The sequence below is a fragment of the Trichogramma pretiosum genome, unplaced genomic scaffold (assembly GCF_000599845.2).
Source record: "Trichogramma pretiosum strain Unisexual culture from Peru unplaced genomic scaffold, Tpre_2.0 scaffold110, whole genome shotgun sequence".
NCBI classification, from domain to species: domain Eukaryota; kingdom Metazoa; phylum Arthropoda; class Insecta; order Hymenoptera; family Trichogrammatidae; genus Trichogramma; species Trichogramma pretiosum.
In genome coordinates, this window is record NW_019640835.1 from 137 (window position 1) to 72,225 (window position 72,089).

A 72,089-nucleotide genomic window follows, 5' to 3' on the forward strand; every position below is an offset into this window, starting at 1 on the left:
ATCGCTCCATAAGCGCAGCAAGTCGAATGAGAGAGACCAATCAAGGTTTGACGAACGACGGGGATTGGTCGCTACGCTCGACGTTTTTTTCCTTCCTTCTCTCTTTCGCTCGCCTCGCACTTCCATGTAGCATATACATGCGAAAACGCATACACACAGGCTCTTCTATACGTGCTTGTGTGTATACAAACACGAGAGTCGCATATACACACACGTAAGAGCACTGCTGCAAACATATAGAGGCACAAGGCGAGCAGCAGCAGTCAGCCAGCCAGGCAGTATACTGACAGGCAAAGGCACGTGACAGCTACCGCGCTGGCGCTCTTCACTGAGTGTGTATAGCAGTCGAGGCAGTCAGCCAGCCAGCCAGCCAGCGATATATACACGACGGCTCGAAAGCGACGAGCGGGGATCCGCGAGCGAGCTACTGCTGCTGCTGCTGCCTTGAGAGACCAAGCGCGCTGCTCGGCTCGAGCTTTGCCATCGACAACTACTCGCTCAGTGCGATACCACCGCCTTCCGAGCACGCATCGGACCAACCGACAGGAGTGAGCGCCGCCGCCCCGCACACCTCTCTGCTCGCATACGACGTGTGTCGCGCTTTTGTGTGTACACATTTTATGCAAAAACTTGCACTGCGCTCTCGCAGTCGGCGCGCACCAGTCGGACGCGGACGATATTTTCGAATATCATTGTTACGACATATTGCGATCGAATCGTTATATAGTTTTTTGCCTGCGATAAAATATATTTCGTTCGCGGTGAAACACGACTTTTGCCCAGCTGATTTTCCATTGATTTTCATATATCTGCAAAATACGGATACTCGAAAGTGTGTGAAGTGTGAAGGTGCTCGTGCAAAAGAAACCCTGTGTTTATATCATGTATTTTGTGCTAGATGGATGAATCGAAGTGATCGGGATACAAGAGCGAACTGTTCTTTGATTGGGTGAATTTTCGAATTCGCAGAGAGAACAGCACTGCAGGCGTGCAAAAAAGGAATTGCGAAAAAATAAAAAGCAAAACAAAAAACCAAGTCTCGAAGCAGCTCGGGCATTAGCTCGTGCGAATGGGGGAGACTCGATAGGATAGGGCCTGCTGATGCCCCCTCTTTCTGCACGCTCAACTCTCTCGTGTGGCCTCTCTCGCCTTTCAGCAATTGCCTATATTCTCTCCTCGAATTTTTTCACGAGGTCGAATAAGCGAGACGAGGTTTTATAAGCCCTACGAAGCACGTGGGCTCCACTAAGCTTCATTCGGAGGCAATTATCGGCTTGTTATAAAAAAAAAAAAATAAATAAATAAAATAAACTGTCATTGAAACAGAAACTTTTTGTTCGTACACGAGTGCGCGAGGAGATGCTCTTAGCCGCATTAACAGCGCGACGAATCTAAATCCGCCAAGATGACATTACTGCTGATATAGCAGCCGAAGTTCAGCCTCTAGTCCGTGTAGTGACTGCATTTGTGTGTACCGTGCGCAACGTTGAAGCTTTTCAACGGATTGCAAGTGACTCGCCACAATTGAAGACTACCTAAGAACCACGAGAACCATGAGTTCTTATCAGTTCGTCAACTCGCTGGCCTCGTGCTACGCCTCGGCTCAAGCCCAGGCGCAAGCACAGCAGCAACAGCAGCAGCAGCAGCAGGGAGTTCCGCGAGCCACGGCCAACTCGCCGGGTGAGCCCTTGCAAGCTGCCTCGCCGACGAGCGCGGACTACTACAACCCGAACCCGGCCGCGGCGGGCTACCCGACCCCGTGCTACTCGCCGCAGCAGCACTACCCCCAGCACCCGTACGCGACCCCGGCCTCGGCGGGCATGCAGCACACGGCCCCGACCGGTATGATCGATTACACACAGCTCCAGCCGCAGCCGAGGCTCACTGCGACCGCGACGTCCCAGCAGCAGCACGCGGCGGCCATGCAGCACCAGCAGAGCCAGCAACACCATCAACACCTCCAACAGCAGCAGCAGCAGCAGCAGCTTCACGCAGACCCGACGAGTCCTCTGTTGCAGGCCGCTGCTGTGGCGGCCGCCGCTGCCTCGGGCTGCAAGTACAGCGTCGACACGCCCTCGTCGACGAACGTCTCGTCGCCGCAGGACCTGTCGACGTCGAACGCGAGGAACAGCCCGGCACCGGGCCTGGGAGCACCCGGAACGAGCAAGGCCGGCGCCAGCGGACAGATGAGCGCGGCCGTGGGCGGATCGTCGAGGTCCTCGGTCGCTGCCTCGGCCTCGTCGCCACCGAGTGGCAGCGGTCGAAGCGCCGAGGCTGGTAGCACACTCACAACGGCTTCGTCGGCCTCGTCACCGGCCTCCTCGACCAGCAGTACCAGCAGTACGGGCAACAACTCGTCGAATCAAGGAAAGGGCTCCGGGACTCAGACACAAATTTATCCCTGGATGAAGAGGGTTCACATTGGACAAAGTACGTGTGCACTCGTCATTATAATTAATTATTTCAATCGATATATCTTTAACATTACTATTTAATGGCTTAAATACTGATTGGTTTGGTGTTGTGCGCATTAACCCTCAGCTGATCTGGAATTTAGCACGGGTCAAAGTCCTACTATATCCACTTTTACTCTAAAACTTTTTCAAATATTAATAACACAAGTTTCTTGGCTGTAAAACGTAAATGTTATGTCTTGACTCCAAGTTTAAATCTTAAAAAATAAATAAATCTAAATTGAATTGTCAGAATTGAATATTATTGGTTATACCTCGTAGCCCGCATAGTATACTCGACTTCTTTTAGTCACCAACATTGATATTACAATATCCTATCATTGCTTTACACAAATTCAAGTTCAATATGTAAGTAATAAAATTCTAATTTTCACCCGTATCGCGAACATGACTAATTTGTAATCGTGCGGCGACGGCAACAGCAGCTAGTCGATCTTAGAAGATTCATTCGATTCACAGCGACTTAGAGCTTAAGTGTAAGCAAACCTCTCAATGTTGATGTATTTAAAAACCATCCACTAATCTATGTTATTTGCAGATAGACCTGTAGACATCAATCTTTTTTCTCGCTGATTTATTTATCTCGCGCGAATTCTTTCGAGCTTTTTAACCTCGTCCATTTTCCGAAAACACATCGGATGTTCACATTCTCCGCGAGAAAAGAAGCACGCGCATTGGCCAAGAACATTGGCGAATTTTGTTTAAACATCGTTCGGATATTTTTTCGTAATTTTACTCTGCAAACACGGCACGCGGACTCGAGCCCCGAACGCTGCACGCGCGGCGTCAGATCAAAACGTTTTTCGCGGATAAAACAAAAATATAAATATACATGTATTATAATCTGTCTTTGCTCCCGAAAAACATGTGCGACTTCCTTTGCTTTGTCAGGCCCGCAAGCGCAAAGAGTTTGTGTTAGTGTGTGCTCGACGAATTTTTTTGTTTTTCATTTTTATTTTATACACATTCGTGGTCTGTTTCGCGAGACTCTTTGCTTGCCGTGAATTTGTTCCATTAAAAAAACTGCGTGGTGCATGGGCGGTGCGTATATTATACATGTTTTAGATATACAGATTCTTTAATGGGCCCTTTACTCGCGTTAATCAAAGCTTCACCTTGTTTTTTTCCCCTCAATCGGTGGGAAGAGACATTGCAACTTCATGTGTGTCCTTTGAGCATGGCCGGTATGGGTGCCTAAGAATATCTCAGAGTTTTTAATTTATTGCCGTGATAGAAGATGTTTGTAATCGTTTGTTTGTAAAGATCTATTTATAATTCTATTTGTATATTTTTACGAGTAAATTTACTAAAAAAGAAGAATGAAAATCTTACTGATCAAAAAACTAAAATCAGACCCCGAATAATAAGATTTTTTCTAAGCTGCATAAATCTGTCAGTTACCGTCGCTTCGAATCATCTATGTAAGATAATCATGAAAAATGACGAATTTTTCTTTTAGTTCAATGAATGTTCAAGAAATAATAGTTATTGACGAATTAAATCATAAAACTGATAAAATTCTTCATTTTAAATTACAATATTTAATGTTATCATTGATTATGTAATGAACTATTGAAATAGAACATCAGTATTGATCAAATTGTGTATCTTTTCATTAAATGATTATTTTGAATGAATCAAGATATTAAATTTATTGAAATTTAATTCACGCATTTATGTCGATGAATCAAAGAAATTAGCATTTTAATTGATACTGATAACATTACCTGCTGATAATGATATAACATTTAACCCTTGACATGATTTGGAGCAGGAAAAAATCGTTGAAATATGACTTGAACTGATTTTAAAATACTTACACAATAATGATTAATAACTGAAGTTATAATGATAGTATTTGAACCTTGCGTACGTCGCAAAAAGCACAACTATTGTTGCATGAAAATTTTCGTTGATGTAGACTACAGCTGAGCAACTAGAGTTTGTTACGATGAGAAAATCTCGAACAAAAAAGATACCATGTCAAGCGGACATAATAGCATAATAAAAAGAAATTAGACAAATTAGCGTAGAGCTCGAGAGAGTTAAACTCTAAATCGTTTGAAAAAACAACACTCGCTCGATCATCCGGTGCGCCTCTCTTCCCCGTATTTTCCCATAAGAGATGACCCGCGGAGGTGTCGATATGTGCGCGTGCTCGCCTAGGATCACAGCTCGCGCTGGCTCTTGATTTTGGATACATTCTTCCATTGAATAATGATAGACAATGGCCCGTTGTAAGGTAGGCTCATAAAAAAATCATCAATTATTGTTACCCTTGATGAGGCATTAGTACAGCTGTCATATTAGCGAGAGTTAGCTCTATATTACAATACGATTTCGAACAACCCATATGATCGTTGCTGCAACCCTTTGGAGCGACGCAGTTCCAAGAGAGAAAATAAGATTGAAAAAAAAAAAGAACAAACGAAGAAAACGAGAGTTATGCATGCGCGCTTGCAACGACGGTGGAAGTCTTTCGAAACCTCAGATATCCATCATTCTCTTTTGGGCATTCTCTGAATTCTTTCGATCATTGCGACGTCAGCGACGGCGGCGGCGGCGGCGGGCAGGCAAGCGGCCAAGCAGTCAGATCAGCAAGAGATCCACCTGCCCCCGCGGCTGCTGCTGCCGGGTTTCTTCTTCCACACTGCGCGCACCTACTTCTCATTCTCTTCTCTCTCGGCAGATAAGAGCAGCAGCTCATGTATATATGCTTCTTATAAACATACGCGATGCTCCTCTGCTTGCACGCATTAGTCGCCGCTTGATTTATACCGTATTCGCGCTGTGCGCACGTATGTTTATATGTGTGCGGCACTACACACACACACTCACACAAACGCATCTACGCATGTGATTCAGTCGGCAGAGAATTTGACGAAGAATTAATGGTATTATGATATCGTCGTATGTACGGCGAGCGCAATAAATCAGGCCGCACGCGGGCTCTGCAGCTCGTTTACGACGGGGGTCTCTTTTTCGTCCGACCTGCGAGTTTCTCGGGCCCAGCGTGACAAACCCCATTTCCGATCGTACGGAATGGGCTTCACGATACGATACAATATCGATATTTACTTAAATATCGGTATCGTATCGNCGTTCGCTTAATTTGCATCAAATGCCGCCCAGTGACATCGTCACAATACTCCTAAAACACAGTTGTATAGGACTCGAACTTTGTCGATCTCGCGCGAGGGGGTCTCTTTTTTTCTTCCAGCAACGATTCGCATTTTTGCGCGGCGCGGCTCGAGACTTTGAAAAATTGACTGCAGCTCGGTGCGACCGTACCCACTTGTAACGCGCGCGAGGTGTATATAAGACTTACATACAGGAGTAGCACAACTGCACATATATGTGTGTACGCGGCAGACACTGTATAAAGCACTGCAGCAGGTGCCACACGTACCTTCCAACTTAGTACGTGCAAATATATATACACCTTTATAATATACAGTCGTGGCGTGGATAAATTCAATACCCAATAGCCGTGATTTCGCCGTGCGATTCAGGCCATTGCGAATTCAAATGAGCCGCCGCCCGAGAGCCGAGGCTGTGCACCGGCTCGTATACGTGCATGTGTGTATATATGTAGTTTTCTCTCTGTCTTTCTCTTTCTCTTTTTCGTATCCATGTAATTGGAATGTGCACTTACTCGGTATACACGTATGCAGCGCGTGCGTGTGTATGCATGTGAGCGCGCGCCCGTGGCAGGTGATGGGGAAATCGCGATATGGGTCGAGAGAGTCGCTTTTCTGCGCTGCACAGTAGTATAGTAGTGCTAGTAGTAGAAGTAGTAGTAGTAGTAGAAGTAGTATTGCCACTGCAACTTATAGGTTTGATGCTATGCCACCGAGCGTAGAGCTGGTGCGCAATTTTTTTTCTCCTCTCTCTCTCTTTCTCTCTTTTCTATGCAAGGGATGCAGGGAATGAGACTTATAGGTTGGTAGGATGGTTGAAAGTAAGTCTGAACGCTCGTATTGCAGGATTATACGTCGATGCACATGCAACACGGAGCAGTTCTTCTGCTTTCGTTCGGGAATTTCATGCCAAAGGATTTCTCGAATCGTTGAAATAAACGTGTGCCGCGAGGAGGGATTACTGACTATTTCTTGGTTTTTTTTGTTGTTTCGTCGATCAGCCGGCGGCTCTCAAAAAATCTATAAGATACTTCGCGCAGATTGTACACGTATAATGAAATCGTACATTTGACGATTATGCATATTACGATATTTATTGTAAGCGGCCAATCTACTGCTGGATATTCCCAACGACTGTGTAGGAGCTAGGGCTTCACGATACGATACAATATCGATATTTACTTAAATATCGGTATCGTATCGAACTTTAAATTGTTGTATCGTATCGTATCGAAATCGACGATATTTTTTTTTAAATTTATTGTATTGTATATCGAAGTCGATACGATATCGATACGATAATCGATATTATATCGAGAAATATATAAGATTTAGGATTTGATTTATTTTTAGTAGTAAAAAAAAACAATTATTTTCAAATNAAAACTTTGCAACATGCTTCAAGTCTTAAAGAAATCTTTTCTGAATTTCTTATTTTTTTTAGCAATTTACGTATTTTATTGACAACGTTAGAAATGAACTTTTGTTTCGATTCAAAATCCTCTATTTCATAATCTGGTATATTGTTTAAGTCATCATCATCATCTACTTCTTCTTCTTTTTCTTCTTCTTCTTCTTCTTCTTCTTTGTCTGAACAATTTTCCCCATCACAACATTCAACTTCCATTAATTTTAGAATGTCTTGCACCGATAAATTAAGGACGTGGGCGAGGCATCGGAAGTGTTGATCATCTGGATCGAAATCAATTTTATCATTTTTTAAAATTTTGCTGAGTTCAGAAGTAAATTTAATATTAGCAGCAGCGTTGTCCATCGTAATGCCAGCTATTTTATCATGGATATTATAAAATTTAGCAATTTCATAAAAGGTGTGTGCAATATCTAAACCGGAATGTTTTCCTTTAGATGGACTAAAATCAATAGCAAACGAGTTTAAAGTCCAATTTTTGTCTATGTAATGAACAGTCACTCCATAGTACGATTTCCTGGTTTTTCCAGACCAGGCATCGATTGTGAATGCAAATTTAGATTTATTTTTTTCTAATAAATTTTTAACATTTTTTTGCATTTTCTCAAATTCCTCTTTGATCATAATATTTNAACGATACGATATCGATATTTTTATCGAATATCGTGAAGCCCTAGTACGGATCCTCCTCTGTAATCTGCAGAAAAATCCTAGATCGAGACTAATTATCTTTACTGGCTCTCGATGAGTAGAGTGCGCGTGCACATTAAATATCGGTACGTATTTAAAGGAAATATCGCGCGCATAAAAGTGCAGGAGTGCTGCCTGCTGTATCCGTGTCCGTATACCCACACACACACACGCGCGGCACAGACACACACATATATGCACACCTAGTCAGATAAAATCGTATGTAAAGAGGAAGCCGTGGGTAATTATAGAGTTCTCGCGCGCGCGGGCGATAGTATAATGCAGTCTCGAGGTTTCTGAAGTGCACTGCGCCAGCAGAGGCGGTATATATACGCGTTCGCGTGACTGCTATGAATTTTCTCGCGATAGAGAGAGAGAGAGAGAGAGAGAAAGAGAGACGACTATGCCACACATACACGTCGTTCATTGGTATATAATGTTTGATGGATGTTGTGCTATGTGTGCACGCGTGTTGCTCCGTATACCTGTATGTGCGGCTAATGATGTGACGATTATCATACTGCCCATAATATTGTATATTTTAATAAAGAAATTTACATTGTATACGAAGATAAAGTTTGACATGCGGTCTCGCGTGTCGTCGTAATTTTTTGTTATTTTATTCCGTCGTGCGTAAAGTGTTCTTAATGGACGAATTATGCAATACAAATAAAATTGATTATTTATCGATATTGTTACAAAACACTCAACGTTTCAATTTTTCAAAATAGCCGCTGTGTGTCGATGCATTTGTCACGATCGCGTGAAAAATTTATTGCAGATACAAAACGAATTAAAGATCAATTTTTTATCAAAAAAATTGTCCAAATAAATTTGGCTAATTGAAACGTGTTATTCTTTTAACGATTAGCGAGCTTTTCTGTAATTCTGAATCTCGGCCTGCGCTCGCTAAAATAAACAAACGGATAGCCTAGAGCTGCGCCACAACAATACGAGAATAGTTCATTCTTCGCGAGCTAGGGAGAGAGAGCCGAGAGAAAGACAGAGAGGGAGAGAGAGAAAGGAATTTTTCACGCGATTGTGATACTCTATTTATAGGGGGAGTGATGTATAGAGAACGAAGGCGTAAGAGAGTATCGCAGGTTCAGAGGCCACGAGCCAAGATTAGAAGCTTTTCAGATAAAAGCTGTCACTTGTACGCGCGTCTCTCAAACGTTACACTCAAGAAACGTGTACGCGCGCGCGAGAAGAAGAGGAAGATTCAATACTTGACCGACGGGCGTAAAAATATTATAATTTTCAATTTGAGCGATCTCGTGCCAATGCAAATCGCCGATCGTCGATCGCGTCGTTTGTTTGGAAAAGTCTGGCGATCGCGCGCCAGACGTTATTATATGCATCTTTTTGCTCGTCGACCGAGTTGAAGCGTTTATTGATTCGTTTATTTCGCAAGATCGCTATCTGGGCTAAGATTGCAAAATTGTGTATTGCCGTTTCCGTATAAAGTATAATGTAAAGTAGCTGGTCCGTCGAGTATGTAAATATTTGTCACTTGTATCCAAAAACTGTCCTTTTTTTTTTGCTCCGATAGACAAATCTTTTTTGGAAATTTTACTTTTATAAGTGATTGCTTTTTAAACGATATCGATCATATCTGTGCTCCTTCGAGTCTTTTAGTCTATCAATTCATAGTTTCTTTTACTTGTACGTGCGTATAATCTGGCTTAAGCTCCATTGATTCACGCATGGTTTGATAAATAAATTCAATGTATCACATTTTTTTCGTTCTCTCTCGTCTCTCTCAAGTCGAGAGTATCAAATATCACGATGATAGCGACTAGAGTTATCCCATTTAAAGCTGACGCAACTGTCGCCAACGTCTTAAACGCGGGGCGCCGTCTTTGCTCGCAAACTATTTACCTTCGTTTAAAAATATGAAAATCAGGCATCATCGGCGAAACGCCATAGCGGAGTATAAATAAAATTGACTCTCAAAATCCGGGCAATTTATAATTTATTTGCAAAGCGGTAAACGCGCGTCATTACCGTGCAGCGAGTGCGCTATCGCTCGATTATCGCGGAGCCCTGCAGAGAAGGGTAATTTTCGCAGAAGCGCAACGCACCTTTCTTCGCATCCTTCGAGCAGCGTGTACTTTAATGCATAATATATACACGAATTTTTTGCGGCAGAAAATTATTCGGCCTTTAGCAAAAAAAGGGCCAATACCCCGAAAGCGAGAAAGGACATAATTTCGTAATTATTCGGGTAAAGAGTGACGAAGGCCTGTGCTGGCTCGCGCGACCAAATTAAATAGGGACTTGTTTCTATATACGTGAGCATGTGTGTGTGTATATACTGAAAAACATGTATACACATAAAAGGACTACGCAGAGGTCGATTTTGCAAAAGAGGCAGGCTCCTAAAGTGGCCCACAAAAGTAGGAGGAGCTGTATACACACATACACGGCTACGCGCATACACGCAGGCTGCTTATACACGTGCACACAAACACAAGTTCGATAAGGCACTCGTGTGCATATACATACATGCACGCAGAAGGAAGCGTAATTATACAGACCGATCGTTTCGCCATAAATAAAAGCTCTCTCTTTCTCTCTCTCATTCTCCTTCTCGCTTCACGAGAGTCACGAAAGCCTCTCTCGCTCGCTCGCAAGTGGCTCGGCATACACGTATAGGTTGCATGCATGAGCTGCTCGCGGAGCCAACTCCGCACGTATGTATGTGTATCCACTCTGCATATGTATATATACGTGAGACACCCCAAGGGTTATTTCTTCCCCACTCCTTTTTGCAGCCTATACACACGCGTCCTTTTTACGTATTCCCAAGGCGAAGTTTTTCGAGCGCGCCGCGCGACTCTACGCGTCGAACAGTTTCGCTCTGTATACATATAGCTATAGATCAGACAGGAAAATAGCTCGCAATGTGCGCAGACTGCGACCTTAGAACTCCTTCGACCGCCGCGGCGACACATATGTCGCGGGATATAACGTCGATGCGCGCAGCGACGCGACAAACGGAAGCGATTGTGGCCTAGTGTTGCGTAAAGCTGCAAGTGTTTCGAGGCATTTTTCCAAGATGTAATCGAACTTGTAGCGTGCGACTTCTGGTCTTGCTCAACGTTTTCGAAAAATGTATACGTGAATCGCGTCAAAGTGTCATTTTTTTTTTTGATCGATTAAAATTTTCAAGATGCCAACTCTTATATATGTAGGCTATCTAATACTCGATCGGCCGATCAGCTTTCCCATTCTATTTTCTACTCCGATGGCCTAGTCCGTCATAGTCGCTCGAGGATATACTTGGCACATTAGTATAATCGCATTATCATTTATTCTTAATCATAGAAATGCATTGTATATAAGCGCCGTTCAGCAATAAACAATGCTGCAAACACAAACATACACAGACGGATAGCACGTAAATCCGCCTCGCCTACATTTATTCAACTCGCGCGCGAATACACGAGCTCGCATTCAGAGCCGCGAGTCGGAGATTTTTCTCTCGCTCTTAAGCTCCATCGACTTGTAAATGCCTCTATTATATATCGGCGTCATGTAGCGGTGGCAGCAGCAGCAGAAAAAACTTACATTGTGTGTGCTGTGTGTCGCAAACTGACGCGAGAAAAGAGGTAGGACGAGGTCAGAAGCTCGACTCGCGTACTATACTCGCGCCCAGACTGCGCATATATGCACGATCGCGGCGTGCGCGCGAGAGAACGAGCAGCGTTATATATATAGCCGAGTGCGAAAGAAACTGGTTTTCCACGCACACAGCAGCAGCTTAAAGCGGCAGTCGCTCGCTCGCCACCGCACACACGCATTTATATATACGCGGACGGACGCGTGCATGCGTATATAAGACGCACGATGTTAAGGTTTTTATCGCCGTAATTCCGTTTAGCTTCGCGCTTGATAGAAATCGCCGCGCGTCACGCCGGCCTCTCTCTCTCTCTCTTTCGCGACTAGCTCCTGCGCGCACCACACAGTGCAGCCAGCTAATTGTTTGTCAGACGACGACTTTATCTCCGCACGGTGCAGTGATGCGCCATTCGCTATGCAGCGATCTGCTTTTTATCCGTATAAGCTCTCGAGTTTGGATGATCGTATTGGGTGTCGTTGTTTTCTTTTCTTTTTTTTTTCGTAAATTCGTAAATTATTTTGTCGTACGATGCGAGCTTGGCTCGTACAGCTAACTGCCGGGGAGATTTATGATCTTTCGCGATGGATTTATGATGGTTTTCTCCGGGGGTAATAGTTGTCGTTGACTTTGTTAATGGATGTAAATACGCGTGTAAATAATGAAATTAGCGCGCGACGATATTAACACTCGCACGAGGTGAGGTCGCGCTCGTTAAACATTTTTAAAAGCCCCCGATTGATTTTGAAATTAGCGGGGTAATTTATAACGAGATCGACAAAGAATTTTCGTACCCGCTCGCACAAGAATCACTCTAGCCATTAAATCATTTGGTGATGGGTGTATATATGCGCGTTGCTCGCTTGTATCCGAGGAGGAGATGATTCATTTCTCTCTCTCTCTCTCGCATTTACATGTACAAACCACACACAGCAGCCACTTATCAGGTGAAGCGACGAGAAAAAAATAGCACCATCGGAATCAGCTATTGCGCATCATTCATACGTCGGACATAATTCAAGTTATATTTATTAGGTTCGAAAGTGGCATTTTCTGCAGAAAAAACGAGAAAAGAAAAGGAATAAAACGAGTCGAGGAAAAGAACACCTACGAGCAAAGGACGCGGCGCGAGCACGTATATACATGTATGCGAGGTGCGTTTGATAAATATCTTTGATCCTAATAAATCTTATAAATTATATTTAAAAAACGATATAACATTATATGAGCATAGCATTCGTATAATGCGAATTCGTTCGTAATAAATCAGTTGGCCTGGTGCGCGCAAGCATCAAGTCCGCATTTGCATTTAGAAAGGGTCAATTCGCACAAGCAGTAAGCGCGCAATAGCACTTGTAATCTTATCGGTATTCGTTAACAGATCGCCGGCAGAAGAAGCAGCAGCGGCTTTAAACTTCTCTCTCTCTCTGGGTCAACGTGCTTTTCATGGTGTTTATTTCACACGACGAAATTTTTCGATTCTCTCGGAGTAAGCAACCGTTACAACAGGTGTTCCGCAACTTACGTCTCGGATGACTCCTGGTCGCGCGCCTCTTCCACCCATATCGCAGTATATTCGCAGCTCGTGCGTGTGTGTGCGTATATTACACGCATCCACTTCATAAGCGACTCGTTTTGATAGCTATAAATCCTCATTCCGCTCGGGCTCGCCGCAGGTTCACGTGAAAATATATAAATAAAATACACCACGAAGTACTCGCAGTCGTGTGTGTGTGTGTGTGTGTGTGTGTGTGTGTGCATTTCAACTCGACTATACGAATTGTATATATATGGATACATAGATATAGGTATGGATACGTTAGGTTGCAGAATCGGCAGTGTATACGCATATACTAGCAGCCTGTTGCTATTCCTCGCTCGCGCGACTGTACGATTCGCTCCCTTCCCGCCACGATACCGCCACGTATTACGCCCTCCTCGTATAGCGCAGTAGTGGTGGCGGCGACGCCGGTGCAGCGCAGCACGCCACAACACAGAGAGAGCTAGCGTAGGGAGGTAAATTTACGACACCACTTGGCGCGAGACTGAGAATATCGGCCGCCCGTGTGAAACAATCGCTATATTGCCAATCGTCCGTCTATATGCTCGTGTACACGAGTCTATATGCGCACGAGAGCGCCACTTGATTTCTCCCGGCTTCTTCCCGGCTCGTTACTCTTTTCATTCTCCTTTTTATCGAAGGAATATTATTGACATGTTCTCTTCGATACTCGCCACGCTTGGAATTTTGGGCCATTGTAAAATGCTTAAAGAGGGTATTTTATTGCGGTGTAAGGATGGCACTTTGCACTAAAAAAATCAAAGCTTGCTTTGAATGATGAATTACAGTATAGTATGTACTACCTCTGCACACAGTATAAGTTGAAACCTTTGTGCATGCTTGTAATGCGTTCCCTAAATAACAACCCTATCTCTAAACTTCCCAACTCGAATGATTAACGGCATTTCTTTGAAATCATTGAATCGAAAAAATCCATTAAACCATATAATTTTTCAACAAACATTCAAAAGTGATCTTTCAATTTTTCCAAAATATCGTATAAGAATATTTCATAAATCATTTTTAAATCATTTTTGCAAACCATTTTTTACCATCGAAATTTTTACTGTCAAAGTTAACTTGCAATAATAAAAAAATACACGTGTTACGCAATGTAAGGCATAATGTAGGGAAATGAGAATCACTTGATCCCGCGTGATTTATTCGTGGGTCAGAGCATAGCAGAGCAGTCGATGCCTTGTGCGTGTGCGTGAAACGAGGTGCAGAGAAGAGAAACAATACAATCGCCGGATGCTGATCACAGTCCGACAACAACGACCACTCGCCGATCTTTTTTTTTATCGAGTGATTTTTTGTGTATTTTATAAAAACTACGTGACATGTCTCTCGATATCTATTTGCTGCTTCGTCGTACAGCTATATAATACACGTACATTACATATTGCGTTTTTGTGCTGATTTTGAGCCAGTGATATTTCATTTATGTTCGTGAGTTTGAGACAACCCGATGAAGAATTTCTATCCTTTTCGACGTCTCCGCGCGCGTACATTATATATATGATACAAACGTAAGGAAGATAAAAAGAGGCAGAACGGGCGGCGTTAAGGGATTTTTATACATCCAGCACTCGCGAAGGTATAATACCGTAGGGAATCGCACTGAGGAAACTGGGTGACTTTGCTCAACCGCTGCTTGTTTTTCTTCCTGCAAAAGTAACTTATTTGTACGGCAAAGGATGAAAAGCCGCCAGGCTCCCAGCGTAACGCGTGGATCAGCTGCTTCGTCTTCTTTTAGCTGCAAATATTTCCCTTGAAAATTATGATTGCGTTTTTTTGTGCAAGCACCTGATGTTTCTATAAAAACCGACGACCACGTGTTTTACAGCTACATTATTTATTTGAAATTAGTCGTCACGCTTTCCCAATGCCGAAATTCTCAGCGCTTCGTAACGTGATTCTTAACATCGTAAAGAATTTCATTCATAATTTCATTCATAATTTGATAGAAAATGATGTTTCACGCAACGTGGTGGTTTTATCTAGGTTTACCTCGATACCACACTGTCTCCTTAATTTTTAAGATTCACACGCACGCCTACGAGATCAAATTATGCGGTTTCCTAGTGTCCACTTGTGTGGATACTTTGAATATCCACCACAAATCATAATTTTCGAGGCAAATATTTGAGGATGTGTCATATGAATCTTACGGATGTGCGTCTTTTATATATAAAAAAAATTATTCAAATATTAATTTATTCCGATCAGATACTGCGTGTACTTATTAGGTACTAATCGCGTGTTATTTTATATTAAGTCCGTATAGTCCAGTTGGTGTAAAACCGATGATGACTCGAGCTCAGTGAAAGCCAGCTGCTGCTACTATATGTGGCTTATTAAAAGGAAATTTTCCTCAAATATGAATATGAAACTATATTAATATATGCAACTTTCTGATTAGCGCTAGTTATACTCGATGTACGCGTGTCCGAAGTAATTCCCGCGTACGTTCGAGTTGCAGAAAAAGATTTTTTTAATTTTCATCAGATATCACATTTGATAAAAAAGACTTTTCAGACAATTTAAACACGTACAAGTTCCAAGCCCTCAAACTTTATCAATACTTAAACTAACTCCGTGGTGAACTCCTTGAAACTTTCCCATCTATTAAATGTAAGGTATATACAGAGAAAAAAACACGCGCAGAGATAACCCAATAAAATTCAGCCCGTTGGGGATCACGCGAACTTTTTTGCACCCCTCGTGCGAGTCGAAACGTTCGAATCAATTCTTTCACCTAAAGAAAAGCCTACGAGGCTCATAGCCCGAAGCCGCTATTAGTACATAAGAATTGCCACATATTATATATTTATTGCAATGGATCGCGTGTAGCTTACACATGTATGTAGTCGTGGTTTCGCGCCCGCAACTCCGAACCACGCCATGCGCAGCACAAAGCGAGTGCGCATATTAAAAAGATATTAAGTTCGTTAAATCGATCGTGCGAACGAAAGATCGAGAAACTTCAAAGTGGGAATTTTCGTTTTTGCGTTTGATAGCTCCAGTCGAGCGGATATGTATAAATAAATCAATATACAAATGTACATTGGGTATAACCCGTTAAAATTTTCAGTTGTATCGAGTGCGCGACCGTAAACACAATAGATAACTAACCGAGATCGGCTTAATAATGCTGCCTATGCTCCGTGGCGATCGGAGCTGCATATAAAGAAGTAGATGAACTCATGCACGAGCCACATATACGCGCGTAAGATGATGCGTGATTTATTGCGCTTTATTGGCTCCGAAGACCACAGTAGAGCTCGAGAGTTGGTGATTTTTTTTATACTCTCGTCGTGGCCGAAGTCGAAGACTCCGCGCGCGAGATGACGACCACTTATGATATGTGTGTCGCTGATGTTTTGAAATTTATTCGAGATAAATGTATGTGATTGTGTGTATACTCGTAGCTAAGAAACTTTACACCAGGCCAATTTTATTATTTGCACGAACTTTTTGATAGAGTCGAAAAAGTTTTTTCCTCGTGGTTATCAGAAAGCGATACGAACGCCACACGTACGCCAAATCAAAGTATTTCGAGTGAAAAGTAGCTCACATTAGAATCGCATCGTCCTATCGCTAAATAAATGCAAAATCGGATCGATGCAACACGACCGCATTCATGATACAAGCGAGCAAAACAAGAAAAAGAAGGAGAAGGAGAAAGATATAGAGGGAAAAATGCGTCCGCGACCGAGCCGCACGACGAACGAAAGAAGAAAGAAAGATCGCAGCTGACTGGGCATTGTTACCGCTAAAAATCATTAATTTCCCTTCTCTTGATCAAACACACGCACGAGTAGCAAATGCGAGCACGCTTAGCATCAGCCACGGTGCAAAAATAAATACGATTTAAGTCGCTTTTATCGATGTTATCTGTGCGACATTGGGGTGTGTGTAGCGTGTGCCTATATATATGTGGACGCGCATCTAAGTTTAATGCAGGAGGCGGACGTTGTCCCAAAATGATGTTGTTGATGATCGTATGCCAGCAAAGACTGAGAAAGAGCAACAGCTGTTTCTTCGCTTTGTGCGGCAGGCGGCTACGCGACCTTTGCGACTGCTATTATGGCTTCGCTGCTGCTGCTACAGCGCTGCACGTGTTTAGACTATTACGAAATGCGAAATATTCGAGCGTTGCTTGTAAAGAGCTCTTGGCGTCGAGCTCTCTCTGCATCAACGCCGGTTATTACTAGTGCTTTACTTTTAGTAATTGATTGCAAAGCCATCTTTTGCCAATAAACAAGCCAGGGGTAATTAATAATACGCTCGATTTGCACCGAGCTCGTATTCTCGCGAAATCGCGATCGTGTCGCGCCGCGCGCAGCAAGTGGTACACTTGCGATTCTCTCTCTACCGCACACACTTTCACGAAGCTCATAATAATCACGATTTTCTCTTGAGACGGAGAGAGAGACAAGCCGAGCGAGGAGGAGGAACAGGAGGAGAGAAGGAAAGAGAGTAGCATAACAGCAAAACGTTACATAGAACATGTATACACCACTCGCCGGTCGATGCGCTCGCCGAATATACCTATAAATTTATGTATGTATCCTCTCATGACGGCGCGCGGAGAGCGAGTGCATAAGTAAATGTGCATTCAAAAGATCGTCTCTGTCTCTCGGGCGAACCGTCACTGAGCTCCAGAGCTGAGCCGAGCTGAGCAGAGAGAGAGAGAGAGAGAGAGCCAAGAAGCGCACACCGCGAGTCGAGTGATGGATGGAGACATGCAAGAGACGTCTTATACCCCCCTTCGACCAAGAGATATACCCGACGTTCTCTTTTTCTTCCCTACGTGGCGAGCGCAGCAGCAGCAGCACAGACTCTCTGTCTCTCTCTCTCTTACTCTCTCTCATTCTCTCAATGTCTATACGTATCGGTATATATACATGCCTATTATTGTTGTTTCGCGATGCGCGCAGCGATGATTTTTTTCTGCTGCATTCGGAAACTAGGTGCCCTTCCCGTTCGTCCGTCACTTCTTGCTCGAAACACGACGAGCGTGCGCGCGCTTGTTGCTGCCACCGATGCATTTTTTCCTCCTGCCATGTACACTCGGTTACATTGCCCATGTACAGAGTGGTATAAAACAAATACATTCATTATGACTCATCCGTGAAGATGATAACGATGTATTAATAGAGTACAAGTTTCGAACCCAAGTTGACCTCGTAAAAAATTCAAATAATTCCGTTGACGGGCCCTATCGTTCGCGATACCGTACAAACATGCACGTGTATACTCTCGTGTCAAGATAATCGTGCAAAAGATTGGAAAAAAGCTCGTGATCTTCTTAGAAGCTAATTGCACTGCAGATTATACTCACGAGGCGAAAGAATATATTGTTATCGCGCATCGCTTGGTCAAACTCCTGTAATTTGAGGGATAATTGCAAAACCGCAGATCATTGATACTAACATTTCCATGAAAGCATCTCTCAAGTGCATCGCAAGTAAGGACTACTGTGAGACATGCGTATAAGCTTTCAGTCCGCTATATACAATTCACATATACAAGTATTCTTGTATATGATGCGCATCGAGCCTTGGCAGACAGTTATAAATAGTTTCGAAAAATTTTATAGCTTTTCAATTTCGAGAAAGTTAGCGCGGGATCGAAAGGAGGCGGACAGAAAGGCAATACACGAATACTTCCTCTTTCTCCTTCAGTCTCTTTGTAGCGACGAGAAGATGAGCTTTTGTGCCGCGCGCGTATTACCGAAAACGCGTCAGTGGAGCGTCGGTGTGAACCCAATGGCGCTAGAATCATTTGTTATCCTTGGCACGTGGGTGGGTGGGTTATACGCGCCCGAGAGCTGGGCAGCTTTCACTTTTGCATACTCCGAGCGCAGCATCTATAGCTATACGCAAGCAGCTACGGAGAGACACACGGACAGACACTCGACGATGGCACCTCTCGAGCTCGAGGCACATACACGAACAAATGGATTTGTTTCGAGCAGAATTTAAACGCTCGGAAAGAAACAAGGAGAAGAGTGAGAGAGCTTAGGCATGTTTTTCCAATGGATTCAATTAATGCGCACTTTGTAAAGGCGCCTGCTCGCAGCTCCGCGTGTACCAACGCGCAATTGTGACTCGATGATGTTTCTTTTCAGCAGCCACTCGCGTCGGTGTATTTTCTTTGAGGAGCCTTTCGGCGCTTCGTAATAATTATGACAGTTACCAGACAGCGTGAACATTGCCGCTGATGAATCGCTTTTGAATGTTCTTTCAATTTTCCATTATCAGGCGCTCACGAGCTCCGAAAAACGTGTCAGGTGCCTAGGAAGAAATATTAATCTGCCTTGATGGTCGCAGGCAAATTTGGAGTCAAAGAGCCGCTGTGTAACGAGCGAGCGAACGAGCTCGTGTCTCTCGGCGCGGCGCAATCGCCAAAATAACCTTTCGCTGTTTGTACAACCCCAAATTAACGAGAGCGCGGCGCAGTCGAGTTTCAAAACAGGTGGATTATACAGAGGCACTACTGGGGTACACAAGAGATCTGGCGTTCTTAGCATATTCTCGTTAGCTCGCTGAAAATTTGAAAAGCAATTCGCAGATCGGAATGTCGACAGAATTCGCTGCGCTTTGGGTATTATGTAGGTTATAGCGAAGCAAAGACGACGACGACGATGATATTATAAGTCCAATGGTAGAGTAGAGTCCAAATCGGAAACAGCTGCAGAAGCTAGTCACGACACACAAATCAGTGCAAGAGAGCAAAAGAGCCTGAATGACGCAAAACACGCCTAGGTAAATTTAAATTGCCCATGGACTGCTGACTTGGTCGTCGTCGTCGACGACGTTGTAAGATTATAAACAGCAGCACTCACAGATACAAGTTCGTCCTTCGTCGATGTTTTACTTTTATGCACTACATTCACCAAGGCGGTCGGTGTGGGCTCGTAATAATTTCGAGGAAAATACGCTAGCCTTAGGTCGCTGCATTATTTTGGTGCACGGGAAGTCTCCAGTATAAGTGCACGACCACGCAAACACCTACCTGTCAAAGCTGCAACGTTCAAATGTGCTACAGCGGCTAAGTGTAGCTAGTAATTTTCGACTCGCTTGATTTATCTCCTTAGCAACTTATTGAATAGCTACATTGGACTTGCCGAGCGAATGACGAGCATTGCAAAATGAATCGAATCTTTGTTCAATCATATCTTGCCAAGTACTTTGCGAACTGTAACGCAGCTCTTGCCTATAAGTACATGTGCGTCGACGTACTATGGTTGCTCCCACAGGGACCTCTGGACTGTAGCCAGAAAGTCGCGCGTTCAGCAGCAGCAGCAGCAGCAGCAGCACGCAAAGAAACCATCGCGCTATTCACGCGCTTTGTATATTATAGCGTGCTTCGAAGAATACAGATGACGAGAACATCTTTTGTACGCCTCTCGCGACGTATTTTGTTAAATAAGGCAGATTTTTACAAATTATACAAAAGACGTTACACGTTTTGCTTTTCAAAAAGGATTCGTCCGCGAGCGTAAAAACATTTTTAATATTCAGGCTGCATCCGTGCGTATTTTTGACACGCAACACGGAGAGAAAAAACACGGATCGCGTCATTAATTGGCAACTGCTTGATTGCGGCAATAACAATTATCATACTAATCTTTGGTGCAATACCTAAATCTTGAAAACGAGTCTCAGATCAGTAGCTCATTCTCAATTGTGCAAGTGCATAAAACTGACCTAGTTGCTCTGCTCGGGGAGATCTAGATAAGGAGCTTCTCTTTCTTTTTGTGTCTCTTGAGCTGCACGAGCGCGCGTCGACCATAAGAGCCACAACGCCTTGCATCGGTCCTAAAAAGCCGAGCTTTGAACGCGGATCTAGTTGGTATTTACCGGGTATAGTTACCGCTTGGACAACGGGAAGTTCTATGTAACGAGCGCAAAGATCTCTCTCTCTCTCTCACTTTGACAGGTATCTTATAACAGAGCTATATAGCTGCCGAGTGAAGTCAGGTTCTCCTGGCCTTGTCCCCGCGTGACTTTTTCGGCCTTTATGTGAAGTCAAGCATGCATGCGCGTACGAGGATGCTTATGTATACAAACTTAAAAATCTCGACTCGTACGCGAAGTGTATATACCTGCGCTAATGTGAGACTAGACGTCGCGACTAGGTAACGATCGACTCATTTGATCGATCATTGGGTTATTAGCATCGATTAAGACTTTTCATGTAGATTAACGTTCTCACATTACTCCTGGCGCGCGTATCCGGCGTTGTGTAAAAAATTCGTACGTTTCATGAAAAAAAAAAAAAAAGATTTCCCTTTTTTCCTTATTTGTTCTTGTCCTGCTCGAGATTCGGTTCGGACGTACATTCGTACATGCGCGGGATATATTACATGTACGCCGCGCCGAGCGCCCAATTGATTATCGGTTCGTCCATGCGTGGATCCTTGATCACCGCGAATGAACTTATTAATATACATACGGCCGCAAGTACGTATACGTATGCTGTATGTGTATCGTACGTATGCAGGCGCGCACAGAAAACGAAACGGTGATTAATTGCTTTTTAATACAGAGACGTCGCGGACTCGTACATAAATATTTTGTATATGTTTTTTGCCCCGCTGGACGTACACTGGCTGTGCGCTATACCTCTAAGTACGCGTCATTCATAATTTCATCACGAGCTTCGAGAGCTGTACGAAAGACGAGAGACACGCCGCTATATGGGGCTTTATATCGCTGTAGACACTCGGGCGCGCACGCGGAATATGATGAATTATTTTTGAATATATTCTTTGCGAAAAAAATAACACCTCCGCTCTCTCGAGCGGATCGGAAGAGTACAATATCTATGACGACGTGTATACACGTGGAATATTATACGCGAGTTTGTATATTGGCGCATCGCAACATTAATCAATGGGTCAGTCGAACGTTAAGCGTCGTCATTACCGTCTAAGATGAAAAGAAGGAAAAAATATGAAATCAAGCTCCGATTCTCCTCTTTATGTAATCCACTTGATTCTTCGTCTATCAGCCAAGATATAATTGAAGCGTTTTTCACGCTGCTTGCAAAGATCGGGCCGTAGTTTTTTTCTTCTTCTTTTTTTTATCAGCCTGGACCCCGAGAGAGACAGAGAGATTAAAAACGTATCGCTTGGTCGCGCGCGCGTGTACATCATAATGCCGTACGGCAAAACTCGCGCAGAAGATCACGAGTCAGATGACAGGCTTTTTCGTAATCTATCAATGTAACGCACGCAGAAGCGGTGTTATAAGCACATAATGTAGTCGTATAGCAGTAGGCGCGCGGGCCAGCGTGGCCGCGAGAAGACGACACTCGCTGAAAATAGAAAAAGCTCGCTATGCGGCACGCGCATATACTCGCAGCAGCTTATACCGCTGAATATAGTGTTCGATAGATCCCAAAGAGTGGATAAGTGTGTATTATGAGCGCCTCGGGGCTGTCGTAATATATGTCGCGCGTAGACGATGACGGCGACGATGCGGCGACAAGTTGAAGAAAAACCAGAACTTCGCTGCTCGCGAAGTCCGATCGTCATCTAGCTGTTCAAGTGTATATTATAATCAGCCAGAGAAGATGATTAACATATTTCGTGCGTAAATCATATCGACTCAGCCACCGGGTATATATAAATACCTCGGAGATAGTAGCGCGGTTTCCCGCTATATACTATAAAATTAGCACGATTTTGACTTGGAAAAAAGTTACGACGTGCGAGATGTGTATAATTTTCGAGATGCTATCCGAGCTCTGGCTCTTTGGACACGTTCCGATCCGATATTTATTGCTCAGGCAAGTTCGCTTTGATGTTTCAACTGATAAACAAGCTCGCGCGCGTAAAATACTTTAAAGAAAAGCTATACATCAGCAATCAGCAACGCGTGAACTTTGCAAAGTTATTATTAGTTGTTAAAGTCATAAGTTTTCCACGAATTATTTGGCGTATGGAAATGACATCGGGCTCCAATGAATCATTTTTTCTGTCCCCCCTCTCTCTCTCTCTCTCTCTTTCGCCCATTCAAATACGCGCTAAAACGAGCGATCTCTTAAATTAAAATTATTTCGATACATGCAAAAAAAGACTTAACTCGCGAGAAACCAGTTATAAATGTCAGAACAAGCCTTCTCACTCTCTCGAAAAGTATCGCGTCTCATTTGCTACTATATATGCGCGCGCGCGGAGTGTGTATGCTGCTATATAACGTAAGCTTGAGAGCAACTTAAGCGCGGGTTCGTGTCGACGTGTCAAAGGCGAAACGCGTATCACATTGTCACTTCCTCAAGTCAGATTTCTTTAAGTGTATACATATGAAGCGCACGAGCTTACGAGTGCGCATACTTTTCCTACGCGCTTATTAATGTATCAAGAAAACGAAAATACATCAAAATGTAATAAAGAAGCTCATATGCCTGACGCCAAAAATCCAAGAGTCGAGTGTACTTGTTTGTTTTCTTTCTTTTTTTTCTTCTCTTTTCCATCCGGGTGAGCCGAGCAGAATTTCTTATTTTTACCTGACACTTGCTACACTGATATTTCTAACTCAAATTTACTGGAAACACTTCTTTCCGTTTCGTGCTCGTACACCCATCCTACGCCCACGTTACGCGATGAGCGAATTCAGTCGAGCATGATATGTTTGCGTATCTCGCGCACAGCGAGGGCATTTGTGCGCGCGAGCTTGTCGGAAAACCAAGATCTCAATTAAAAGAAACGGATATGCGAACAAGTACGAAAATAAACTCTTTCGTTGGAAAGGAAAAAAGAATCGAAGATGAGCAACCTGTTGTTTTATCACTCTCCCGTGAGCTGCGATACACGTGCTCTCGCGAAACACACGTACGTCGAGCATAGCTAAACGCCCTTCCGGTGCGAGTCGTATACGATGTTCTAATAATCGTGTATAGAGCTCGGAGCTCTCTCGTACACCTATGCGAATTTGAGAAATGAAAAGTCTCGTGGGCTGGCATTATAAGGCCAGTTCACTGCGTATACATTTGACACATAGTGCGCTGCGTCGTCGCGCATCGTCGACGCACTCCATTTATCATTTGGCTCGCTCGCGTATATACTTGAACACACACGCGCGCGCGTACACGCATTACGGGTAGAGAAAATTTTCAGTGTGTGTGCGAATCTGCTCGTTTGGTGCTTTAAAAATGAAGTGCTGAGTGTTAGCCTGGGATTCATCCGAGTGTGATTTTTTATTCGTGAATACCAAGCGTTGATTTTCGGCTGGCTTTATGTATGCACTCAAGTATACATCGCATTATAGAAGTGAATTAGCTAAATAAAGTCACAGCCGAGCTTTCAATGCAATCTTTGTCATTTGTAAAAATTAGCACTTTATTTTTTTCTACTTGCGTCTTATTTTCATGTTAAAAATTCAGGTCGCACTCTCATTTAATGATTTCAATAAAAATGTCCTCCATTGAGAATAAAGAAAAAAAAGTAACACTTACACAGTTCATATAGAAATTTGTGTGTATTATTGCGAGGACTTTGCTTGAGAAATTGTGATAAATGAGTTTTGATCGAAGACGCGGTGAAAGAGAGAAATCAAAAAGTTCAAACTAGTAGCAATCTTGTTTTTTTTTTTCATAGTACGAACTGTTTTTGGATGACTAATGAACTCACGTGCAACATTGTGTATTCATTGATTTACTTTTATTTTTCTCTTTTGACAGTCGACAAGAAATGTGAATTTGAGCAAATTTTTTTTAATTTGATTTCTTGTTTCGACTATTAAAATAAAGAAGAAACAAAATGAGGGTTTAACTAATGGACAATTGAGCACGCTTCCAAGTTGAGTGCAATTTTTCATCATTTATTCAATCGCTCGTTCATTTATTTTTATCCTCCGAGAATTCATTGACGAATCGTTAATGAATCGTGTTGAAAAATCATGAATGACCTTTTCCTCTCTCTCTCTTTCTCTCTCTTTACATGCACAAAAGTTGGCAACAAAAGAAACAAGACTCGCGACCCGTTAGCTTAGGCATCCAATGGGTAGGTGTACGTGTGTTCGCGCTCATACATATATCTATATACCGTACACACAAACACACACGAGTCTGCGCGCGAAACTCAAAAGATAATTAATCATTCGACTTCGGTCGTTGTGCACACTGTTGTTATACCATTCGTATTCGTATAGCGATATATAAGGGGACCGCGAAAAAGATGCCGACCCCTGATATACGTATACGATATCTGCGTGCGTATAAAGTTGGATAGATAATCGCACGGCACTCGCGGTAGATATGGAACTTTCTCTCTCGCAGTTCTGCATGTGTGTGTGTCCATTGTTTAATTTTGCCAAAGACCCGTGCATCGGTCGAAATCGCCTGTATATACATCGCGATATTTTTCCGTGCGTTTTATTGGAATCCGGTAATGGATATCCAGTCCGCAGCGCGGAGACAAACTGGCGTTAAAATAATTCAATATCCAGCACAGCGGTAACAAAAAGCAGCTTGACATCTCATCATCAGTCAAAAATCAGACTTTCATTAAAATTCCATTTGCGGAGAGCCACGAATCGAGCGCTGACGCGCCTGGGCGCTTCGGACGCACGCACACGCACACACATATTACTTTTAAAAGAAACAAATGTATGAATTTCTTGTTTGCATAAATTGCAAGAGCGAGCGAGCCTTTGCAAAAAAAAATCTCTTGCACTCGCGCGAAGAATTTTACACATGAGCGCGACGTATAAGCGGACGGCTGAAAAACAGCTGACTTGGTATAACGTGTTCAGCAAAGCTTGAATGTTTTCACAGACTAGGGTGTCGCAGGCGCGCGCGTATTTACACTCGAAGGTGTCGCCCATGCGTGAGGCTATTTATTAAAAAAGACGAAGAAAACGTGTTACATCGGGAGGAAAACGATAACGTTGGTCTTTAGCCAAAGGCAGCGCGCGGACAAAAATTGCAACCTCGGATCATTAGTCGCAGGCTGCTGTTGCGCTGTGCTATGGGGAAAAAAATTATTTCTCAGCTATATTTTCTTCGGGCTGGAATCCAGTTAAAATTATCCTCAAATACGATCGGCGCGATTATTTTCTCGAGTACCTGCGACGTAATGAGCCGCGCATCGTTTCGAAGCCGTAATGCAATCGCGAATGCAATTCGTTAAATATATATCACTCGAACTCGCGTTTCTCCATCTACACCCTCCATCTTACCTCCCACTAGGCGCAATGTGTAACCCCTATCCGCGCTTATATTACATCCTTCTTCTTCTTCTGCTTCTTCGATTCTGCTCGCACGTACGAATACGTACGTATGTATAATATTATACGATCTCCTTCCCCGCGCGCTTTTGGCCTTTATAATATACCTTCTCTTCGCTGCTCGTTTCACTCCTTGTATAAGTTCACCTTTTTTCTCTCTCTCGACTCCGTACGAGGCTCGTGCAACGATGGCAGCTCGAGAAGCCTGGCTTATTCACCTTACTCTTGTAGGCGCGAGCGCGTGCACAAGTTTCTCGACTATTAATAGTGCATTCATTAATGCCGTAAATGAGCCGCCTCTTTAATATCCGCAATGCTCGCCCACGAGTACATGTACATATGAGAGAGAGAGAGTGAAGATCCGTGAATAGGTGTACGTTCGCTCGCTTAAGGACAGTACTTACTCTGTGTGTGAGAGTGGAAAAGATTCACGTATACATGTGTTATTGAATGCAAAGCGAGCATTTTTTTAATGCGTCTTACGTCTTTCTCGCTCGACGTTACATCGGTGTCGAGAGCTATTATTTAAGCTCGACGAGAAATAATATTTAATTCATTTCGTATGTACGCGTTTCCAACGCAGAAGTTGCTTTTTAATAAGTCCCGTTAGATTTTCGCCTTCTCATACACGGCACGTATCCTCTCAGCCACTTGATGATTAGTTGTTTCATTGTTTGAATGCACTTGAGAAAAATACGATTTTAAGTGAATAATTTTTCTTCCTTCGCACGTTATAATTCTCTCATTAATCGAGTTAAATATTTTTTAAGCGTTATAATGCACGCGAATGTAAATATTATGCAATCTCAGCGAGTAGACACGCGTGATATATACGATAAAATTTATCCATTCGGTATTTACGTTTGAAATAGACACTCTCTCAAACGGCGTGAAGCAAAGGGCCATTGCATTTGCAGTAATTCACAATTTGACTCGTAAATGCCAGTGAGCTATGTATCAGCGATTGCAGCAAACGCGCGTAAAAGCCGCTCGCTGAATTAATCATTCAATCTGAATGTGTGAATCCCGCCGTTTGGGTGTCAAAATTAATTGAGATTATAAAGACCATCTCTTTCTCTTGAAATTCTTGAGCGCGTCGCGCATCGGTTATCGTACCTTATAGGATACTTAGACGGCATTACTCTCCCGCGGCTCGCGTCGAATTGCTCGTCGAGCTTTTCTGGTATATAGAGCGACAATAATAAAGTATGGTCACGGAAAATTATTTACGACGCTTGCGAAAAGTGCATCTGCACGGCGTCGCAGTTGTACAATGTCGACGAGCTTATCTTGTGCGGCTTCGAGCTCGCGATATTCTCGCTGCCAAGAGTAGTAGCCCAGTATACCACGCAAGCTCCCTCGCGCGCATTAAGCACGACTCGTTGAAATGAATTAACGAGCTCGTCATGCCGATCTTGCGAGTGTTTATACATACGAGAAAGCTCAAGATATACCCATAAGATCTCTGCGCAGTACTTCTCGGCTTTATTTATTGCTCGAAGCTTTCACCTACACCTGCCCTCAGCTTATAAATATAGCCCCACTGCACGCGCGGCGTTGCAATTTCGAGAGCTTTCAAGAGTAATGAAATAATCGCGTTTCGTGTATTGGCATACTAATTACTGGTTTTGCCGCGCGCATTCGCACACAAGCGGTCTCGTTCGATACACTTTGATCGTAATCGCGGGCGGTAACGAGTAGTTGCAATTATTATTTTACATGTAATTGCCTCGCGCATTGATATACAGATTGCGGTTTCGAGCTCATTCTGTTAAGATCGTGTACAATGCATCTGAATATGGGCTGCAACGCGTACAGGTTTCTCTTACTATCGACAATTAATCGTGCGCTTTTCATTTTTTTTTTTTTTTTCATGGGCCCGTGGTAATTTAGTCATACGCGCCCAAGCAGATCGACGAGCTGCTTGGCCGGGTCCAGTTTCATGTATAAGTACTATAAGGCGAGTTACTGTGATCAAAGCAAAACTTCTAGTTTGACTTATACAATTACTTTAACTTTGCCACTTGCGGATTTACAGATAAAAGCATACTCGCCATCTAGTGTAAGAAATCTAAAGTAATATTATAGCATTTGAAGTAGTTGAAAACTATTTTCAAATTTTTGAAACAGTTAAATTGTCATCAACCGATTTTTTAAACGCACGTGATATTTTAATACAATTTCATCCGAAAAATCGCAAAAAACAAACAATAATTTTTGGTTATTCGGTCATTACTAACATTGAGTATTTTTACCAGGGCAAAAGAATAATCATTTGATTCGAATGACGGCTTTTCAATTTGTACTACATTTCTCTACTTTAAAATTCCACAATGGATCTAAAACAATGACTTATTTATATCGTCTGTTCTCTCGACAGGTACCGTAAATGCAAACGGTGAGACGAAACGCCAACGGACGTCCTACACGAGGTACCAGACCCTCGAGCTGGAGAAGGAGTTCCACTTTAACCGCTACCTCACGAGGCGACGCCGCATCGAGATCGCCCACGCTCTGTGCCTGACCGAGCGCCAGATCAAGATCTGGTTCCAGAATCGCCGCATGAAATGGAAGAAGGAGCACAAAATGGCGAGCATGAACATCGTGCCGTACCACATGTCGCCGTACGCGCATCCTTATCAGTTTGCGCCGCACCCGGGCCAGTTCGCTCATCTGGCCACATAGGACGAGTTCTCGTCCGCTGAGCTCGGAACTCACGCCGTCCGGTTTCCCGGCATGTATGGCGAGCAGAACTTTTAAGCCGCGGCCCGATAATAATAATTGGCTGCCGCGCGCGCGTACGCTAAAAAAATTGCGCTACCACCACGACAGCCACGACCGTTCGTGGCTACGGGCATCGAAACTGGCTTTCTCTCTTTCTCGCTCGCTGCGATCGTTATATTTTTCGTATGCAAGCTGTGTAAGAGCAATGTTATTGATTTCACGCAGAGAAGTACTCAATAAATTAGAGGAGGAGCCTGCACGTGCGTGTGTGTGTGTGTGTGAAGTCTGTGCGTTTTCGAGCCGCAACTTCGAGAGATGCTCGCGTGCAGTGCGCGCGATCGATTATAATTATTGTAGGCCGATCGCACGCGAGAAACACCGCACCTCCTCGCACTGACACAGCACACACACGCGCGCGCGCGCCATATAAATATGTACTTTCACCCTTCTCTTTTTCTTCCTTCGAAAATTGTTCTACTGCGATTCAGTGTAAATAAGTGCGCCGTTTTATGTTCAACCAATTGAAGCTATATTTTTCATCAATGACGAATGGCAAAGATATAGGCGCAGCCGACGAAATTAACGAGGATGAATAATTTTCCATGTGTATTACGACATTCGAAGAATACACCAAACCTTCTGAAAGCCGAATTATAAGCTAATAAAAGAGATGCTCCGATCGAGAAAGGGGAAGTCCATTGTCTCGACCAAGTTTCTGCCTAAAGTTCTTGCTATCATGCCTGACACACGCAAGTGAAGTTATGAATTTCGAAAATAAAAAAAAATCGTCAAAATAACATAACACGAGCAACAGACTGGACGCGCTCCGAGAGACTCCCGAATAAAAGTTTTTTTCATCGTGAAACCTTTTCTTCCTCGCACTCGTAAATTATAATTCATACACATAGATACGCAAACTCAATGCCAGTGGAGCAACGATCAGCATCGACCTGTGTAACGAGGGTCAAAATTCTATCGCTGAGATTCTACGAAGGCAGCCATGAGGCAGAAAAGGGACTCATTAAAAAAAATAAAAGGAGTTGACCTCAGCGGGCGAGGATAACCCAAAACTCTAGTGATTAAGTAATGTATTAGCCACGTTTTAAATAACTGAAAATGAGAGAACAATACTTTGGAATTTACCCATTCTCATGGGTCACTTGTGAATAACTTATACAGGACGCGCACAATCTCAATTGACATGTATTAAGATATCGATGCTATTTTTAGTAAATTTGTGCATGGTTGTAGGAACAAACGTCACTTTTCGCAAATATGAAATGTTATGAAAAGATGTATAAAATTTCTTTCAATTTTATGGATAAAATTGTGTTATAAAATTTACGATTGCGTTTAATGCGTTTTAATTACTTGAATTTTTGTGCGGCTCCGTTTAACTCTCAATTATTATATTTTCCTCGATATGGGAATTCATATCGAAGAGTCCGTGACTAGGATTTATAAATATAATATAGATTTAATATATATATAGTAAAATAACGGAAAAATTTTATAAATATATTATATCAATGTATAGATAAATGATGAAAAAGCGAAATAAGACCGATGATAAATGCAATATCTCAATTATCGACATAAGAAAAGGATAATAAGTTTAAGAAAAAGTAGTTTGTATTGATAAAATACAATAAATATCTGCTCGGTAATCACTTATATTCATTTCTGTATAACTATATTAGAATATAAGGTGCCTGCTAATGCTCAAAGTGTTTTTAGTGATTAATATTTTTGTGGTATGATGAGTATGAGAGAATATTTCACATTTAATAATATCTCTGAATGTATATTTTTTGTTATAAATGGAATGATGACATTGTGATTTGATATTTGTCTGCGATAATCAATAAATAATCAAAAATTACAAATAATACCACTAAGATTTGAGTTTTTTGATTTACGCGAAGTTTCTTTACGTTTAGACTTGAATGAAACGCACTCTTTTGCTGATGCAATGAATGTACCAAAAAAATTATTCATCTTATTTCTGATTATCAAGAAAAATATTATCAACATTTAAATTGTCGATAATTGTAAAGTTCACTATTTATTTCAAAATTAGTGCCCCAGATTTATATTACAAAAATGAGGCTTCATTTTTAAGAAAAATAATATGTAGTGCTGTAAAAAGTATTTTATAATAATATTCGATTTAGTTTACTCAAAAGGTTCTTGAATGTATAATAAATGTATTCGTTGATTTTTTTAAAAATAATTCTCAAATTTTTATCTCAATAAAAACTACACGATGTAATAAAAGCTTTGTTTTGAAAAATAATTAATTTTGTACCTGAGAAAATTGATCCTGCATTATAGCTGAGATCCGGAAACAAACTCAATCTGGAGCACTATTTATTAATAATACTTAGGAATGTAATTTCTTTATGCTTTTTTGAAAACCTATGGTGTTTCACTGAAAATACGCCACGCCCTTTATTTTTTTGTAAAAAAACGCATACGCCTGAATTTTGGAACATGACTTATATTTTCATTGTAATTGGTCTTACAAAAATAAAAAAAGTATTTAGGGTACTTATACCAGTGATTGACCGCTTTCGACCAGTAAATGACCACTTTTGGATGTGCCATAATTATCGTTTTTCCTTGTTAAATTATGATCGAACATAGAAAACAAGATGCATCGTTCACTGAAGAATTGAATTACGTCCATACAAATAAATTTTAATTGTTTTTTATATGATATTTTCCAAAATGGTCATTCACTGGTACCCGCGGTCATTGATTGGTCTGACTACCCTATATGAAAAAAACAACTATGGCCTATTTTTGTCGTACAACATATTTTTGGTAGAACACGATATGTAAGCTTTTTAAATATTTTTTTCAATTTTTAATTGCTGTAAAACTTTTTTAATATTTACTTTGGTATTTGAGACTCGTACGTGCAAAAAATAAAACAATGTCACGTAAAACTTAAATAAAAACATTTTAATTCATAAAAAAGTAAAAACCAATTATACAAATCTTCGCACGAATAAATTGTTGAAAAGACGGTTAATAGTATGTGAATGAACATTAGCGAATTACATTCTTCGTGTTTATATACATTGATTACATTAAGGCAAGACTGTAGCGGTTACGGTCGGGGAGCGTATCGTATCTATGACTAAACTGTGTATGCACTACGTTTCAACGTCAAATTTTTGGTTTCAAAGTACTTTTTTATGTTCATTTAGATAACATTAAAAGCGAACTGCAATAAACATGTACTTTAAACAGTCAAACGCGGCACTGATTATATACGATGAATGTAAATTTTACCTAAAAATATGAAAATATCTTTGTCTCATGTATGCAATGAAGTAATAATGATAGGCGCGTGAATTATGATGTTTGTGATATATTGAAAGCCGTTTCACTACATGTGAACCGAGTGCTGGACCTATTAATTTGAGAGAGAAATAAATTACATTTCTAGAAGACAAAAACAAAAACGCTGTGTATAAATAAAATTGTGTATAGCCTGAGTACAGTAAGATGAAAAAGAGATGAGCAAATTCGGAGTAATACAGGGAAAATCTTTCAAACTCTTGTGTAATCGGTTACAATCATATATTATAAAAAATTAATAATAATAGTAGCGCACTTTGCTATTTCCATCAGTCACTAGAGACGAAGAGCATATATATTATGGAGATATGCAAAATGAGAATGTACTGTAATTTGATAAAGTTGTTAAATTTAGGTGAAACTTATTGAATTAGTATATCTCGCCCCAAACACATGTTAAACTCGTGAATCTGAACATTTTTAATAGCTATACTTGACTAAAATACTTTTTTCATTATTAAAATCGTTAATTAATTCACGATATGACAATTTACACTGCTGTTGAAAAATTAATTAATAGAATAAAATTACACTTATTTGAATTATTCACATATTAATTCGTTTCTTTTCTATGTTGAAAGAAAATGAAAATTCGTACTGACGTTTTCACTATGAAATATTTCCATTTTAACTTCATGCTTTTGAAATATTAATTTAGGCATCTTTTATTTGTCTAGAATGAGTAACCGAACAGAGTTTGAAAAGTATGATAAAAAAAATTATCGATGTGTAAATAATAGTGTCGTAAGTAATGAAAAATTGTTCTATTCATACGTAATGTATTGTATTATTTTATAGTTACGTACTCATATATGATAAACGACGAGTGTCAAAGTCAACTATATTAGCACAAATTAAACAATTAATTCAAATATTGGAAAAATAAAAAAAATTGCTCTTGATAATAGGAAGCTCATTTCGACCCTTGGCAGATCATTGTATGATTGACTAATGAGTTCAATCGGAAGAAAAACGAATAAAGATTATTGATACTATAATTAATTAAATTAGAATTGTATACAGTAAAACAATTCAAATTTCAATGTGATGTTCGCATCACTGTTTTTAAACTTGATAATTATCATCAGTATCACAAGAAAAATTGAAAAATGAGTTTGTAATATGCACACTTACACTATAAAGTATTCAATTTTGCAATAGTTCAAAAGTGTAAACACAGCGAAGTAGTGGCTCTGTCTATGCTAATCCGTATACTATTGTTATTATTGCAGCTTACTTTAACACAGGCACGACCTCTACTACTCTGTATTAACGTTTTGAGCCATTATAAAATTAAGTGTCTTATTGTGTTAAAGAATGCGTGACTTTGCTACGAGTGTTAATAATATATTGTACTTTGTTTGTTTCATTTTTTTATTGTTGATATTAAAGCGCCACGTGTCGTTTGCAACACGTTTCTGTTCGTACCTAACCGATCATAAATATAGAATTATCACTATATAAATACGAATTACTCCTTGGGAAATAAACCAAACGTGTAAGGGAAAAATACATTGAAATATTTTTGATTCATTTGAATATTAGGCGTTAATCATCAATGTACTTTGTTGTGAGTTGTCAAACAAAACCTTTTTTTTTACCCTCAAAGCTGAGATTGTAAGAATAAGCTCTTACTCTGTATGGTAAATGCGAGCTAGATTTGTGTTTGTGATGCGATCGATAATGACATTTGATAGATAGAAATTTGCAAACCATTCATATACAAGATAAAGATAATACATGCAAGCCCATTCATGTGGCGAATCAATTGTTTTTCTCAAAACTCAACGAATATCACGGTATCAGACTAGCGTTTTAAGAGATGATGTTACTTCATTCCATGTAATATACGTAATTAAATTATAGTCTAATTAAAAAACTTGAAAATACCTTTTACGTAAAATTATAATCTGAGTAACTTATATACATATAGAAAACATATACACCGTAAGTGTATAAGAAATATTATTACATATAAACATGAACATATATATTATACATATATATAATTGAAATTGTAATTATTAAATGGTATGACGTAACAATTCCGGTATTATTCTTTCTCGCCCTTAAACAGATAGCCAATAAAAATCCTTAATTTTTTGAATTTTTAGTTAAATGACTTTTTTTATCTTAATCCATCATAATAATAAATAAATATAGTATCAGGAAAGGAGAATAAAGTTATTAGTAATTTATAGCACTAACCAAAAAATTGCAACTTTGCTGCTAGTTTTATGCTCTTGTGCTATAATAATAATTTATAATATTAAGAATAATTTATACTATTTTAATTAATTTTTTTATTTAGCCTCTTCGTACTTTCTTCCAATAAGGAAAACTGCCTGCTCGAGCTACTAGATGTAGCGAGCCATCCGTTAGTTGCCAGGTACTGTACGACCGAGGTTTCGACTGAGCGAGGAGGGTTAATGGGAGGGAGATGAAAGAAACTAATCGAGATTCCCTTTTCAAAGAACTCACATTTATTTATTCACCTCTCTTTCACCTCTCTCAAGGCTTCCAAAATAACAAGCTTCCTTAGTTTTATTTAATTCACATACTTAATCAATTCATTCGCGTGAATTACATTTTTGCTCTATGCCACCTAGCAGCGACACGTCTACTACTTCACATACATCAATATATGGCCGATTCTCTGTGAAATCGAATGGCCAAAAAAATTTGTTTTCTGCAAATATCAAAAACTTGTTGTATTTGATGTCAGATTTGTCCAAAAAAATTTATAGAAAAATTGGGGCCTTTTATGACACTTTTTCAGAGGCCCAAAGTTGGCCATTTTAGCGTTTTTTCGAAATTCATGAAAAATCACAAATATTCAAATAATTCCTGGATCAGGGTAGAATGATTCAAAAGTAAAAGTGCCCATAAGCTTTTTTGTTGAAAATTTTCCAAATTTTCAGAAAAAAAGTAGGCCTAAGTGATTGGAGCTATGTCGGAAAGTGGAAAGCTTAAAAAATTTGAAAAAAAAAACAAAAAACAAGAAATTTAATCGAGTTCGAATCGGACTTTCATTTTCTAAACTATATGTATAAAGCTTCCTAAAGATGTCAACTACTGCCTGATAAAGTTTTGTAGTGGGTCTTACAGTGTAACACATAATGTAGACAATAATATATGTCGAAAAACGTGCAAAAAAGGTCTGAAAATGGCTATTTTTGGTGATTTAAGGCAATTTGATTCTCAATTACGATTATTATAATTCACGAAAAAATTTTGATTTTCAATTTAAATAATTTTAATTCATAAATCAATTTTGATTTTAAAGATTTTTATTGACGAATCAATTTTGATTTAAATAATTTTAATTAAAGAATCAATTTTGTTTTTTGATTTAAAATCATTTCAAATCACGAATCAATTTTGATTCGTGAATTAAACTTGATTTAAATCATTCGTGATTTAAGCCAAATTTCATGCCTCCAGTTTCTTTGAGTTGTTCATGCTCCAGATATTAAAAATAGCTAAGAGTGAACTTCTCGTGTACGTTATAGCTCCCGGTCAATTGAAATCATTTTGTTGCGGTTAATTTGAACTGATTTATTGTGCTTAGATTTATTCGTTTAAATTTTACGACTTCTACGCTTCCGTGTATGTGTTCCGTTGTGTAAAATTTGTGTTGAAATTTTTTAATGGTTGAACAACTAACGGCTGAGCTTATTCACAAAGGCAGCATCACGTATCTCCACTATGATGGATTTTTGTGCCTCCGCCATTCTTGAAACGGTAAGTTGCCGTCCCCACTCAAACGACTTGTACTGCTGCACTCGTCCCCGCCTCGCGGCATCAGCCAATCAGCGCGTGGTCGCTGTGTATATAAGCGAGCCACTTTGGCCGACTAGACGGAGTCGTCTCTCGGCTGCCGGCCAAAGCACATCGACTCTCGTCCTCGCGTTCGCGTCGATGAGCACTCGAGAGTTTTGACTTAAGGCCACTTCTCAATAGTGAACTTGGTTATATTACAAAATACTCGCCCCATTATTTCAACACCTTTCCCCACCTTTTGACTTTTCAAACTTCCGACTCGGCCGCCAGTTCAGAGTACCAGTATAAGTGCCCCTTGACTCAATTCAATCAGCTTTTGACTGTTCGACTTGTTACAAGTGAGAACAGAAAAGTGATTGGACTTTTGTCAACTGACTTTGACTGTTCAACTTTACAAGTTGGAACAGAAAATTGGTCGGCATTGTGTCACTCTACTCTCACGAATTAAGTAACAGCCAAGCAGCCCGAGCCAACAACGACGTCATCGTCCATTCGACCATAAATTAACAGCCTGCATCAAAACTAGTCCTTTTCAGGACTAAACGTAGAGTTTGCAAAACTTGTAAATTAAGAGGTAACAAAAAACATCGACCCTCCTCAGGGTCACTCGTCAGACATCAGTCTGGTGACGGTCAAGCGTATTTCCGCTCTGACTGACAAAACGTGTAGGATGTCGGCAAAAATCAGCAAAAACTCGTAAATAAAAAAGAAAGCAAACTGCTTGTTATGGCAACAGATTAAAGACACAATTTACCTGATGTGGTATTGAAAAATATGCCACATCTTGTGCCACATCTTGTATCAATGTCCTGCAAGAACGTCATCAGATCCTAATCGGTAGTGATATCAGAATAAAATAATGATCCGATTACGAAACTACGATCGATACAGGTTTTTGTGTCTTGAACACTGACCAAAATTTTAGTTTTTAAGTCTTCAACATGATAGGCTTTAATGTTGACGAACTCAGCACTCGGGTCCAAGCTGACTAGTAGCTGGCGAGGTCTAAAAGTCAAATCGAATTTAGTGCTCCAGGCTTTTGATAAGCTAAAATTCTACTCTGCTATAGCCAAGAAGTAGCTTGTAATAATACCTTGACGAATTGTTTATCTTTTTTGGGTACGGGTTTTTTTTGTTGCTGCGCCAATTGGCGGTTAAGTTTGAAGCTTCCTATGATAGAAGTGGGAGAGGAGTGATAATGAAAAGTCGAGTTGTATGTTTGACTGCCAAGGAGACTTTCTCACCTTCTGGTCATGGATTTGGCCCAAACTTTTTCTGGAGATTCAGGACAGTTAGAAAACATGCCCTGTTTTATGAGGATGTGTGAATATTCCCTAGAAGTGTTAGATAAAAAATAAACGTCAAAATAATAAAAATAAGCATATAAAGCGCAATAAATATTCATTTACTACCCTCAAACTATATTGCTTACTCATTTTAGACACCTGGTTCTTGAAGACATTACATTTTATTGTTAAGAAGTTGTTGGGGCTGATATCACGGCTTTGAAGGCATATGGCGGCTAAAATTCCAACCGAATTGCTGAAGGGTATATTGGTGAATCATTAGCAAACAAGAAGAATATTAACAACGAAATTTGTTCTACAATTAAAATCCATAAGAGTGTCACCGCACCTTTGCATGAGAATAAGTGTCCCATACCATCAAAGTCAATACCTTCATCAAAAAAGTCATACACAACAATACCTTTGGAAGCCATAGAATCAACCATTTCCTTCAGAAAACTCTATTAAGTATCAATACCATCGACAAGCACCCAGACACCATTATGTACAAAATCCGTCCACATAAAAAAATACTCATGTGTCAACACTTAACACCAAATCACCATATACTTAATCATCAATCTCAGTAATTATCCAATATCAGATTTGAATGATGATTCGACTTTATGTATGAATACAAGTTTGAAAAATAATCTGCCATAACTCAAGTCTGATGTATGTATCCAGTAAAAAAAATAACGGGAAAAAGAAATCTGGTAAAAATTTCAATCCTGGTGTAACTGTAAAAAGTGACAATATTCCTTATAATGCAGTTAAAACTCAAGGACTGTTAAACAACAATATTGAAGATTAATGTAGAGGTGTGTTTTATGATCCTCGTTCAAGATTGTACATTTTAAAACCTAATATTATATTGCCATAAATAATGGCAATGTAACACGCTTTTCGGGGGCATAAGTCGCACTTTACGGCCCCGCATCGTTCGCATTACACTAGCTGTGCTCGTGAGTTAATTTCACTTCACGTTACCAATAAGTGCAACTTATGCATCGGGATGTAATGACGCCGGTTGATCTCTTTATCTAACGGTCTAGGCAATGCCCAATAACCACTAGCCTCTTAGATCACTTTCGAGTTATCGTGGTTATAAGTGTACAGTTAAGCGTGCTAGAGCGGCGGCAGCGTGTGCAGTATTGTCCTGCTCGAGGATTATCGGCTGGTACAAGCACACCTGTCGGTAAGGAAGATAGTTGTTTGTGTTTACAACGTTGGGTGTTGTCAGTTGGTGGATTATATTATTGATGGGAACAGCAATTATTCTGTGCATACAATGTGAAATCGATGGCGACTGAATAAAATTTCTGTCGGAGGAAGCGACTATTCTGGGCATATGGCAGTGAGCCGATGGCACCTGAATATAATTACTGGGAAGTACTGCAACTATTCTGCGCATACGACCGAAGTCGATAGCAGCTGAATAAAATTGCTGTCGGAGGAAGAGTGATTACTCTGGGCATACGGCAATAAACCGGTAGCTCCTGAATAGAATTGCGTAGGGCTACAACAACTACTCTGCCCATACAACATTTATGCTGCTAGCAGTTGAATAAAATTGTTGTAGAAGGTGGAGTAATTACTCTGGGCATACGGCAATAAACCGATAGCTCCTGAATAGAATTACGGTGTAAGATAACTATTCTGCGCATACGACAATGTGTCGATAGCAGCTGAATAGAGTTATCGATGCAGCAAAATAACCAATAAATTGTTTAAAAAGGTAAGTTTATTGAAGGTAAATAAAATAATAAAAGAGGTCTGTTGGTCGGTAGGTAGGTAGGTAGGTAGGTAGGTAGGTAGGTAGGTAGGTAGTAGGTAGATAGGTAGGTAGGGCAAGTCCACGCTAGGACAAGTCCAGCTAGGAAGGAAGTAGCTAGCTCAAGATAGAGGCGATAGCCACGGTGTGATCTGTTCGGAGGTCGAACGAGAAGTATCACTCTTATGCCGAACAAAGATCTTTGCCTGTTCAAGACCATATAGAGAGTGCGTGAGCAAATGCTGATGGGGAGCGAATGCTCTGTGCGCGAATGCTGTTGATACTCTCCAGGGCCCCCACATTTATACGATTGGCATGCCTGGCTGGAGTGGGATGGAAAAAGTAGGAGGTGTTGGAGAATTTAAATGTTTAAATTGGAGAAGCTGGAAAACTATAGTTAGTAAAAATAAGGGAGTTGGAAATTAGGATTGTAGGGAAATTTTCCTTTCGAACGATACCTCATGATACATAGTTAAATACAAAATGATTGTTAATAATAATTTTCATATACTTTGTAACAATGTAGCTTAAATAAATACTTAGCTAGTTGACAATTATTGATATTAATATTTTATATAATTGATGCGCACGTATACTTAACTATGCAGGCAATAATTAATTGTATAATTCAGGTATGAGTTGATATTAATCGTTAGCAATTTATATTTTAAAATTATCTCTAGTCACACTAAATATACGTATACAATAATGTACAATTGTAAAATTGAATATAAATTTGATGTATTGAACAACTGTGCTTCGAATTTGTTTAGCATAAATTGATATAATGTGTGACGAAGCACATGCCTGCGAGCTCAAACGTCGCGCCTGACCGAGGGCAGCCCGTACACCAGCACCACGCGAGATCTCTTCGTCGCGAGAATGCACGAGTGAATGATTTCGCGTATTTTCTCGTAGCCTAGGTTTCAGGCCAAGAAGAAGACGAGCGGAGCAGATCGAGGACGCAACACCGACGCCAAGACAACAAGCCGCATCTCGATATTTTACGAGCCTAGGCCGAGCAGAAGCACGCAGGCCGCACAAGAGCAGTAGCCGAGTCACGTGACTACTGCGCAATCTACTGCGCCGCAGACAACGCCACGCAAGGCAGATTACCACGAGCCAAGCAAGAGTGTGCACGTGCGAAGCCAACAGAGGAAAAGTTAGTTGTTTTTCGTTGTGTTTTAGTCGTTTTACGCTAACAACAGCAGTTCGCGACAGTGCAGTTCGGTTCAAAGCAAAGAGCTCGCCGACAAAAAAAAAGGTTCGTTTCGAGTGCGAGTGTCGTGCGAGAAGCACAGTGAGTGCCAAGGACGACCGCCAGAAAGTGAGGCTAGTTTTGGCCTCGAGACACGCGGTGCCGATACGAACTCGAAAGCCACCTATGCCAAGACACATGAATTTTGCCACGGAGTGCAGGCGACGGAGGCCACGACAGCAAAGGACTTTGCCAGGGCATCATCTACTGAAGAGCCGGCGAAGAGGTTAGCTTTAAGGAGGTTCGATAGTAAACTTAATGTCTTTAGAAATGTCTGAAACTTTTTTGTTTCAATCTTTGATAAGAAATGAATATGCTGTTAAAATCTTAGATTGATCCACAAACTAGTTTTGGAGAAAAAAAAAATCAAAAACGATGTCTTATACATGGGTCTTATGGGGAATTTTACGACAATGCCACAATAAAAGCATTTTGCAAACGAATTAGTCTTAAGAAATTAAAAAAAAACTATTTTTTAGAAAGCCAAGAAGGTATAGATCATTTTGAAAAAAAAAACGACCCGTTTTACAACACCGAATGCTCAATAAACAATATAATTACAAGCGTTTTAATGCAATGTATCGAGCGATCCATCACACATACGAGAAACATGGCAACGTCGCAAAGCAAATACGGCGTTTAGCCGAGTATATAGGCGCAAGGACACGATAAAAACATGCACGTTTCTTATAAAATATTATTTATTTACAAGGGTTTACGAATAAAACAGTTTTAATAAATATAAATTTAGAATTGTTTATTCATAAGAAAAACATTTAATGGTGAACATTATAGTTAAACATTTTTTATTATAATTATTAAACAGTATAATGATTTATTTATGATCTTATGAACCTTGAAAATGATGAAAATTGTATTCCAACATTTGATCTTTCAACTTTGAAACAGTACAATATACACTCGGCAACAAAATTATCGCAACAAAAAAATTCATCGAAATTTTGTCGATTTTCAAATGCTTCTATCTTGGGCTAGATTTATCGTATCGACACACTTTTTTTTTTAATTTCTTGGAAATTTTGTCCTCTTTAAATCCATATAAATTAAGATAAGATTTGAGTTAATGTTGAGTTACCAGTAGTATTTGAGCGTGACCCTAAAAATTACTGAAAAAAAATGACTGTTTGAACGTGTACCAGTACCACAGTGATTTTTTTATCGAAATCTAACATACACCATCGCAAAGTGCTCTTTTTAACGAGTAATTTAAAAAAAAGGACCTCTCTACGAGTTTTTTAACGCCCTGTAGATCGATTTGAAGGTACGGTTTATGTACGCAAAATGCCCAGAAAATCGTCTTGATTTCAGGTAAACGGGGGATTTTACGTACTTTAAATGGTATCTTCAAATCGACCTATAGGGCGTTAAAAAACTCGTAGAGAGGTCCTTTTTTTTTTAAATTACTCGTTAAAAAGAGCACTTTGCGATGGTGTATGTTAGATTTCGATAAAAAAATCACTGTGGTACTGGTACACGTTCAAACAGTCATTTTTTTTCAGTAATTTTTAGGGTCACGCTCAAATACTACTGGTAACTCAACATTAACTCAAATCTTATCTTAATTTATATGGATTTAAAGAGGACAAAATTTCCAAGAAATTAAAAAAAAAAGTGTGTCGATACGATAAATCTAGCCCAAGATAGAAGCATTTGAAAATCGACAAAATTTCGATGAATTTTTTTGTTGCGATAATTTTGTTGCCGAGTGTATAATTTATTATTTTATGACTCTTAATATTGGTGAACATTATTAATCAATTAAAAGTTTTAAACAGAACAATATATCATTTATTATTTTAGGACTCTTCATTACTTCAGATTTTCCATCGATTCGTTTCTGAAGTAAATTTATCACAGTTTCTTCTCCTTTTAGGAACTCATCAACTAACATATTATAACATATTCCGGCAGAAGCCAATCTTTTTAACATTTCATTAGATATCATTCCCATTAAAGGACCTAACGATTTTATATGCATATAAACTCTATCCTTTTTCTTTAGAGATTCCATATAATGATCAACAGTTTTTAAATTATCAATATGATCATTATAATTAAGATACATATACACTAATTTTTCTAAGAATAATACATCTTCTATCGCATCATGGGCATTTTTAGTAGATAAATTAGTAAAAAGTTCGACTAGTACAGTTAATTTATATCCGTTTTTTGAATTTTTTTGGTCTGGGAAAGATTTATGAAATAACGGCAAAGTATCAGTAAAACCAATCAATATTTCATCAAAATCCTCAATCATTGATAATGATTTAATTTTTGTTAAAAGTCTTTGGGCATCAAAATTAGCATTATGAGCAACTAGTATACAAGGTTTGCCGATTTCTTTCAGAAAAACAAGCATATCCTCAATAACCTTTTTCAGAGGTGATGATTCAATTCTAACGCCTCGCAAATATAAAGTACCGTATTCGTTTGTTAGACCATTAGACGCAGATGCCTTTGGATTAATACATTTTGTTGGTTTGATATATCGATTAAATACAAATTTTTTGTACTTGAGTCCTATTTGCAATACATCATCATTCATATGAAAACCTCCTGTTTCGGTATCGAAAAAAACTAAAGCATAACAATCGCTATTAACATCACAATAAAATTGTGATTCTAATTCAGTAATATTATCGTTATTTTCAGGTGCATGTGATTGCATTAAATCCATGTTACTTTCATAGGTTTGTCCTTCTATACATTCACGTTTATTTTTAAGTTGAGATCTATCTCTTCTTAGCTCGTTCCGACGAAGCTTGGCAGCTGACGTTTTTGCCATGTTCGCTCTCATTTGAGCAGACTTTTCGATGCGTTCGCAATGCTTTGCGGTGTTACTTCCAGGACTCAAATTACAATTAGTCATGACATTCTGCACATATTTTTCCCCTTCGTTTTTTTGTAAAATTGCACAAGCTACTCTATAATCGTAAGACTCGGATTGTCCATAAGACAAGCCCTTAGGAGCTTTTCTGGCAATAATATTGTTCAAACTTTCATTACTCTGAGTAGAGCCATTAAAAACAAACAGCTCTGCTTTCCCAGATAATTTATCGAATAAAATTGTTAACTCTTCAAATAAAACTGCATTTTTGAATCCACTTCCGATTCTTCGAAATTCAAAATTTTCCTTATCTTTTTCATAGCGACACCATTGACTATTGCAGTTATCATGAATATTGAATACATGATTTGGAATATTTTTTATGGCAGCTGTCAGTCCTTCCAAGTTCCCTTCATTCCGTCCTATTTCACAACTGAATGAATAACGTAAGTATTCAATGGTCTCATGTGTCAATTCTTGATCAGGATCCTTGTTTTTATTTTCTTTTACTTTATACAGCAGATTTTTTACACCCTTGACAGTGTGATTACGATCAGCCTGCTTTACCACATTGTGTTTGGCTGCTTTTTTTATTGCACTAAAGTCAGAGCTGTCATTATCAGCAATAAACACTCCAATTTCTACGTTTTTCTCTTTGAGAACTGAGCTTGATGTTACTAATTGAACAGCAACATCAGATTCCATAGCCTTAGCTGTGCCATAGTAATTGAGCCTGCAGTCATGATCGTTTGGATCATGACCTGCATCACACATGCGACATTTGCGATTTCTTGTTGAATATTCGATAACTTTTCCTGACTCTTTTCCTATCATGTGTCCTGTGCCACTCAAGCTATCGTACACATATCCATTTGAGCGCGTATTCCAGCCCTGGTCGAAGCTCGCTGATATTGAAACTATCTCATTGCCATTTTCATCTACTTTTTCTGTAGAATTATGCAGTGTGAAGCTGGGATTTAAAGATGGTGCAGACAGAGTATTAGAAGATGTTGAAGAAATTGTAGAACATTGAAGAGGTAGTCGGAGTCTAAGGAAAAATAAAAACATTTCAGCTGTTATAAAATACATTTATAATATTAAATAATTAGTCTTGATTCAATTTGTCCATAAAAATTTAATACATGATTTTTTTTTACATCGTTCAGGATGTCTACATTTTTTTTAATACATTGTACACATAAACATAAACACAGACACAATAACACAGTACACATAAACACAATAACACAGATTACAAACTTACAAATTTGCTTCATCTTCCTTTAAGCGAGCAAGAGTCAATTGCCTTTCTTCTTCGCATGCTTCTAAACAACTTTCTTTTGCTGTGGACTCCACGACAGGTCCTACTTCTCTCTCATACTTCTTAAAAGTTGTACTGGTCATACTTGGAATGTTCATAGTATACAACCATTTGTTTAATGTTGTATGTCCAAACCCTGCATGGAGAGCACCTGCAATCATAAAACAATCAAAAATAAATGTTATATCATTGACTATTAATTATTTTCAATTAAATCATATCTCCTTCACATAGCTTTAATGATATACATAAGTATAAAAAATAAATTCATGTATGATATCAATTCAGTAAAGAAATAGTATAAAAAGAGTTACAAGAAACACTACGTACCTAGAGCGGCTTTTGAGTTTGCGTCGCATAATTTACTTGTAGATCCTGATGAACTAGAGTGAATTTTTCCAGTAGGCACAGAAGTGATGTCAAAGCATTCTTTACATCGAACAGATAAAATTGACGTTAATCCCACACGTTTTTCACCTTGTATATTCACCAGAGACAGATCTTTTTTGCAAGATTTGCAGTACATACATGCTGCCATAACCCCAAACTCAATCACTCGACGGCCCTCAATCACATGCGCAAAGTCTTCTGGCTCTTTCGAGTTACTATTGCGAGAATGGCGAAGCTTTGTACTCTCAATTATACGCATACGTCGTTCGTATTGCTTTTTACTCCTTACTTTACCTTTATACCTCGGTAATTTATCCATTTTTTACAACTAAAGAACACATCAACAGGTGACTGAAGGAATTTTCTACCCCAATAGTAAGGCCACCCGTCACACGCATAATAAGTTGGTACATACTGTGGGAACGCGCTGTTGACAGATTTCCTCGTCATAAATGATGATATTTTTTTATCAAATTTCATGATAATTTCATAAAATATATGTTCGGTATGAATAAAATAATAAATAATAAGAACAATTTTCATCCTAAAATATCAATTTTCTTGATATATAGTTAGTTTTTTGCTCATCATATTTTGTTCCCATGAGTTGGTATCACTGCTTCGCGCCCGTGTATAAGCATAGGCGACCCCCTCGCCCCGCCTGCCCCTTGAAAGTGCTATCGAACCTCCTTAAGATTATTTAGGTGGTCGGTCGCTTGGCCGTGTGCACGATTGCGTCATCGTGCTCGCGCGTGTATCGAGATTGTGTGTGTGCGTGTGAGAGTCACCGCAGCGGCGGCAAGCTCAGTGTGTGTGTGCGAATCGACGGCACACTGCCGTGTTGCATAATTAGGATAACCCGCAGGTGTACGGCGCGGCGTAGACGCGGTCTCGCGGAGTAGCCACGTGGCTACAGGTCGACGAGCGAAGCACGCGCGCGTCGGCCGAGCTCGTTCGACCACGCGTACGTAGCGACGGCCATTTTGGCCAAGTAAAATAAGAGAGTCACGACGTAACCTATTGCTGCGGAGCAAAGGTTCGGCCACGGAAGGCAAACAAGAACGCCACCAGCGCACCTGGTGGCCAATGTTAAAAGTGAAATAAAGTGACTAGATTTTTGAAATTGAATCTCGCGAGTCATTATTAATTCGTTATTTTGTTGTAAATTCCCTAGACTCCCTCTTTTCAGCGCGTAGAGCAATATTGCAAAATTACAAGGATTTTCGCGGAGTTCGCGACAAATTGAGATTTCCTCGGCCGATTCGAAAGGTGAGTCGCTGGGGCCAACAGCTCGGCCCAAACCCGGCGGAAGGCCCAGAACCTCCTCGGAGAAATCAGCGTGAGTACAAGAGGTCCCACATAATAAAATTCTTTCGGGTCGCAAATGTTTAATTGATAATATTGAGTAGGTCTGTCAAACGGCGACAAAAATGTAGCAAATAACGTTTTATGTTATTTGTTTATTTACTCTGGTGGTTGTTATTAATTTACGTTTATGATATTTTCATAGTTAAAACAATGTTTAATATATCATAATGAAATAATCCGGCGACTCTTGAGTCCGCTATTATAGTGAATCTAACTGTGGAAGCGGTTGAGTTTGGTATCGATGTACTCGTCTCAACAATTAGTATTTAGTAATAATTACTACTACATGGTGGTATAATTTTAGTTTAAAACATTATTCATCAGAACTACATGTAAAAAGATCGAGATTGTTCGATGTCGAAATCTGTTTTTATCGGTGAACACATGGCTTGGTGAAAGGTGTGAAAAGTAATAGAACGTCTCGAGATGTAACGGTCGTTCGAGCATGTAAGTTATACGCTAGAACTACAAGTTAGAAAATATGTACAAGTAAGACAGCGAGATATATTTTTTGATTTTAAAATATTTTTTATTTTGAATATTTCAACGATGCGTCTTGTAGGCCGGATCGGTGCTTGTAGGCGCGTTAAGTCAGAGCGCGGAATGGGCGGGTTGTCTTGGCGTAGGCTATTCGTCGAAGGACGTTGCAGGGAAAAGGGGCATAAATGTAAACTTACAAGGAGACCTTCTCACCTTCGGGTCATGGATTTGCTCCAAAATTTTTTAGGGGTCTCCTGGTACCCTATACTGAAGCTCTCTGTGCTTAGTTTGATCTCATGGGCCTTAGGGCCCATTTTTTAGAGGATTTTCCACATTATGAAAAAATCTTTGTTATTTTCTATATCGATATAGAAGTACTTAAACGAAAAAATGCAACTATCACAAGTCTTAAAATTTTTCAAAGTATCTGCTTGAATTTTTTCAGAATTTTCGGGACCATCTACCACTCTCTTTAAAAAGTCCTAAAATCTATTAAAAAAGCGTCCAATTTGGGCCTCTTGAATTAAGTGATAGATGGTCCCAAAAATTCTGAAAAAATTCAAGCAGATTCTTTGAAAAATTAAAAAACTTTTTATCGTTGCACTTTTTCGTTTAAGTACTTCTACATCGATATGGAAAATAACAAAGATGTTTTTATAATGTGGAAAAGCCTCTAAAAAATGGGCCCTAAGGCCCGTGAGATCAAACTAAGCACAGAAAGCTTCAGTGTGGGGTACCAGGAGACCCCAAAAAAATTTTGGAGCAAATCCCTGACCCGAAGGTGAGAAGGTCTCCTTGTTAGTACAGTACTTTAAAATGTCGTACGATACTCTTGCCATGGGGACACTTATATCATAAAGTACTATTAACATTTCATTTTCATCTTTTATTATTCACAAGATTTAACACTGGTGTGTACCCTTAAACATTTTTAAATGTAACTATATATTGAATTTGTTCTGTAGAACGCTAAAATATCTAATACAAATGGGCTACATCCCGCCAACCGTGATAGTTGAAAAAATGAAATTGAAACTAATTATGTACTTTTATTAACATAAATATGACTCTAGGTCTATCCCTCATAGACCTACAGGAGCTCAAAGTTGGTATTAAATTTTTCAAATTTTGCTGCTTCTTAGCGGGAACATGAAAAAAAACCGCTGCCAATTTATTATTAAAGAGCTTCCTTATAAAAAATAATATTAATAAAAGGCATCGGTTATTAACGTGAAAATTCGTATCTTTAAATTTCGATTCACTGTCTAGAGTCCTAACTACCAGACGATCACGACCATCACTTCTATGTTAGCCAAAAGGCCGAGAAAACAAAAACTCATACAGACATTTGTTTTGTTGGTAATTCAATGTAGTTCCCAAATATGTAAACCAAATTGTCCGACAACGTCTGGTTCAAAATCTCGATTTCAAGCCTATCACAGGACTTCCTCTATGAGGAAGCAATTGTTGAAAAATGATTTTTTATGTAAAATTTAATGCATATAACCGATAGATATGAACAAATTTATTATTGGACTTTTATGCTGTTTTTGATTCTTAATGGGTTTTTAGGTTATGAATATGATTTTTAACAAATTTGAATTCTTCATAAAAAATAAACAAGGTTTATTAGTCATAAGTGCGCATAAGGCGACGGTATACAAACAAGTGCATTACTATCTATGTTCGCGCAGGTCGTGGAAAGTGTAGTGCAGGCCCGCGCTGATTCTGCCTGTGGTACTCAGACATTTTTAATTCACAAGATATAACACCGGTGTGTTTCCTTCAGGGGACACACTTGTGTTCATGCCTATAAATGAAAAACATGAAAATTAAAGATTACTATTAAAATTTTTTGTTTCTGATGTAAAAATATGTTTTTATAGGTCCTTTTACATCAAAAAATATGTCTGTAGTTCCTCTTATTATTGAAAATCATCCATCAAACATGTATATTGACTTGTGATTTCTAAGTCATTGATTGCATAATTTTGAATGCAATTTTTCATCAATCCGGATCCTGCTGTCTCAAAAGTTTTGTAATAAAATTCTTTTCCACTTAAGTGTAGCAGACTTTTTATTTAGTTATTTTTTTAATCTACTAATCTCCAAATATAGCAATAAGCATTATTAAAATAGCTATTTTTGTTTTTTTTTTTTGTACTTTAGAATGAAAAATATTTTCCAAGCCTTTTATTTAAATTCTGCTACACTTAAGTAGAAAAAAATTATATTACAAAACTTTTGAGACAGTAAAGATCTGGATTGGGGAAAAATTGCATTCAAAATTATGCGGTCAATGACTTAGAAATCACAAGTCAATATACATGTTTGATGGATGATTTTCAATAATAAGAGGAACTACAGACATATTTTTGTTGTAAAAGGACCTATAAAAACATATTATTACATCAGAAACAAAAAATTTTAATAGTAATCCTTAATTTCATGTTTTTCATTTATAAGCATAAACACAGGTGTGCCCCCTTAAGGAGGCTCGAGCGCGTGTAGCTGTCCTGCTTTTGTGCGCTCTACGCGTGGTGCCTCTTGCATCTACGCATTGACCGCGGTTGCGTCGCGCCTAGTGCGCACGTCTGCTACGGTTATAGTGTTTACACTTTATACATAGTCGAACACGCGGGTCGCGCCATTTTGCGTGCAGTGGCCGCATCGTGCAAAACATTGTAACCTCACGATTTCGACTCTTTACATTAAAATATTGTATTAATTAATGTGTTGACCCCCCTTTTTTGTTGCATCATTCGAAAGCTTATAATTTTTTCTTTCTTGCCATAGTTTTTCATCAATATCTGTTACGTACTTTAATCGTGAACGATTAAAGAACGGTAAATCATGAAGATGCTTCCATAAGACCCATGTTAAATCGACCAACTTTACATGGATTTATCTCTTAAATAAGCGTGTTGACCCATACTTTTTTTGTTGCGATCGATGTGTATAAATGAAAGGAGTAAATTCGCGAAGTTTCAGACATATCTGTCAGAAAAAGATTTTCGCTCGAGCCTCCTTAAGCGTAGGAGGATGTTATTAGAAAAATTTCATGATCCGCGTGGTTACAAGTACAGGAAAACCCCGTTATTTGCGGATTCGGTATTCGCGATTTTGCGTATTCGCGGTAACCCTGTTTGTGACCTCACTTCAGTATTCGCGGTATTTTGTTTCCGTATTCGCGGTTTCTTTGTTCAAAGTTATAACCTTTTTTTCGCGCATAAATTAAAAAAAAATTTTTTTTAATTTTTTTAATTATGACTCGCCCGTTGGTTTCCAATAAAAATAAGCATCTAATATGGCAATAAGAGAATTGTTAGCTAATGGAATAAAAAAGTGCTGAATTTGGTGGAAAAAATCAAAATTTTAGATGCTTCTGAAGATTATGTTAAACTAACTTATGTTAAATTGTTTGGAAAAATTTTAATATCGCTCACTCAATATCTATTGTTAATGAAAGTTGGAGAATGATCAAAAATATAACTTTGAATAATGAATGGAACAACCTTTTACCGGAAGAGCCCGAGCCTGTTCTTACTGCGAAAGTAATTGGAAATATTTTTGCTGACTTACGATCCAATCATAACTCGAAGCCTTCAATTTAGACAATTTCAATTTTTAAATTTGTACAAAGATCTATTGCGCAGAGCAAAACAAAAAAGTTTGAGTTAATATTTTACTACAAAATAAAAAAAGATTGATCAAAACTTCAATTTTTTCTCATAAAAATTTTTTTACTAATATGTATATTGACATTTCAGCCGGACGAGGAACCGAATCCCGCTTTTCCCATAAGAACAATGCTTCGGTATTCGCGGTACTTTTTTGGAACCGAACCCCCGCGAATAACGGAGTTTTCCTGTAGTCAAAAATATTCTATAAATTCACGCAGCACAGTTTTGAAATCATAAGTCATTATGGATGCATCCTAGACTAATTTAAATAATAAGAGGTATAAGAAACATATTTTCTGATATGAAACTTCTTAAAAAATATAATTTTAAATAAAAAAGGAAAAATTTAATAATAACATTTTATTTTCATGTTTTTCAATTCATAAGATAGTACATAATTTAACACACGTGTATCCCCATAAATGATTTAACATGAACTTGTATAACATGCATAATGTAGCTACTTTTGAAATAACTTTGCACATTTATTTAATCATAAATGATTGCTTATGACATTAAATTTGTATTTTTAAAAACAATCAAAAACGTCCCTGAACTGCTTTGAAAAATAAATAGTATATTTATGTAAATGTGGTAGCTATAAGCCTTCGAACTATAAGTACTTGGGATTACTCTTTTTCTTTTTGTTTTGAAATAAATACTGCAAGCGAAACGACCAGTGAAGCTAACTTTTTAAATTGAAACTAATAATATTTTCGCTCATCAATTCACGCGAAAATGCTATTTGAATCAAACAGTGATATTAAAAGTAAAGAGAATCTTAATAAATTCCTTGATTATTGTATTTCCAAGCTTAGTTCAATAATTATTCAAGCTACGTTTTTACATCCACAACAAAACCAAAATGTTCAAAAAATTGGCAGATTTATTATTAGTTCATTACTTTTAATCCCGATCGCTGGCTTAGTAATTATTTTATAAAGTTTGCACCCATTATTGATGCTAATATATTCATAAATTTTATTCCCAAAATAGGTTGTAACGTTTGTTTTAGAAGTTCAAAAGGATAGTATTAGCAGTATTGTTTTGACACAGAGTTTATTTGAATTCATATATTTGACAGCAATACAAATTTGTTATGCAATATTGATTTTTAAAGAAAATAAGGTAAATTAATATTTCAATAATAAAAATAGTGCAAGATTGGTCGCACTAGTTCGTGTGAGGTTTCTAGTATGCTTTGTGAGAAATTAAAAAAATGTTTTGCTATAATTTTAATTGATATGATTTATTGAATCTATAATTGCATAATATTATTGCACAATGAAATTTTCTTAAATCTAAAGATGTATAAACTTTTCAGATGCTTGACATGATGCAATCAGTGAGCCATATATGGTTTTGTAGTGATTTTACAGAAAAACAAACGAAAATAAAAATAATAAAAATTATGGAATACTTGTCTCAATTGATAGCAGGTAAAATAAATGTAATTTATAGGCTCTAAAAGTTATATGTCATTAGATCATATGACAATAAAACGAACTTTTCAATTTTTTTATCCTAATGGAATCATCAACCTTAATTGTGAAAGCACTTTTTCTTGCACCAATTGTAATAATTTCTCTTACAATATAATAATCTTGAAAATTAAAAATTACATGTTTGTGAAAAAAAACATACTTGTAAAATGCCATAAACTTCTCATCAAATCACGATTAAACGAATCGCGTAGAAAATTTCATGGTGTTTCAAAGAGGTGTGTTTTCTTCACGGCATTTCGATGTTATGTGTTTTTTTTTCATAAGCGCCGTCGATTTATTAACGTTTATATGTGATGCTTTTATGAAGCAATGATGCTATGATATTTCTTGATACAGTTTATAATCATGTATATTGTATCTTTTTAATTATAGTGTCAATAATTATACTTGGCAATGGTTTCGTGGTTGCAACAGTATGCGTACCAATATTTTCAAGCTGGATATATAAAAATGCTCAAATTACGGATAAAAATTTACCATTGCACACCAATTTTTTAATCGACGAAAATAAATATTTTTATCAAATTTTCACTCTACATTTCTGTAGTTCAAATGTATTTAGTGTTTTAGTTGGTGCCTTAAATACATTGTTATGTTTTGCTATTGCAAATATTATTGGTGAATTACATAATTTACAGTGAGTACTCATATTTTATTATTTAAAATGTTGTTCATTTTAGTCTTGAATATGCATGTTGGGAATCACAATCGTAAAGAAATTTTGAAGCAATTGTGAAAACTTCATAGAAAACCATAGTACTTGCGCCTGTATCAGCCTAGATCGTTTACCAGATGTTCCAGTCATTTTTATCTGTTTTGAAGCCAAAGTAGTTAACATTATATGAAACGACAGATGCATTTCTTCATCATTTCGGCTCCTTTTTTTTCAATGTGTATTTAGTTTAAATTAACACTTTATGGGATGAATGTCTTTGTGAAATTTTTAATATTATATTTTTTTTATATAAGCGCGTCCAGCATAAGTCGGCCACCCCGCTCCATTACGGAATTTTTGGTCGAAAGTGTCGTATGTTTAGCTCGCTCTAAAACGTTTACCAAAAGCCAGAAAAAACATCCAAATCCATGGGTCGATAGATTTTTTCCTCCTCTTTCTAGTGGTGTAACTTAAAAAATTCTTAAAAATTGATTTTGAGGTTAAAACTCGACTTGAATGTTTAAGTCGATTTATCCAAAAAATGTATCCTCCGATTTCAAAATAAACTGCACCAATCGAAAGAGGAGGCAAAAATCTATCGAAAACGATGTTTTCCAGGATGGAGAAATGATAAGAAGTATTAAAGATATCGAGATGAATAGCGCGGGACGGCGAGCGCGGACCTCTTTTCCTGTCTTTGTCTTTTTGAATCGTTAAAAAAAGGCTGGAAAAATAATTTAAACAAGTAAATCGATAGATTTTTTCCTCTTCTTTCGATTGTCAATGTTAATTTTGAGGTCAAAATGGAAATACTTGAAGAAATATTGACTTCAAAATTCAAGTCAAGTTTTGACTATGAAAAAAATTTTTGGGAATTTTTTCAATGACACCATCAGAAAGAGGAGAAAAAAATCTATCGAATTACGTGTTAACATTATTTTTCCAGCATTTTTTAAGCGATTACGAGCGAGTCGAAAAGACAAAGACACGGCGCCGCGCGTGTGCCGCCGCTGGCGCACGAAAAACAGGCCCGCGCGCGCCGTCCCGCGCTATTCATCTCGATATCTTTAATACTTCTTATCATTTCTCCATCCTGGATGACATCGTTTTCGATGGATTTTTGCCTCCTCTTTCGATTGGTGCAGTTTATTTTGAAATCGGAAGATACATTTTTTGGATAAATCGACTTAAACATTCAAGTCGAGTTTTAACCCCAAAATCAATTTTTAAGAATTTTTTAAGTTACACCAGAAAGAGGAGGAAAAAATCTATCGATCCATGGGTTTGGATTTTTTTTCTGACTCTTGGTAAACGTTTCAGAGCGAGCTAAACATACAACACTTTCAACCAAAAATGCCGTAATCGGGCGGGGTGGCCGACTTATGCTGGACGCGCTCATATATGGGTCAATATAATACTTTTTTAAATTTTCGTCCGCGTGCAAGTCACCGATCTTGACGAGCTTTTGGTATGTTATTGGAGCCCATCAGAAGCCCTGAAGCACTCAAAAAATTCAAGGTGGTTTGGATTATTTAAAAGGCCTCAGAAAAAATATAGATAGAAAATGGACATTTATAGGAGAGGAGTGTGGTAGGAGGGGGAGGATCCAACATTTTGGTTTTGGTACTTATTTATCATGTACAATAACATATAAAACTAGCGTCAATATCGGTGACATACGTGCGGATGAAAATTTAAAAAAGTGTTATTTTGACCTATACAGATTATTTGGTCAATTTATTTATACTTTTCAACAGATATTACCTAAAAAAAATAGATCAGGAATATGGACGTGCAATTAAACAAAATAGAAAAAAAGCTTGTGTACATTTGTATAAAAACATGAAAGAAGTCATTCGTAAACATCATCAATGTATACGGTAAGTTATTTTTACTAATGGGTCAAAATAATTCTTTTTTACAAAACCGTGCACACGTACGGGACCGATCTGGACGCGATTTTGGTATGTTAAAGTAAATGGTAAAAAAGTGCCAAAACCAAGGTTTTAGACCCTTCCCCGCTCCTTCCCCCCATCACCCGTATAAAAGTTAATTTTTTATTTATATTTATTCTGAAACCCTGAAGCAATTTAAAAATCTGAAAAAATTCTAGAAGGTACATTTTAACTGTAATATACCAAAAGCGCATCCAGATCAGGAACATACGTGCGCCCGGTTTTGTAAAAAGTATTATTTTGACCCTAATACAGTGAAATCTCTCTATAGTGGACACTCTAAAAACCTCGAATAGTGTCCGCTAATCAAAGTGTCCACTATAGAGAAATTTCACTGCATATTTTATTTTTTCTGTATTAAAGCATCTTTTTACATTGTAGTTTGTTTGAAACATTAAATGGCATCGTTAATCCTATCATGCTTGTGGCAGTAGTCACCAGCTTTTTAAACCTCGTTATAAGTGCAGCTTGGGTAAACTAGCTTTAAGATTTGAAATTTTCTTCTTTTGTAAATAAAATCTCGATAGAACATTTTTTGATCGGTCATGTGATTAATCGTCCCGCCTTTCTTACTTCGGCGAAAATTAAAACGAAATTAATTGCACCCTAAAACTTCTTCACAATATTTATTTCTATAGTATAAAATCAGTTCAAATTATTTTCAAGTAAATCACCTGAAAATCAAAATTTTATTCTTTCAAAAAATGAGACCAGGTTTGATCACTTTAAACACGATATTATAACTTTAAGCCTTGAACACTAAATGGTGAGTACCTTAATATTTGTACATCTGCAAATGGCAAATTGAAAGTAATTATGCAAAGTCAAAGCAGGGGATGCAAAAATATATGATTAGGTTTGTTATTTTTACTCATCATAGTCTGTAAAGTATTGCACGCAAAACATATGCAGGTTTTTTAAAAAGCGCACACGTGAAAGAAATTTCACAAGGCACAAGTTGGACACTCTAGGTTAATTATTACTATAGCTTAGAAGTATTCATTTTAAGTTTTTGGAAATTAATAGCATTTAAATAATAACGGATATGCGTTAAAGCCGATTTAAAACGAGAAAAAATTTTTCTAACGATCTAATTGCATCATACGAAAGGAGAGAAAATTTGCAAATTATGTCTATAGAAAGCCACAGCTAATAAACAAGTGATTTTTCTATAGGCACATAATCTACTATTTTTCACTTAACTAGTTTCAATTTCCAATTCTATCTGAAAATCATACTAAAATTATTGTTTAAAATTTTCTAATTAGGCTATGATTTTGATGGAAACAAATAAAGCAGAAGCCTTGAAAATGTTTTGTGGATTCTGTTGCGCAGCTTTAACTCTAATTATTTCATGCATTCCTGGTCAATTATTAAGTAACGCAAGTGAAGATTTTCTCGTTCAAAAGTTATAGGATTATTTATTCTATTCATCAATTAATATAGTTAAATAAATAATTGTTTTCGCATTTAATAGTTATTTCATCGGTTGGCAAAACTACCCACCTTATATTAGATCAATGATTGTACTGTTTATGGCAAAAGAAATGAGACTTTTTGTACTAACGGGTGGCCCGACAATCGCATTAAATTTCGAAACGTGCAGCCAAGTAAGTTAGTGTACTACTCTAATTTTTACGAATTCACAAATAATATAAGTCCAAAAACTTTGTATGTTATAGATACTAAAAATGGCAATATCATTTGCTTTATCATTCAGGTCTATTTATGTTTTTAATTAGTCCTTATGATTAAATAAGTAATTTTTCCCCAAATTAAGGCGGTACAGTTATTCTAGTTTTATCAAATATGAACTATAAAAAAAATTTATTTCAAAAACTTTATGTATATCTTTTCATCAATTAAACCTAATTCAGTTCATACTAATATATTATGTTACATAATATAATAAATTGGAAATATAATAAAATATGATAAAAATATAATAAATATATATATATAATAAAAGTGCTCTGAGGCTTTCCACTTTTTCGCTTCCTAGGCACGTAATATACTATTTCATGCTACCCTAACCGAAACTAACCTTTTTCATCCCTGCAGCCAAAACAAATAAGTTAATTTCTACTGAGGGATTCCAGGTCTGCGTTTGTCACACAGGATCGCCACATCGATCTTTGTTTCTTTCACTGACTGTATTATGTAGCGCCATACTTCGTATGACGTTACAATCGCGTATTCAACCTCGCGAATTCATACAATTTAAGCAGAAGAAAGAAAAACGCAACGCACACACACAATCGGCCTCCTTGGCTCAGTGGGTATATATATAGTTCTTGCCTGCTGATACAAGGTACGCCGTAGGGCGTGGGTTCGATCCCCACCGGACGAATTTTCGAGGTTCGTTTTTTCGCGTGGTGTGGTCGAGCCTGTGCCTGAGGTGGAGCGCGTACCACTCAAAAAGAGGACCCGGGCCATGTCATCAGCCTCCGAAGCGGTAAAAAACCTCGATCACTGTGCGAGCTGGAAGCGATAGGACAACCACAAGTAGGAGCCCGAGTCGAGGACTCACAATGCTGGCAATAGATGGAGCACACCACTCCCATGATGAAGTCGGAAGCGAGAACTACACTCACAAGAGGGCGCCGGATGCGAGAGCCAAGGCTCTGGTGGAGCGCATGATGGCGCCTGAAGCGAGAACCACACTCACAAGACGACGACAGAAAAGGAGGAGTTCAAAAACTCACGGAGACTCACAGCGTAGCGCCGGAAGCAAGAACCGCACTCACAAGATGTAGCCGACAGAGCAAAGCGGTGGACTTGCCATCGGCTGCAGAAGCGAGAACCACACTCACAAGATGGCACTAGACAGCGAGTTCTAAAGAAGATGTCCAACTCAGGAGGAGATGCCAGCAATGTGTGACCACGCAGACGGTTCTGAAAAAAGGGGATACGACAATCGACGATGGCAGCGTGCAGGATCGGAGGTTCACCAAGTAGAAAAAGATGAGTCCCTGAACCCCTAATCGTCGCATATCACTATGCGACGGATGGGGGATGTATGAAAAACAACGACTAACAGAAGTAGCAGAAATGCTCAACTAACCCCGGCCTCACCGACGCAATGCCTAACGGCGGATACCGGTGAGTGTCCGAATGGGGTGGAGTAGAAAAAAAAAAAAAAAAAAAAAACACACACACACACACACACACGACAGCCTCCGTTGGTCTAGTGGGTAGAGGCGTTGGGCCATCTATCTGCTAAACCAACGCTGTGCTGAGGGAGCGGGTTCGATCCCCACTGAAGGAAATTTCATTCGTGATTTTTCGCTCGGTGAGGTCGAGCCCGAGCCCGAAGTGGTTCGGATTCCACTATAAACTGTAGGTCCACGGCTGTAGGCAGCCTCCTGGAGGGTGGTGAAATATCCTCCAATCACCCTGCGGCCCAAGTTGAGAAAAATTCCCGCAAGATGGAGCCCGAAAGCCAGAACTCCTAGTTCTGATGTTGGACAACGGAGTGCATCATTCAGGAGGAAAAGCGTCAACACAAGGAAGAGCACTGACCCCTCGGCTCCAAGTTTGAATCCTTAGGGATGGAGCCCGATATCAGAACTTCTAGTGCTGGCGCTGACCGACGGAGTTTCCACTCATCATGGAGGAAAGCCAGAAAAAGCGAGAGGTGCTCGCAAGAAGCGGAGATGCTGGATGGTGTCGGGCGTGAGACCGGGACCACCCTCACAAGGACGGAACTAGTCCAGCTCACGGTGAAGTTCTGACGAACGTACCGAAGAAGGAACATCAGCACAAGGGAGAACACCGACAAAGACGGCTCCGGAAGGCGGGAATGACGCTGGATGAGGGCTCCGCGGGGCGAGCGGGGAATCACCAACGAGTTGACACGGTTCCTGAACCCCTGATCACTGCGCCTTGGCGTGCGGTGGATGGGGGATGTAGGGAAATGATCAAATACGTCGATGCAGCAGCACTGCTAAAAGGCACCCACTGAAGTAATATCTAACGATGGTTCCGGTGGGAATCATGCCAGAGTTCGGAAGGGCCAATGGTGCAAGGGTTTACCCTGCCCACGCCCTCCCCATAAAAAAAAAAAAGATCAAGAAATTTTCCATCGATATAGACATTTTTCAGAGAGGCGATTTTTGATTTTAACGAGATATAGCGAGAAAAGGAAGAAAAAACGTGGTTTTTTCGCTCGCGCAGGCGGTCGGACGCCACCAGCCGAACAAAAAACCACGTTTTTTTTTCTTTCTCTCGCTATATCTCGTTAAAATAAAAAATTGCCTCTCTGAAAAATGTCTATATCGATGGAAAATTTCTTGATCTTTTGATCTACACTATTTAAAAAAAATCCTTAAAAATGAAGTTTTCGTGAAATGCCACATATTAGAGCTCCGCGGTCCAGGCAACCACTGCACATCGATCTCATAGCTACGGCCCTGGGCTCGTGATAAAACAGAAATATACTTGTGGTTCAGCTAATATTCTGCTTGGCTCCGCCACATTCAACTTCGGGTTTTCTCTGGGGTATACAGCCCTCTTAAGACGCGAATCATTGTGTACTACGCAGTACATGAGTACCGTGATGAGTGGACAACTCTGACTCATGAGGTCGTTATGAGTCGCTCGAGGGACGGTGAAGTAAAAACAACAAACAAGAAAATTGAGGAGAATCAAGTTTATTGATCAAAAAGCTCGCGAGTACTTGAGCACCGCACCGTCCAAGAGTTACCAGGAGAATACGAATTTAATATTAAATTAATGAAAAAAATATTTACTTACCTCTCCCACAGGACTTCTACTACTAGGTAGGTCGTTGAGAGGAAATAAACGATGATCCAGGGTACACAGACCCCCATAACCAGGTTAATGATAGTCATTTTTTCATTCTGCACAATTTTCTCACCGTTAATGAATTAATCTTCGAGCCTCTTCGAACTACTCATGCCGTGCCCTGCCGGGAATTCATCATTATTCGCTTTGGTGCATTAGTGCAAGGTCGAGTATGTTGTCACTTATTAAACTATAGGAGTTTCAAGTGAAAGTTCGCCACCGCGCTTTGACATTTGCACAATCGGGATGTCTTCGAAAGGGATTAATATTCGCAAACTTCTGCGAAGGTATAGCGTACGCATTATTTTAGCTTGGCCAACTCGGCAAGTAAAATAATGCAGCCATATGCATGAAAATAAGTCTAAAAGGGGCATATGGTACGCAGTTGCATCAGGGATAATTTCGGTCAATGATGTGACTAAGAGAGCTCGAAGATTGAATATCTAAATATGATATATTCGAATTAATTTCAATGAAAAAGAAAAGAATACATCGAGCGACAGAAATCTCCATGGCAACGAGAGACGATAGCGGTGCTGGTGACGAGGCCGAGGCAGACTACTTCGATTTGAGCGACACGAAAGGCTTGATTTGAAAAATAAAAAAAGTTCTCACCACGAAGTTTTGAGTTATTGGTTTCATTTCCTACACTTCCTGTACGACATTTGGACGTTCGAAGCGGAAAAACGAGAACAAACAGGTGATGCGTTGTTCAGTTGAAGAACGAACGACGACTGATACTGCCGCGGTTCATTTGTTAGTCGGTCGCTTAGCAGCCGTCGTGCCGTGCTGCGATTGACGAATGTTGCGGGTGCCCTGTCCGGCCTGATGCCCAACATCGGGGGCCCGAGATGCAGCCAGCGCAAGCTTTATATCAGCGTTATTGACTCGGTCCTCCTGTACGGGGCCCCAACATGGAGAGAAGCTGCAGAGGCACACAGCTATGTCCGCAAGGCAGCATCAATCCATCGGCGCGCCTGTCTGCGTGTGATATGCGGCTTCCGCGGTATTTCCCACGATTATGTGCATGTTTTTGCAGGCATTCCACTACTAGAACTCCTCGTTATCGAACGCTCGAGCCTCTATGAGCATAGCCGCGAAGAGGCTAGGAGTGTCGATACTAGTGAGGAGCGCACCAAGACGCTGGAGAAGTGTCAGACTCAATGGTCTTGCACTACGAAGGATCGGTGGACTTACCGGCTTATACCGAGCATCGCTGTGTGGATCGGAAGGAGGCACGGAGAAGTGAACTACCACCTTACGCAACACCTGTCCGGCCACAGATGTTTTAGGTCTTACCTGTGTCGTACAAAAAACGACACAAGCAGCTCGTGTCAGAACGGCCATAACTGGAGCCCGAAACGTTTGTTAGATTCATGCTCGAAAACGAGCGAAAGTGGGAAGCAGCGTCCTCCTTCGCTAGCACAGTCATGACTAGACTGAAAAGAGAAGAATATGACCGGAAGATGCGGTACAAAGAAGACGCAATCCAGAAAACAAGCTTTTTTTTTTCTTTATTATATTAAAGTGCTTTTACCTGGGAAGGCATCTGCACTTACTTTATTTAACAATTATAACTGGAAAATTACAAAATTAAAAGGTAGAACAAATATTTTACAAATTATAACCTTAATTTTACAAATGTTTTTGCTCTTATCAGACTCGCAGTCCACATACGCCGAAAAACTCGCAGAATATCAGGCACGCCTCTATATTGGGGCGAGCAATGATACATTCCACGTTCAGTGGAGGGTGTACCTTGATGTTTTTCAATTTCCCGAGCATTTCCTTTCTCTGTTTATCATAGAGCCGGCAGTTCCAAAGAACGTGATTCACGTTTTCATCTTCGCGACCACACCTGCAGCGTGAGTCTGAGATGATGTTCTTTTTCTCAAGTGACTCAGCTAGGCTGGTGTGGTTGGCTCGCATTCTGTTTATAGTGACGATGTGCTGTCGGGATAGCTTGATTCCGGAGAACCATGGGGTCGAGCGAGTGCTGTGGAAATACGCGAAGTATTGTCTTCCTTTACGTTGTCCATCCGCCTCGTTCTTTCTGTTGCTGTTATTTTTGGCCGTGCGTGCGAAGCTTTCCGATAAATCCGAAAAAGGGACCAGAGCCGGCTGTAGGGGCTGTTCCCGAGTAGCCTCCTTGGCCACGGCGTCCACCACCTCATTGCCCACGATGCCCATGTGTGCCGGAATCCACAGCAGCTTCACCTCCCTGCTCGGGTTCTCGGCTGCATACCTTGCCAAGCGCTCTCTGATATTGAGGATTAGCGTTGCTGTTTTGGCGCCTAATTTCGGTGTTTGTATGCTGAGCAATGCGCTGAGAGAGTCGGAGACGATTATCGATTTGGAGTCGTCCCGCCCCTCAATGTAGTCGAGAGCTTCGATAGTTGCGTGACACTCAGCCGTGAAAATAGAGCAATGCGGGTTCAAGCTTCCGGACGCTCTATGCCCAGTTACCGGGCAGAAAATTCCGTAACCAACGCTTGTCGCGTCCTTGACCTTACTGCCATCAGTGAAAATGGGCACCGCACTCTCCGATCTCAAGTGCTCGCTCAGCGCTCAATCTGGGTCCGGCGATCTCCCGATGTCGAAGCCCAGAGTCGTGTTAACAGGAGCTCGGAAGGTCAAGGCACCGTATCTATGGTTGTATGGGTTGAAGCGTTTGCCCTCGTGAATACGAGCCCCTACGTTGCAGACCGCTGCAATGCAGTTAAAAAAGCTTCTCCTCGGAAGGCGGCTTCCTTCGTGTCTTGTGTAGAAATCTACAATTTTCTCGGTTATTTCGAAATTGCAATTGCTGAGGGCTTTGGCGATGTATGCCTTGCCCAGCATCTCAATTCGCTCCTCAAAGCAGGAGATTTTTGCCTCAGCAAGCAGTATATTTGTGGGCGTGCTCGTTCGGTAGCCTAGGGCGCACCTGATGGTGGCAAATTGGATTCTCTCGAGCTTTAATTTTCCTTGTTTGTCCTTTGGTAGGTAGATGAAGCCTAAATAGGTAGAAGACAAGCTAAAACCTTAGATGACCTGTAACCTCTTATCTTACCCCGACGCACCTCGTCGGTTACGTGTGTCCTTTGGGCTTGTGGGTCCGTTCTGCACGTCCGGGGTCTACCTGTAAGATTCATGTAATACGGGGAAGGAAGCTCTTTACACTCACACATTCGTCAGGAATCAAACACTCCATATTAACAATAACAACTACCAGGTTTATTCGTATTTAATAAACATTATACACGGCCTCAGAGAGTACCCGAATACCCGGTCGACGGCAGACGCGACGATTCTAGCCCTTGAGGGCGCGTCGGCGCGCGGGTACGACTCACAAATACAACGACTAAGAGCTGGGCCGCCCGACTTACCACACGATGTCGAGATCTTCTCCTGGTCCAGATCCACCCTTGGTTGTCCTCGTGGTCGACTCTTACCGGCACTCGCACTCTTCACTCTGGCGACGTAGGATCTTACTAGCCGCTCTGTACTCGTCAATCCGACGTAGACATCTCCGAGGAAGTCGCGCTCAACTCGCACACTCGAGCTCCGTTCGTTCTCAAAGCAAATCTTCGACTCCTCCTCCGTTCATATGTACGCTCTCGTATCTCAACGTATACGCGTGTTTACGTTCTATTCTTTCACACTTGATGCTCGCATGAAATCATATTCAAAATGCCATTATTCATAACGCTTCTTATAACTAACTATACACTCGGCAAGTCGACGATGGTTCGTTAGGGCGGCTCAACAAATAATGCCAGTTCCGGCATTACAGAGCTCCCAAGGAGCTACAGCCTTCTCCGCGAAGTAATGCCTAACGGTGGTCCCGCGGGGAAAAACAAAGACAGACGAAGAGGAAGGATTTTAGTCGATATTAGTAGAGAGGCATATTATCCGCCCACACAACACCTGTACACACACAACAGTACACTAGTCGAGTCCGACATATTCATGCCACAAACACCCTTGTCACATGTTGAATCCGTAAATAGGATTTCCCTCCTCCAAAAAAAAACACATACACACACATACATAACAACATTTGTCAGAAATTCTGGCCTCCTTGGCTCAGTGGGTATAGTTCTTGCCTGAGGATACAAGGTGTGCCGTAGGGCGTGGGTTCGATCCCCACTGGGCGAATTTTTGATGGCGTTTTTTCGCCTGGCGTGGTCGAGCCCGTGCCCAAGGTGAAGCGGGTACACGGAAAAACTTTTGACCATGTTTTACGCTCGAATGCTGAAAACGAATCACACTCGAGTTCTACTGAGTTCGTTTCATAACCAGCACTGAGTGCGATTCACGCTCGAGTTCGGCTGAGCTCGTTTCGTCATCAGCGCTGAGCGCGATTGACGCTCGAGGCTGAGCGTAAATCACGCTCGAGTTCGGCTGAGTTTGTTTCAGTGTTGCGGTGAATACGATTTACGCTCAGTCTTGAGCCACTCAGTCACAATTATTGAATAGATTTAACAAAAATGAATAAATATTGAATATAAGAAATTTATATGGGGTGGTGACTCTCGCAACATTCGTCCACAATGTAATACTTGGTCAATTTGACAATGAGTTAAGTATTATAGTCAAGTGAATTACTATGTAATGACTGTCATTTTGGTTTTACAAACTGTTTTTTTAAAATAAATCAATGCAAATATAAAACACAGTATATTAAGCCCCCTTCAGCAGGCTGTAGCGAAAATGAAAAAAAATTTAGATGGAAGTGAAATTTTAACCAATGATAGTTTATTAAATGAAAAGATTATAGATATTATAGGAAATCTTATTCGCTTTCGAATGATATAATTATAAATGGGTGTTTTTAACCATTTTCAAAAGATATTAAGAATCCAACATATTTCCCCTATGTTCTGTCATGCTAACTCTGTGTGCTGCGTTACGTATATAGACACATTAATCTTTCAAATTCATGATTCAGGATTAATTCGCTCGCATCGGCAGAACCCGAGAGCATTTCGTGCTCGGGTCTGAGCATGAACTGTGATCGACTTCGAGCGCGAATATCTTTCCAGATTGAGTTAAGGGTAATATCCTGCTCAGCGTCGGTCATAATACGCACTCGACAGAACTCGAGGGCGTTTCGCGCTCGGGACTGAGCATGAATTGTGCTCGACTCAGAGCGTGAATGTATCTCTATGTATTCGAGTCTGAAACATGGTCAAAAGTTTTTCCGTGTAGGGGAAAGCAGATCAAGTGTTATGAGCGGGGCAATACTAGTTCTTGTTTTTTTCAATGAAATAATTTTTTTTAAAAATTTTTGTTTCACGTACTATTTATTCAAGTATACTTTCTTCTATAGACTGCATGAAAAAAGAACGCGAAAAAACGTTTTCTTCATTATTTTTTACTCGAAACAAAAATGTGTTACAAATATTACGAAATTTTCTTATTTCATCCTTCTGTACCATTTCAAATAATGCTTTTTATGTTGTCGTTTTTTTTATAAGATAAGTCATGTCTTCACCTTTAACGCGCAATATTTAAAATATTTTTAAACGAAAAATTTCATTAAATAATTGAATTTTAAGAAGACACCTCAAATGGGGTAATAAGCTTCACTGGAGCGGGGCAAGAGTACTCCACGAAATTCACGATAGCGCCGCGGCCGCGCATCATCTCGCGAGTCCTCTCGAGCGAACTCAACTCACATCATTAAAAAAATAAATTGACAAACCGCGAATACCGGGGTTTGCCTGTATGTGAAAACTCACCGGGACTCGGAGTGTAGCGCCGGAAGACGACAGCAAAAGTGTGATCACGCAGTGGGAAACTACGGCTCTAGAAGTGGGATACGACAATCGAGAGATAGCATCACACAGGATTGAAGATTCACCAAGTAGAAAAAGATGAGTCCCCGAACTCCTAATCGTCGCATATCACTATGCAACAGATGGGGGATGTATGGAAACGACTAACATAGAAGTAGCTGAAATGCTCAACTAACCTCGGCCTCACCGAAGCAATGCCTAGCGGCGGTTACCGGTGAGTGTCCAAATGGGGTGGAGTATAAAAAAACATGTGTCAGAAATTCAATTTAGTATATAGAAATACCATTAAATATACCATACGATGATTATATACGAAAGCCGAAATGGAGCCCCTTACAAAGCTTCCTCTATGAGTAAGCAATAGCAACAAAAACAACAATAGAGCAATAAATGAATGAACGCGCATAACAATTTTTTATATCGGACAAATGAATCTTCTAAAAGCAACATTCAATCTTGACCAAATAAACTTCATTCGTGATATTCTTTAATATTTCATACGGCCTCTGCCACGGCTTGGCAAAACCCCCATAGAAATTTTTCCTTGTATTGGTTTTTGTAGATGAGAACGAATGTACACTAGATCTCCAAGAGAAATTTGACCAGAGGCAGTTGTAATTCTTTAATACTTCTGCTGTTAACTTTCCTGCGAAGATTTTATATTTTCTTGTCGAGTATCAACAGACACAAAGGACAATTCACTCGGACGCATGTAACGCAATTCGCCAGGAGTAGCCAAATTATACCATACTATATATACCATACCCCGGAGTCACACCAGTTGCTGCATTTGTTCATTTGTGTAATTGAAAAAGAACCGTGGGGATCAATCGATCCCAATTTTTATGTTTCGTTTAGCTAAGATGCGATCGTAATCCTATTTTACGCTGAGATTAGATTGTTGTCGATATATTGGTGTTGTCCAATGTTGCACATCCGAACAGCACAGACATCTTGTCAGTCATTACCTGTGAACTATGTAGAATCTGTTATAATTTTTCGTGGATATCCCCACCTGTGTTGGTAGAGCTGAGAATAGTAGTACTATACTGAAGAATAGTACTACTATTGTACTTCAATAACTTCGTTTCTAGAAAACTCGTTCCACGTACAAACAGATATCAGTTACAAAATTTAGCTTCGTTTATGAATATTTAGTCGAGATATCCGAGGAACAAAAATGAAAAAAAAAATTCAATTTCAGACCCATCACAGAGCTTCCTCAATGAGGGAGCAATAAAATAACCCTGATGGGTACAAGCTTATACGTTGCCTGAAAACCAGCAGAGAGCCAAACTCTTCAATAGCTTTCATTCGATTCCAGTCAGTAAGTCGTTGATACTTTTGGCTCATGCAGCTACCAGTGATTAATGAAAAGTCAAGGTCTGGATACACTTCTGTGCACGAGGGTGCATAGACGCGCCACCCGCGTGTTATGCGCGTGTGTGTGTAAGTGTGCCTCACTCTCTAAGCGTAGTCAGTCGAGCTCTCTTCGCCCAAAAACTTATTTGCCTAGCGGCTTTTGGTGGTATATACATCCTCTCAAGCTCTCTTTCCCTTGCGCGTGTTTTGTCGAGTGCGCACGAAGAATGTCCATGTACAGACTTGTCGATATAAAGGTATTTGTAGGTGACGTTGACGCTTTGAGTCGCTCTCGCAATGAAACGTCTACGACGTGCCGTCACACAGTCTTGCCTGGGTATATACGTCGACTTCGGTCTTGAAGTGCGAACATCAATTACCCAACTTATTTTACTAGGGTTTAGTGAAGCAATCTTCCCTGTTTGACTTGGTAAAAATTGTGTTATCTTTCTTTAAGATCATGAGTTTATGCTGGGTTTGATGTAATTGAAATTAGACTCTTCTCAACATAAAGAGTTACACAAAGTGCAGAATTTTATGCGACAGTACCCAAAGAGAACAGTTTTTGCATTTTCTTATGCGTACGCAACGAAATATGCTTATGAGAATGGAGCAAAGCAAAAAGAAGCGAGAAGCTTTGTGAATGAATGCCGTCTTGAAGGGTTGTACCCCGTACATCAATGTGCAAGTGTCCGTCAATCTCAAAAGCAAGACCGCAACGGCAAAACCTTAAAGCTACATCAGAAAAGAAAGAAAGATAGGAAAGAAAAAGTATATGTATAAGCGCACGATCAAGCACTTTTATGTACGGAGTTTGAATAACAAATCTGTCCAATTCACATGTCGACTTCGAAGAAGATAATATAAACACTACATCGATACATCGTCTTGCACTGCATCCGTCGAAAACTGCTGCTCTACTCAGGAGAAAGAGGAGAAGAGAGAACCAAGATGAACTGATGTTTTATTAATGTATCGAGCCCTACTTAATTTTTGTGTAACTTTCAACGCTGAAAAAAGCAAAATACTTTAGACATATGCATTTTTTATGTACCGTTAGCATAAGTGCTGTAATCGATACAAAAAAATTGTGTCAGCTTGAGAGAGTAAATGGTTGTAAAATAGTATATTTTCATTCATAAAAAATTAGCACACGATCGTACATAATCACTTCTAATTTTTTCAATTATAAAATAATGAGGATCGTTTTTAAAAATTGATAATTACTGTACTATTCTTTAACATACATTTTTTATGAATGAACTTTTTTTTATTTTTTCGTTACGTATTAACAATAATAAAAAATGTGATAAATGTTCAACCTTCAGATTCATCGAATTTCATCAAACTTTAAAAAAGCTCATGAATAATTCAAATGGAATGTAATAATTCAAATATTAAAAAAATGAATAAAAATTTGCAAATAGAGCTACAAAAACGAATGAACTAAATTCTCACATCATTGAGATTTTGTTTACAAACAATAGTCATTTTCAATCTTAAAATTTGAGATTGAAAAACCTATGAAATTACTTTAAAAAACAATAACTCTTAAACAATCGGCGAAACAGTGGCTTAAAAACTTATTAATAATCAAGTAATGAAAGTCTGTAACAATCAAAAACAAAGAAACGTAAAAAAAAAGATGGGTGCATGATAATCACAAGCAGGAATGCTCTGAAGTTAAGACATATTCAAGACATTTAATTGGTACATTTAATTGATTAATACAAATCAGTGTGGACGATTAATTTATATGTCTTGAAAATGTTGAATTCATTTATTTATATATTTATTATTGAATTTGATCCTATTTGTCTATGAAGGCAGTAAAGTCAATTTTGAATATAGAAGCATAAGTACTGTTTAAAAAAATCGCTCTTTTGGGGAATTCTTTTTTTCTCATAACATTAGATACACATGTATAAAAAGACTTGACACATACACACATACTTTCTTAAACATGCACATATTCAAGAAATTTGAGTAACTATAAATCTATAAACTTCTTAACGGATGTGAATGTGTCGAAGTCAAACACCATGCTTGCAACGGTTACAAGAACTTTCAAAAGGAAATCGCTCTAGCAATCGGAGCAACAGGCTTTGCTTCAATTATCGAAATACAATAACTTTTAATGGATAACTAGGCTAAAAGAATAAGAAAAACTAAATAATTTTCATATTATGAAAAAGTACTACGCCTTTAAGCTGTGGGAGGGAAAAAATATATCCATGATAAAGCTAAAAAAGAAAAAGGCGAAGAAGGTAAATAAGAGGTGAGAAATTCGATTTGACAGCAAACAATCTTACTATATAGAAGTCTTGTAGCTTTTGACGTCAACCTCAATGAAGTCAATAGTATAGCTGTACACTAGACAACAAGGTTCATAAAAAACCCTTCCCAGAAACGTATTAAATATAAATAGATAAATAAACATTACAGTGATTTTCATGAACTAATTTGTAAAAAAATGTTGGGCTATCTATAATGATTATGATAGTCATAATAAAAAAAGGCATTGAAATAATTAATGAGGTCTAGTTTGATCTAATTGGTAACGGTTAAAAAATATTTCAACACTTCTTTGCAGTAAGTACTTTGAACTTATTGTATTGTGAGTGTACAATTGAAGTTCAATTAAAACTCCAGATAAATGTGTTATATATCACATATTACCTAAAACTACTACATTCCTGAGAATGAACTGATATGTATGTCCTGGAGGATTCATTTTTATCATAATAGACAATAAATGCAATATATTTTGCCACGATGTAACACCTCAATCTCAAGAATATAATCTCCACTCGTAACAAACACAGAAACTCGCAAATATTTATCAGTAATTGATATAGTTTACAAGTATGCGAATAAAATCATTCCAACACACGTTGGTTCAAAAATTGTATTTGAACCTATCTTATAAAGCATCTGCTAGGAAGCAATACAACTTTATTAGATATTATAAAATCTAAATAAATATATTTACATGATTCTTTTTTGAAATCATTTAATAATCAACTTATGCAATATTTTTATTATTTTAGAGAACTATCAGTACATTTAGATCGTGGACCCCATGAATCATTCAGTCTGTCAAAATGGAAGCTGAGAAAAACTTATGGTAAAAGTTAACATACTAGAAAAATCTTTCAAGAAATAAACACCAACGATCAGTTTCAGTTTAGTAAGTTTTTATTGGCATCATAGTTGGTATACATTGCCATAACGCTGCTGAACACCAATGATCTTTAATATCCAATGTTCGCGCCCTCTACATTTAAATTTCTCAAGTTAAGTTGAGACTCTGACGATGAAGTAGGTTTGATGTTATCATAGGATGTAAATAATATCACGACTTTTTTTATAATTAATTAGTTTCATTAATTTTGATATTAATAAGTTTAAATAATTAAATTATTTTTATTATCAAATTATTCTTACTTAATTATAAGTTTGAAAAATATTATCAACAATGGTAAAACATCATATTTACCTTCTGATGCGTAATTAGTTATAAGACAAATATATTTATTAAAAAATAAGTTAAAACTCGTTTGAGCTTCGTAAATTCTTCATTTACACAATTCATATTTAAATATAAATTATAATGAAATCAAAAAATCTTATTTAACTCTTTGAGCCAACAATAATTTTATTGATCTTTTTGCTACAATCGACTGTCGATAAAAAATCAGTTACCATAGATGATTGTTTCTCTAATCGAGCAAGTTTTTTAGAAACTTCATAGAAATGACATGTTGATAAGAGATATAAATTATTCAGCTCAAATGATTTAATCTAATAATGTTACTATTTATAAGCTGAAAGTTATCTGCATCAATTAGAAGAATGCCAATCTATTTTGCAAGTAACGATATGTATTCATTTTTTTTCGAACGTCGTTGCTATTTTATTTCAATTTCAAAAGTGATATCAAACAACAATTTTTCAAAAAAATATATTGATAAACATCAAAAGTATAATTAATTCTAGACTTCTTCACATGTTTGTGTCATGGGTATGGTATTTACAGAATTTATATCAATGCAGTTTAAAATCACATTACAAATTCGACAATAACAATCAAATAAAAATGAAATAAACGTATTTTCCATGAAAATTATGTTCTTAATTAAAAGTGAATAGAGCAAATCCTAGAAGCTTGGGCTACGAAACAAATGAGTGTCTGAAATTTCATTTAAGCTACATTTTAACTCATCATCGCACGCTAAAAGCCGTAACTACCGTTTAATGTATAAAACAGCCAACATCCTCATAACAGTTTTATTGCCTTATAAAGAATAAATTGTCAGAGTCTAAATTTTTTATAACACTCGGGGGTTGAACAAATTGCTTTCACTCAATTACAATTTATAGTATCTGGTAAAAATGGTTGCCAATTTTTATTTTTTATTCATTACACATTTGTCAAGAATTAAAAGACAATAATTAAAACAACTCTTGATTATTTACAATATATTACCGATAAATAATTAAAAGATCATGAAAACCTGAAAAAAAGATCTGGATTGATTTTTTAAATATATCTATTTTTATAACTCCATACTCCAATTAGAAACATAATTAAGGTTTAATAGCTTAGCTGAAAAATAAATATCGCTTGAGAAAGAAAAAAAAAAGAAGCGCGCTTACTCGAGTTCCTTTCGTTTTAACATACACACGACAGACTCTGTAATGAAACACATACGTATGCACATATTCATATACATTTATTAAATATTTATATCACTGCGCGATTTCGGAATTTGCAGCTCTATTATAAGCGTACACACATGTTTAATACCGAGAATTTTTTTTACTCTCTCTCTCTCTCTCTCTCTCTCTCTCTCTCATTCGCTCTCTCTGCCCTGCCGCTACGCGCACAAAAAGAGAAAGAGAGCCAGAGAGAAAAGAGCAAGAGCACGAGCAGAGGCAGTAGTAGAAACTGTCACCAATGATAATTTATGTTAATGGCAGTTTACACCGGCGCGTTATGTGTTAGCTCCTATAGAGCAGCCTTGGCTTGGTATGGTTTGGTCCCGGGATGTGCGCGCAGCTATATTACATTGAAAGCAGCTCAGTCTACAAAGCGTCGCGTTGCTGTGAACATCGTTATACACAAATGCGATTATACGGCAAGTCGTCGAGTCGAGGATTTTTTATTTCGTGCCTCTTTTTTTCGTCGTCGCGTTAGTCGTCGTCGTCGTTGTTGTTGCAAATTAAATTGCGGCCCGAACGGCGCACTCGGGTAAATATGTATATATACGTGTGTACATTGCATAGGCGGAGACTCGTGTCTATCATCGGCGAAGCTGTATAGAGCAGTTGTGCAGTGGCGGCGGCGGTGGCGGCGACCCCCGGAATGGCGACGCCCAAGCACCGCTCGCATGCGCGCGTGATGCAGCCGTGCACAACTACGACACCTGTATTACCAGCCAGCCACCGACGAGGTACCTCTCGACTATATAGATATGAGACTGCCCGGATTTTCGGGGTCGCTGAGAGACTCGAGGACACCCGTTGAATGAATCGTGCATGACACTGCGAGCTGCCAGTAGCTTATACGCGGA

The 72,089-nt window shown here is 39.2% G+C and overlaps 2 protein-coding genes across 2 annotated transcripts; one reads left to right on the forward strand and one right to left on the reverse strand.

Moving 5' to 3' along the window:
- The first annotated feature begins 398 nt into the window (after window positions 1-398).
- LOC106649172 (homeotic protein Sex combs reduced) lies at window positions 399-30,967 on the forward strand. The gene is made up of 2 exons (XM_014366451.1): window positions 399-2,430; window positions 28,541-30,967. Exons 1-2 carry the CDS (start codon window positions 1,554-1,556, stop codon window positions 28,843-28,845), a joined length of 1,182 nt encoding a protein of 393 aa, XP_014221937.1. The 5' UTR covers window positions 399-1,553; the 3' UTR covers window positions 28,846-30,967.
- Window positions 30,968-44,465: 13,498 nt separating this feature from the next.
- LOC106649030 lies at window positions 44,466-59,415 on the reverse strand. The gene is made up of 3 exons (XM_023463511.1): window positions 59,318-59,415; window positions 44,893-45,131; window positions 44,466-44,677 (listed from the first exon to the last, which is right to left on the reverse strand). The coding sequence occupies exons 1-3, from the start codon at window positions 59,413-59,415 to the stop codon at window positions 44,466-44,468; spliced, it is 549 nt and encodes a 182-aa protein (XP_023319279.1).
- Between the last annotated feature and the right edge of the window lie 12,674 nt (window positions 59,416-72,089).

Excerpts from the sequence above, each read along its gene's own strand:
- LOC106649172 (XM_014366451.1), top strand. The coding sequence starts at position 1,554 with ATGAGTTCTTATCAGTTCGTCAACTCGCTGGCCTCGTGCTACGCCTCG. Across the intron at positions 2,431-28,540 it reads GAGGGTTCACATTGGACAAA|GTACCGTAAATGCAAACGGT; the intron begins GTACGTGTGCAC and ends TTCTCTCGACAG.
- LOC106649030 (XM_023463511.1), bottom strand. The coding sequence starts at position 59,415 with ATGACTATCATTAACCTGGTTATGGGGGTCTGTGTACCCTGGATCATC. Across the intron at positions 45,132-59,317 it reads GTAGAAGTCCTGTGGGAGAG|TAACTCGAAAGAGCCAGAAG; the intron begins GTAAGTAAATAT and ends TTCTCGCAATAG. Across the intron at positions 44,678-44,892 it reads TAGTTCATCAGGATCTACAA|GTGCTCTCCATGCAGGGTTT; the intron begins GTAAATTATGCG and ends TTATGATTGCAG.